The sequence below is a fragment of the Mustela nivalis genome (genome assembly GCF_964662115.1).
Source record: "Mustela nivalis genome assembly, chromosome: 4".
Taxonomy (NCBI): Eukaryota; Metazoa; Chordata; class Mammalia; order Carnivora; family Mustelidae; genus Mustela; species Mustela nivalis.
This window is the reverse complement of record NC_139023.1, coordinates 58460323-58532411: the sequence shown is the minus strand read 5'-3', so window position 1 is coordinate 58532411 and position 72089 is coordinate 58460323. Positions and strand designations below refer to the sequence as shown.

Here is a 72089-nt window from a genome sequence, read left to right as displayed (position 1 = left end):
GAAAACAATACAGTGAAATTTGTAATAGTAGGTATACAATAAATATTCTGGATTTTTTTTTTTTAAGAAAACAAATGCTGTGGGGGGAAAGAAAGCATGTTTGATAATGAGACACAAGTCTTATTCTGGGTTCTGGAGAACTAAGATGAGGTTTGTGGCAGCAACAGCTTGCTTCCAGATGATAGAAGATCTTAAAGACCAAACTGTGGGCTTTGTTTCAAGAGCAAAAAATAGTTATGGGTGGATTTTGAGTTTGTCAGTGAGTGGTATTATCAAATCTGGCATTATCACAGGAATCTTCCCTATACAGAAAAGGAGAGAGAATGTGGGGCAGGAGCAGATACAGGTGTTTTATTGCAATTATATAAGAAGGAAAGAACTGAGTGGGGCCGTTTTTAATATGATAGAAAATGAAAGAACAAGATGCAACAGAAGGCAAAGGATAGGGGAAATTCAAATCTGATTTTGAAACTTGATTCTTAGAGGTTTGGATAAATTCATTCATTTATTGATTGACTCAAAATACATTTAATGAACATCTATTATTGTCAGACACTGTGCTAGAGAATATAAGCAAAGAAGAGTTCACATTCTGTATAGCCTGTCATGCAAACGAATAAATCTGACATGTCTTATTATCCATATATACATATAATGGTGTATAAGGTGAATACGAATGTAGTAGCAACATCAAACTCTAGAAAGGCAAGAAAAGCCTCCCAACAGTAAGGTGATGTTACAGCTAGATCAGAACTTTCCCTAGATAGAAAAGGAAGGAACAGCAGTCAGGCAGAAGGAACAACATATGCAAGAACACGGAGATGTGAACTTGAATGCTCTATTTGGGAAACTTGGAGAATGTCATTCTAGTTGGATGTTAAATTGTATGGTCAGAAAAATGAAGCTGGAGGGGTAGGTAGAGGCCATATCATATAGGTTCTTATGCATTATGTCAACAAGTTTTACCCCATAGGCCCCAAGTAAGCCAATAGAAGATTTCAGTGTTGTAAGTAGGTCAATGTCATTAATAAAAATGGAGGGCCTCCAGATGAAGAACTAATATCAAAGGACACTGAGTTTGATGTCAAACATGTTGAATTCAAGGAGATGTCCAAGTCATCTACATGGAAATGTTCAGTATATACTCATACTCACAGAAGTACATACTCATAGAAGTAACTCTAATCTTTGAAGAAGTGGTCAGGTTAAAAGAAGAATCTTGAAGTTGCTACACAAAGGTGACTAATAAAGAGTTTAGACTGGCTTAGACATTCTGGGAGACTAGAGAGAAGATGATCCTGAACTCAGTCGTGTAGACCCCATGCTCCCAAAGAAGGAATATGAGTGAGAAAAGGAAAGAGAGGAGAACTGCTCCCTGGAGTAGAAAGGAAGTCTGGAGAAAAAAAAAAAAAAAAAAAATCAGCAAGTTCAGGATACTCAAAGGACAGACACAGGGTAATAGAAGCAATTCAAACAACCTGTAGTTATTGGCATGGGGAAAGAGACTATAAGAAATAAGGCACAAAAAGTAAAAAACGTTTTTCCCGTTATGAAACTCAATATTTAGCTGGAAAAGCAAGGTTAATCTTCTTTCTAAAATAGCAAATAATAAAAGACAAGATAAAAGTCACTCCACAGTATGTGGGACATTTCATAAAAGCTATAGAAAATATGAGGAGGACAGATTTTAATATCAGGAAAGGGTTTGTGGATGGGTTTGACTGACCTTGGCCTTGAAGGACAGCAAAAACCTGGCAGGAGAAACAGGATTACAATAGGCTATTCTTGTTGGAGGAAATTCCTGAGCTAAGGCTGAGAGTCAGGAATGAGCGGGGTGTTTTGTCAGGACAGCTAGAAGCCCAAACTGTCGGGCCAAGAATCTGAATTTGTAAAGAGGAGGAAACAAGATAGGATAGGTTGGAATGGGATTGAATATGAGGGCCTTGAAAGTCAGGTAGAGAAATTTGTGTTTGTCGATCCAACCTTCAGTAGAAAGAGACAGTTGAGCACATAGCCTCAGTCCCAGTTCTGAGCCAGCTCAGAAGCTTCCATTCATTCATTCGTTCATTCACTCTTCCACTGACTGAGTAATAAGTTGGATGCCAGAGATGCAAAGACCAGGAAGGCTCAAGAGACCAGACCAACCCAATTCTTCCTTCCCTGACATCCCAGGTAAGACACCACACTAAGACTTAGGTCCACAAAGGCCACGACAAGTCAGACTGTCATCAGTAAGATCACCTATAACTGAACTCCACCTGTCCCTCCTTGTAGCAACCATTTAGGGACCCTGGAGCTATTTTTCCCATTTTTTTTTCATGATATTAGCTTCTGGCTTACTGCCTCTCTTTCCAATATGGTGGTTGTAATTCTTGACAGTTATCCTCACAAATAATCCTTCTATTAATGTGACCTCTCAGTGCCCTGGCCTTTCCCCCTACTTCAACTACTTCAGTCATACTTGAGAACCCATTGTGATCAATTATTGTCACTTTGTCCTAATCTCAATTTCAGAGATCCCCCTTCCCCCTCCCCAACCCTCATCTCCAGTGATTCTTCTGTTTCCCCAGTTCCCTTCTTGCCTGACTCAGATTCCAAAAGCCATGGAAGAAACTGTCAATCTCCTTGCTTCTATCTGTTCCATTATACCTGCTAGAAAATCCCCATGAGATTGAATTCTGGTTCTGTGCTGGGCCGTTGAATGTGATAGGCTAGAGAAAACACAAACCCAAGTGATCAGTCTCACCCTGAATGAATGACAACGATTCTCAATTGTGTTTTTAATGCTACCTGGAAAGCCTATGACATTTCCCTGTGACATCTGTTCTCCCATTCCCTGCTGTATCTGCTTCTTGCTTCTGAAATCCCAAAATCCTCTCTCAAATGATAGTCTCAGAAATCAGATATGGGTGAGATTAAAGGTAGGATTCACTCTGTGGCAAAACTCCTCTCCAGCTGTGAAACAAAATAAGTTACATAAGCTCAAAACACAAAGACAAGACAGGCATAGTATAGACATTTCCATTCCAAAAGCTTTGGAAGGGGAAAAGTAATGACAGGTTCCATGGAAGTCCAACTTAGAAAGACGAATACTATTAGACCTTAAGGCTGGAAAATAATCCTCCTTGACTCAAGGTTCTGCCTTCTGGACCCACTGGAGTAGCTGTCCCACCCTTCAGACTCGCTAGCCCCATTAGGTAGGAGTCACACCCCACAGCTCCTGGTGGCCACTATCTGGCCTGCTGAAAACAAGAAGGCAATGTTGGTGATCTCTGAATCACCTTCAGAGTTGTCCTTCCTTTGTCTTGAAGAATAGCACACACTTCAGCTAAATGGTTCTGTGGTCCTCTCCTGTAGAAACTAAGAAGTCCAACACCATCTTCTATTTTATGCTGTTTCTGTCCTCTTCAGCTCAATCTGGCAGTGTTTCTACTGCAGTGGTTAATTAGATCCATGGTTCACACCCATACTAATCTCCTTAACAGATGACCATTCAGCCCCTCTCTTGGCATTCTCTATAATATGGCACTTTTCCAAATCTTAAATTCTGGCTCTTTTTGCTTAACAATTTCTTCCTCAATTCATTTCTCTCTTCTCACATTTTACCAGAAGCAGTCAGGAGGAACCAAGCTATACCTCCAACACTTCGTTCTTCTAACCCAGTATCACTGCTCCCAAGTAACACCTTCCACAAAACACTAGAACGTGAATACAGTTCAGCCACGTTGTTTTCCATTTGATAACAAGGATCACTTTTCTCCATGGTCCAGTGACATGCTCCTTGCTTCCACCTAGGACCTCACCAGAATGGCCCTGGCCATCCAGATTTCTAGCAACGTTCTGTTCATGATCACTCATGCATTCTCTCGGGAGACAGAAGCCCTGTTGTAGCTTTCTTCTCTACTTGCTGAGTTCCCACCAGAATCTCTATTCTCAGTCCCTTCATGGCAGCTATGGCTTTCTTGAGCGTGCACTGCAAAACCCTCCCAAACCACTACTTCCTACCTACTTCCAAAGCTGCCTCCACAGTTTTAGGTGGTTCTTACAGCAGCATCCCAATTACTGTCCTGGTCTGCTTGGGCTGCTAGGACAAATACCATAGATTGAGTGGCTTAAACAACAGACATTTATTTCTCACAGTTCAGAAGACCAGGGAGTGCAAGAGCAAGGTGCTGGCTGATTCAATTCTTGGTGAGGGCTACCTTCCCATCTTGTAGACAATTACATTCTTGCTATGTGCTCATGTGGCTTCTTTTTGGCACATACATGTGGAGAGAGAATCTCTCTATCTTCTTCTTTAGAGGGCAATAATCCCATCATGAGGGTCCCACTGTCATGATTTCCATCCAAACCTATTACCTCCCAAATGCCCCAACTCCAAATACCAAATAGGGCTTCAACATATGAACTTGAGGGGGAATGGGAACAAGCATTCAGTACATAACATAATAAGGTATTTTATGTCTTATTTCACTGAAAAAATAGACATAATCATAAAAAAACTTCCACACACCCTGACCAGATCCACCAATCTGCTGGAATATATCCCCAAGTATTCCTGTTCCTCCACCCATTGCAAAAATGACCTGACCACATGCCTAGCTATGGTCAGGCTAGGCTTGGGACATTTCCTCCAGGAGGTAGGGTAGGGAAGATGGGAAGATTTGTCAGTGAGGGAAAAACATATCCAGGCACACAGACATGCTGGGTCTGTTTGGGGAGTTCAGAGGTTGGAGGGAAGGGGCTGGTTAGTTTGATTGCCATATGCCTTGGTGCCTTCTAGGCCCATGGAGGACAAGCAGATATGTGTTGTGAAGAATGGCAAGACTCTGGGCAAAATGGGGACTGCACCAGCATTAAAGTCTAATGACATTTCAAGCCCCAGCTTTGCCACTTACACTGGCTATTCTAGCAGAGTCTTTCTACCTTGGAGCACAGAAACACCTCCATTAGTCTTGTTCACCCTGGTTCCTTAATTCCCAGTGCCCAGCACAGTGCCTCAACACATAGCAGTGGTGTTAAAGAACGTGGAATGGTATCTAAAATCACACTTGGGTTGCACTTTTAATACCACTAGCTGTGTAACTAGAGGCAAACTAGCAGCTGGTCTGAGCTTTAGTTTCCTCATCCATGGTACAGGGCTAATGACAGTATTTCCCTTGTAGGGTTGAAGGATAAATTAGATCCCATGTGTAAGACATTAACACAGTGTCCAACTCACAGTAGATAACTAATAAGTGCTAGGTAATGCTATTGGGTTTTATTTCAAGGCTCTATAATTATACTTTGTCATCAATTTTTTTCCTATAATGTAGCTTTCATGAGTTCTACCTACTTCAGTGAGCTTGGAGGACAAATGGCTTATATGTAAATAAGTTGAGTCTGACACATAATAAGACCTTTTTTATCCTGCCCCACCTACCATGTTTTGCAACTTAGCCATGGTGCAGTGGCTAAAACCAGCCCTGTGTGGGTGGCAGGCTCTTGCTCTGGCCCCTCCCTGCAAAACAAATTTTCCCATCTCTCCTTTAGGAAGGTCCCTGCTGTTTTTGTTCTTGCTTTCTTCCTTTCTTTTGCTGCCTTGTCTGAGCACCAGCCTCGCGTGGGGGTCTTGCCTTCAGCTCTACTCTGGGCTCTAAGATTACTGTTTTCATTTCCCCGACTGCTTGGTGACCGCGATGTGGCCCTCAGAGTGAGGGAGCCCGGGAGAGGGTGTGACCAGCGGGGATTCTATTAAAACACAGAGCAGTCATGCAGACCAGGCTGTTTGGCTCCTTCCCGCCTGCTCTGGCCACCCCGCCCCCAAATATGATCATAACAGCACAGAGCTATAAAGTTGCTTTTCATAGCACACATTGCCCAGCTCCTTAACAAAGTTCCGACTGTCAAGAAGAAAAGGAGGACATTGTGAAGAGGGGATTAAAGGAAGGGGTGATGAAGAGAGGCAGTGTGGTACAGTAGAAAGATCCCCACCCCAGGAAGCAGGACCCTATGATTCCTGCTGCATTTTGCAACAAGCTTACCCTCTGATGGGAGGCAAGTGCCTCCTTCTTGGGCCTCAGTTTTTCTACTTATAAAATGAGGATTTGGGTCTAGATTGTTTGAATGTCGCTTCCGGCCTCTGGATGGTGGTAAATACTTCAACCCAAGCAGAAAAGGAAGATGTGAATGCCTACTCAGATCACAACCTGCTGCTCCAAAGTACAGCTGACCTTTGTACAACGTGGGTTTGAACTGTGCGGGTCCACTTACATGTGGATGTTTTTTGATAAACACAGTACAGTACTGTGAATGTATTTTTTCTGCCTTATGATTTTCCTAATAACATATGATTTCCTAAAAACATAGGATTTTCTTTCCTCTAGCTTACTTTATTGTAAGAACAGGGTATGTAATATATATTAACCCATACAAAATATCTGTTAATCGACTATGTGATTGGTAAGGTTTCTAGCCAACAGTAGACTAATAGTAAAATTTGGGGAGAGTCCAAAGTTATACATGGATTTTTGATTATGCAAAGGTCAGTACCCCTGACCCCCATGATGTTCAAGGGTCAACTGTAATTGAGCTTTTAACCAGCCCTGGGACTGGAGGTCTAGAATGGAGACAACAAGCCATGAATTTTTGAACCAGAGACATCTGGGCCATCTCAATCGCCTTGCCTGTCACTGAAACACTCGGATCATTTTGGGGCTTGTTCGTGTTGGGCACCAGCCCCTCAAAGATGTTAGTAAACATCTACTAACCCATAAAAGATGCTGAATGAATGTTCATGGAATTCGTGAATGAACACATGGAGCAGGATGGGGCGAGGTTCTTTATCATCACTCATTATTCATTCACTCACTATTTATGGAATGATCATTATGTGCAAGAACCTAGAGATGCATTAGAGAACAAGTCAAACCAAGACCCTGCCCTCATGGAGTTTACATTCTAATAAAAAGACAAAGAAAATATATGAATGCAAAAACAATTACTTGCTTAACTTAACTTGCTTAACTTTGGTGTTAAGTGCTAGAAGAAAAATAAAGGAGAGTGAAGGGAAAGGGAATTAATAAAGTCAGGGTGCCATTTTCCATACAATGTGATCAGGATAGGACTCTTTAATAAAGTGACTTTTGAACAGAAACCTGAAAGAAGTGACAAAGTAGCCAAGGCAATATTTGGGGAAGTTCCCTGCCAAGAAGAAATGGTAGTAAATACAAAGTCTCTGGGTAGGAGTCCTTTGCACTTAAGAAATAACACGGGGGTCTGTGTGATTGGAGCCTATGGAGTCACTTAGGGGCCCATGGATGATGTCAGGATTGGTAGTGGATGAAGATTATCATTAGAATTTGAACTCTAACAAAGATTGTCATCCAGGAGGACAGTTTGTCAATTTGACAGATAGAATGTGATATATTTTAAAAGGTAAACATTGTCCCTAGGAATTGGCCAAAGTGAAGCAAGAATATCAGCAGGGAGGTCAATTATTAATGAAATAATCCAGGAAAGAAGTCCTATGGAGTTAGACCATTATAGGGAGGTAGAGATAGTAAGAAGAGATCAGATTTAAGACATACATTGAAGACTGAGCCAGTTCAATTAGCATCTACCTTCTACTACTACCTCTTCAGATGTTGCTAATGTCTTTCTTCCACTAGATGGTAGGTGCTTTGAAGGCAAGGGTTCTGTGTCAAAGTTCTGTGTCACTTCTAAATCATATTTGTTGAACAACATGTAGGCACCCAATAAACTTTTGTCTGTTCAACTCAGTTTAATCAATGTTTATTAAGCATTTAGCTCCAACTTCATCTCCCACCTCCCATGACCCTGCATCACATCCTCAATTCATATGAAACTTGTTCTATTCCTCAAGCCAAGTGGCTTCCATAGCTTTGGAAGAAGAGGCTGGAGTGGCTGGTAGAGTGGGACATAGGGTTAAAGAAGGATTCGTTTTCTTCCTTAATGATGGGAAAGAAATAAATATGTTTAAAAACTGATAGAAAGTATCTGAGAAGAGGAGGAGATGTAGAGACCATCAGGGAAGGAATGAATATAACAGAAAAGTCCTGAAGAAGCTGAAAAGGCTGCATGGGAAGACTGAAAAAGAAAGAAAGGCCAAGTCTGCATGCTAGTTTTCAGGATTTATGATAGAAAATGTGGAGTGATCTCAGACCATTACTTTTGTATATGCTGAGCCTGAGAGTATAGGTAGAGGTTGAGATTTTTAAAAAGAGGAGAATATTCGAAGTAATTCCTGGAGGACAGACAAGAAACCTGAAAAACAAAGCAGCATGCAAGAACTGGGCAGCACTGAGGCATCTGCTGAGAGGTCCATTTATATTCGTCTGTAGTGGTCTTAATCTGCAAAGTGGAATGGATTTGACCTAGAAAGAATTTCAGTTGCCATATTGGGGCACAAATAGAGCAGATGATTGGAATCCTGCAGGGTCCATTTGTGATATGTGTATGACAAAAAGATAATAGAGTAATGACACTAAATTTCAGGGAGTTGCTGAAGTGATGAACTGTGGAATCCATGCCAATAGGGATGAGAGGAAAGACAAGGGCAGCAGAGAATGTAGGACAAGAAGAGGGTAGATGAGCTGGAGAACCAGAAAGTTGAGAGCAAGCAAGTGACAGAATTGGAAGGAAAGGAAAGTTGTGGTCAGAGAGTGGGAGGTGTGAATTTTATGACTTCTGAGGTGGAGCAGCTCCAGAAACTGACCAAGTCTAGGGTGTAGCCACAAGAGTGGGTGAATGAGGTGGCTTGGAGGGGAAGCCACCAGAGGTGAGAAGAACAAGGGAGAGAGAGAACAGGGTTGAGTGGCTCACATGTGTCAACACAGAGGACCTCCTGGGTAGTATCAGTGCATGGGAAGTCAGGGGATGCGAAGACAGACGTCAGCTTAGGCAAAGAATGAAGGAATGTGTCCAGGAAGTAAGCTGATGAGTTATGCAAAAGGGCCATAGAGGGGACCAGTGAATCAGAAGGTGCAACAAGGGACCTGAAATTATGTTTACAAATGCCTTGTTCAGCCCATATGCAAGAGTGGACAGTATAACCCTGGACCCTGTGAGGAGCCACAACTAGGGAGAAAAGTTGTTGAAGACATGTAAAAATATGATCCACATATAAATATATAGGCTTCCTTGATCAGACTCAGGCCATGGGAAATAAAACTTTTCTGAGTTACCTATATCACAAACCACAGTCTTTCACTGGTCTCCAAAATGTAAGTGTTGGGGGAAAGGGAGCATTTAAGTGTCAACTTTAGGAGCCATTTTATAATCTGAATTCAACTGGATGAACTAGACAGACATGGAAAGTGTGTAGTTTATGTATGAAATGATTGGAAGCCAGTTAGCCAGTGAACATTACTGCAGTCACTATACTGGGAATTCAAGCAAGAAAAGCATCAAGGGAGACACGAAGTTGGCCTGGAGAAGACTGGGACATTGCTGGAGGGGATGGAGTTGATCTGAGCCTTGAGGGACATCCAGGCTATATAGATATGAGGGACAGGGAGAGATTCTAGGCAGAGTGAATATAGCAACCATTTGTGATGAGGCAGGAGCTACCAGTTATGAAAAGTACTTATTAGAGGACTTGATAGAGTTCCCAGACCTTCTGCTTGGCTTAGAGCCTTATAAAATCTCAAAGAAACTTCAAGGTTGAACTGAGACCTTTGAGGACTCATCTATAGGATTGTGGACTTACATTTTAAGGAATAGGAAATCATGGGTGGATTTTGAGCAGATGTGTAACACGAACAGAGCTGTGTTTCTGGAATATTGGCCTGGCAGAAGTGGGTGAGAGGGGCACAGGAAAGAATTGCCTCAAGGAGACCATTTACAAGACCACTTTGGTTGCCCAAGAGAGAGGCACAGATGCCTAAATGGGGAAGAGAGTAATGGGAATGGAGAGAAGAGAGCAGACAGGATAGATTTTTTTTTTTATGGAAGTAGACACAACAGGACTTGAAAGCCAAAATAAATATGAGCAATCATCACAAAGCATGCTTGCTGCATTATCGGTCAAGCACTACTGAGCATTTTTCAGAGGCTCTCAGAGATTCAACACAAAGATCTCTGACTCCAACTAAAACCAAGTCAGCTGTTGACATCTTAAAAGAAGAAAATCAGACACCGAAAAGGGAAATTAACCTTTCCCTCCCAGAAGCCATAAACAGCATCCAAATGTGGCAGAGAATGAAACCACCGGCCATGTGTTTAAAAGAAACATGATATCATTGGCTAACAGAGACAAGACCCAACCAGGAAACAGACTCCAGTATTAAAATTCTAGCACACGGGACTTTTGGAAAACAAAAAATAGACACAGTGGGATAGAAAACCTCTATCTCAACGTATGAGGCCTGGAGAGACATGATCTATTGAGCTACAGCCCAGAAGGCAGCTGGGAGGGAGGTGAGCAAAACTGGGAAACACTCACCAGAGGAAAGGTTATTGGCCACCAACGAGCAATGACACAAAAGAGATTCAACATTGCTGCTTCAGATAGAAGCAGGGAAAACAAGAATACAGTCAGTAAGGGAGTATCATTTTCTTCAAGTGAGGCCAAGCTCCTGGAAACCTTTCATGGCTATCACCATGCACCCTTTCACGGCTGTCGCCATGCCCCTATCTCAGTGCTCTGCCCTGCCAGGAAGGTCTATGCCATGGGCATGTGGCAGAAACACCCTGTGAACTTTAGAACCCTCATCTGCAAGAGGAGGATGGTCATTTCCATTTCACTAGGCAGGAAATGAAGTCACATAAGACCTATGGGTGACTAATGGGCTTGTCCAAATTGACTTTGTCGTTAGAGTCCTCTCTCTTTTTTCCTTGATGAATGTGGCTAAAGGTTCATCAATTTTGTTTCTCTTTCCAAAGAACCAGCTCCTGGTTTCCTTGATCTTTTCTGTTGTTCTTTTAGGCACTATTTCATGAATTTCTGCTCTAATCTTGATTATTTCCTTTCTTCTACTGGCTTTTGTCTTTGTTCCTCTCTTTCTGGTTCCTTTATGTGTAAGATTAGGTGTATTAGAGATTTTTCTCATAAAGTTTCTCATAAACTTCCTTCAGAGAATGGCTTTTGCTGAATGCCAAAGATTTGGGACTGTTATGTTTTCATTTTCATTTGTTTCCATGTATTTTTTTTTATTTTCCTTTTTGATTTCTTGTTAATCTGTTCATTGTTTAGTAGCCTGTTATTTAACCTCCATGTATTTGTGTTTTTTCCAATTTTTTTCTTGTAATTGATTTCTAGTTTCATACTCTCATGGTCAGAAAAGATGCATAATATGATTTCAGACTTCTTGAATTTATTAAGACCTGTTTTGTGGCCTACTATCTAATCTATCTTGGAGAACATTCCATGAGCACTGGAGAAGAATGTATATGGTGCTGTTCTTGATGGAAGGTTCTTATATCTGTCAATAGTTGCTTTATGTGCTTAGGTGCCCCCATGTTGGGTTCACAGATATTTACAATTGTTATATCTTCTTATTAGATTGTTCTCCGTATCATTATGCAATGTTCTTCTTTGTTTCTCGTAACAGTCTTTGTCTTAGTCTTTTTAGTCTGATATAAGTATTGCTATCCTGGCTTTCTTTTCACTTTCATTTGCATGGTGTTTTTCCATCCCTTCCCTTTCAATCTGCATGTGTTTCTAGGTCTGAAGAGAATCTCTTAAATCAACTTAATATAGACTGCTATACTCATAAAATGTATATATGAACCAAATGGTAATTACAAAACAAAAACCAATAATAGATACATGCAAAAAAAAAAAAAAAAAAAAAAGGAAAGAAAAGAAAAAGAAAAAAGAAAGAAAGAAAGGAACCCAAACATAACAATAATGAAAGCCATCAATCCACCAGGGAGGGGAAAAAAAAAAAAAAAAAAAACATAGCAGGGAAAAGAGCAAGAAAAGAAGACAAGTACAAAGAAGAATTACAAAAGCAACCAGAAAACAAGTAAGAAAATGGCAAAAGCACATATCAACCAATAATTACTTTAAATGTTAATGGAATAAACACTCCATTCAAAAGACAGAGTGACTGAATGATAAAAAGCAAGGCCCATCTACATGCTGCCTACAAAACTGACTTTGATTTTTGGTTTATTAAAAACAATTAGAATGAGAGTGATTCCCATTTGATATTTTGACATGACAGCTCTCAAATGACCCTTAAAGTGGTCTCTTTTCTTCTGGAAAGGACCACCAGTGGGAGCCCTAATGGGTCACAGAAATGCAGAGAAGAGGAACCTGAGGGAAGAGAGCACTCCCTGGGAGCTGCTAAGAAGGGTGTAACTTGCTGCCACAATTTTTTCCTCCTCTGGGTACTGTGTAAGTTTCTTGAAGGCCAGAAACTTCTTTTCTTTGCATCTTGAACATCATCTAGAAAAGTGTCAGCACAAAATAGACCCTAAATGGGTGTGTATCCAGTTGTTACAATAAACTTCACTGAGTTAGGAGTCCCATGTATATACTCAGCATCCAGAAGAATGCCTAACCTGGGGTGGAGACCCTCAGTGAGTATTACTTAAATAAACAAATGAGCAGAACCTGACGTTAGTCAGGACTGCATGTGTTAGTATCTGAAAGTCATGGTTAGAATAGACAACACTCTATGGTCCAAATTTAAAGATATATATTCACATGATTTCTGTGTAATATTCAAGCCAAACCTGTTTGCACCAAAACATGTGCACACTCACATGTAACCACTGTTCCCAGGCATAAAGGTCAATGTTATCTTAATCCATTAACTTTGTTTTATTGCTATTTGAATGCATCAAATTGGAAATAGTGATGTTCCAGAAAATTAAATAATCAGAAATGGCAGCTATTTTTCTGCAAAGCAGGCTCCATGCTAAGTGCTGTATGGATAATCTACCCTGGAAAACTTAAACAACAGTCTTGAGAAGTCTTTACAATTTGTATCCCCGTTTTACAGAGGAAGAAGCTGATACTCAGAGGGGTTAAGTAATTTGCCTAGAGTCACACAGTTCAAATGCTGACCTATATTCTCTAATACCTCTTCACATGGTATTAGAAAACCACTTATAATAGCACTTTCCAGGCTTCTCTTGTCAAGACGGTGGAAACCTCAGCAAACAACTTTCTCTGGTTCCATCCCTTTTAATTGGCTGCCCTCCATTTCTGGTGCACCTGGCCTGTGTTCATCCCAACAGTGTCAGGTGCACAGGGACCTAGAAGATTTTGAGATACAGCAGACTACAGCAGGCCTGGCTTCAGGCCACTGGAGTGGAAGCTACAGGTAGGATCCTGTTTCAACCATCAGCCATGCAAAGAACCTGATGCTAGCTGCACTTCACTAACAGCTCAACAGTCTCCAGTTGTTTTCTTAATGACTCGCTAAATTTCCTCTGAAAGGCTCAATGGCTCCATTCTACAGCCCACACTGATAGCACCAGGACTCCTGACCCAAAGAGAGATCCCAGTCCTCAGTCCTTTGTGAGCAACTAGCACATCTCCAAAGTAATGAGGCACCCAGGGTCACAAGAAGGCCTTAGCCAGAACTTGGTTGTGGCCAGGACCCCTGCGCAAAGGGCCATGGAGGGACTGCAGTGACCTGAGCCCAGAGCATCTCTTTCACAGTAGAGGAAGATTCCTCCCACTGAAATCTGCAATGGAGAAAGCAAATAAGGACCAAATGGATGGGATTGAAATGAGAATGGTGTCTGGATCTTCTCCACAGCAACATCCCTTTAGGACCCCACATTGTTCCCCAAAGCATTTTCCTAGAATCTCTATAGCTCCTCAGAGAGAGGTTGCAAAACATGGCCAAGTCATGCAGCTAGCAAGTGCTAAGCTCAGAGCCCAGTTCCCAACACTCAGCTCAGGCCCAGCTATCATATAGCACTATTTTACTTCAGAGGTGAAAAGAATTCTTTCATTACTGGCTGATTTTGTTTATCCTATTCTCGATCACCATGGGATACAATTGTTGAAATGAATTTTACTGCCTTCTAAAGTAATCTCTATTTGTAGCCTGGGGAGATATCATCATTTGGTATTTGTACCAAGGGAGAATGAGGTAGGATATGGTGAGTTTTCACGACATCCTCTAGAAGCAGCAAACATACAACCTCTTCCCCTTTGAAATAAGAAATTAAAGGTTTATATGTGAGATTTTTCTTTGTCGGGAAAGCTCTCTCTCCTAAATCCCCATGTATCAGTAAGACTGTTTCTTCCTTTTAGACTATACTTCCCCAGTGAAGCCATCTGAGAGACACATCCCAGTCTTAGCACTCTTTACAATCTCCTAATTATGGGCTGCCAACATTCATCCCCGATACACGGTAACCTCTGGTAAGTGGAGAATTGGGGTTCTGTGTATCAGTGCAGAGCATTGAAGACCAGAGTTTGCACCACTAATTGAATGTGTTGCTTTAATAATGCTCACAGTTTCACAAAAATGCTGTCCGCTCTGCAGCCACACATTCTTTTCTCTTGTGGAATAGATTTCTAGAATCTTAATTCGTACCGAGTCAGAGTCCTAGTTCTGACACCTCCTAGCTGTGGGGTCTTAGCCAAGCCACTTAACCTCCCTAAGCATGTTTCCTACTTCACGACATGGTTCTAACAAGCTGCAGTGTCAGACTGAAGACAAGCAATCAAACACATATCTTATCTGATTCATGGAAGTACTCAGAAGGGCAGCTAGCATTTCTTTCTACTAGAAGATAAGCTTTTATTCACTATTCCATCGCCAGCAACTAGCAAGATGCTTGGTAAATGTTTGTGGCAGTAATAATTGCTTAACAGAGTGACTGAGTGAACTAATGAAGTAATGAACAGATGAACAGATTAACGATTATCAAGCATAACCTCCCATCCAATTCAGAGCAGGTCTTTGAGAGCACTCCTGAAGGGTGGTCATTTGGTGTCCAGTGGAGCATGCTCACCAGCTTACTACTACCAGCTTGAGGAAGCATATAATTAGAAAGACAAGCATGGGATTGCATAGAAATGTCACCAGAGTTCACCAACTACCTATCTTTGGTTATTCTGGCCTCTCCCCATGTGGGAAACATAGTAGGTCCTCATTCTTTCAGCCTTCAAACAAATATTTCTCTTGGGCCTTGTTTACTGCGCAAGGTAAACTCTGGATTCAGGCTGATGATGTTGAGGTAGCCCTGTCACTAGAAGCTTTATGTTTTAGCAGAGAGAGACCTTAAATCCAAGTGAATAATTAACAACATAACAGTGATTATAACAAGCACATCAAAAGAGAAGTAAAGAGTACTGTAGAGGAAGAGTAACTGGGAAATCTTAGCATTCTGGAAGGTGGGCTATAGATCATTGGAGGAAGATGGCAGTGGAGTAGGAGATCCTAGTTTCATCTAGTCCCTGGAATTCAGCTAGTTAGCTATCAAGTCATGCTGAACACCTGCAAACTCAACCAGAGATCTAAGAAGAGAATTGCTGCAACTCTACAAATAGAAAACTGACCACTTTATGCAAGTGTGTAAATCTCTGGGGTCTTTGTTGCTATTTTAGTATTCTGTTCCCTAGTTTATCCATTCTTCTCTGGAGAGAATGACAAGATGGAAAGGCTCACCTCAAAAAAGAGAACAAGAGGCAGTACAAATGGGCAGGGACTTAATAAGTATGGACATAAGATGATGGTACTAGAGCTCAGAATAATGATTATAAAGATACTAGCTGGGCTTGAAAAAAAGCATAGAAGACTCTAGAGAATAGAGTCTTTCTGGAGAAATAAAAGAACTAAAATCTAATCAGGCAGATTAAGGTGGACCAGAGGTTTGATTGAGGAAACACTGGAGGTAGGAAAGGAAGGAATAAGGGAAGGAGGCGTGAACATATTTTTTAATATACTGGGAAAGTCACCTCTTCATCCTTCCTGAAAACCCCCATTGATGTTAACACTCTTTGTCACAAATCGGTTATTCATAAGTTTGTGAAACATAAAAAAGCCCAGGCTCAATGCGTAAGCCAGCTATTTACACATTTGGCAAATGACTGCACTCCCCGGAGCTCAGATTCCTTACCTGTAACATGAGGAGGGTAAAAAGTAGCTACTGTCTGGGCTTGCTGTGGATTAAATGCAAGGAATTCTAAAGAACTGAGTCCGGTGTCATCATATGGTCAGCAAGGTGGTATCCTTGTTACTATAATAACCAAACTCTAACTGCTTCTCATTCAGGTAGGGAAACTGAATCTCAGCAGTGCAAGAAACAGCAAAAGTCACTCAGTCAGCTGAAGGCAAAGTGACCCCCAGCCACAGGTCTACCTAAGCCAATCCTCTTGACAGAAAATGATATTACTTAATTTTTTTAATGTGATAATCAGAAATAAAACATATATGTGTACTAAGAATAATGCTTTCCTTGGGGTCAGGCACTGATCACATGGAAAGTTCAGAGAGTGATCTCTAGGTTGGGAAGAAAAACATCTTCAATTTTTGCATAATTAACTCACAGGTCTTTTGTGGGCAATGTCATGGACCCAAGACCGTTCTGAACACTGAATGGATGCAGAGACTCAGATGGGCTTCCTTCCTCCCAAGTTTTACAGTCTTGTTGAATCTCCCCCTAAAAAAGCCAACAACATGGATTCTTTCAGGTGGGAAATTTAAGACTTGAAGGGGATATTTCCAAACATTCTCTGAGACCACAGCTCAGATATTTCTGGTCACTTCTTTACAGGAAAACCTCTACTTCTGACCAACAGCTCACCTTAGAACTCATCCATATTACTAAAACCAACAAAATAATTTCAATGTTGGATGTCAGACACATCGGTAGCATTTAACCTTCAGTATGTCAGGACATGGCCCGTCACAGGAAAGTAATTCCTCTCAACTTAATAATAACCTGGTAATAGAAACTAATTATAGGTAGGTCAAGAAACAGTCATTATGAACCAAATAAACACCTCCATGTTAGCCAGACTTCCTGAGACTATCACACACTAACATCTATTCATTGGCCTTTCAGTAAACAGTTCTTGAACACCTACTAATAATAGCCAGCTTTAATGAGGGCTTACCATGACCAGATCTTTATGTAAACATTATAACATCCCTATGAGACAGGTTCTAGTATTATCCCCATTTGACAGATAAGACAACTGAGTCATAGAGAGATCAAGTAATATCCCCAAGGCCACACAGTTAGCAAGTAGTAGCATTAGTTTCTCACAAGGTGTTTGGCACCAGAATCCCTGCTATTAGCCACCATGCTGTATTGCTTCTGAGAAGCAAGAATTCTGTGGATGTTGTGAGAGATGCACAGACAAGCAATCTGACTTTGAGGCATTCATGGTACTGTGACAGAGTCTGGCACACCAGAGGTGACAATAGGAGGACACAAGTGTACAAATATGGAGCACTTTTCATGTACAAGGCCCAGGACCAGCTTCTCACAATACATCATCATACATCATTTATCCCCACAACAATTCTGTGAAAGGTAACAGTTTTTAATAAGACAAACAGCAAGAATGTGAGAAAGGAAGGAATTTAGACATATTGAATCACCAGACCCAGGCCAAGCGGTTGGTGAGGGGTGTGGGGATGGGAGCCAGAATTTATGGTCAACTCCATCCCTCTTGGAATCACACATGCTTTCTATTTCACCCCGATATCTGTTACCTTATATTTCTCATGATGGCCAAGTGCATCTCTAAAGTGCTCTTGGACACAAATGAGACAGTGGCTTGCACTATCTGGGGAGGACCAGAATGCTTCAGGGAGAAACTGGTCTAAAAATGGAATTGGGAAAGAGTATTAGGACAGTGAGAGACTGAAGCAGAATGTTCCAAACTGAAAATAGATATGGTGTGTTCACGAAAACACAAAGATGTGAAAGAGTTTGGCATGCTGGGGAGCAAGAGCTGGTGCAGGGTACCTGCAGTGTGGGTTAGAGAGGGACAGGGAGTGAGGGACAAAGACTGGGAATGTGTGGAGGACGAAATATTGAGGGGCCTTGCAGGACACCCCACATGGAGTTTAGACTGGAGGCCTATGAGAGCTGACTCACAGCTTCCCCCTGTGGTCAAAGCTTCTAGACAAGAGTTAACTATGAATACTTATATCATCTTCCTCTCTTTCCTCTAATTAAATAATTCGACACAGAAAATATTTTGCAGGATTTTTGAAGAGGGGTTTTGTTCAAGCATAATCTTCCGAGATCCACAAAAACTGTCAATATGTTGCATTTACTTTTATAATCCTAATGCCTGCATTCTGCCTGCACAAGATACATGCTTTATTAAGGATTGCTAAAAAGTGGATGGATGGATGGATGGATGGATGGATGGATAGATGGACAGACAGATAGATGGGTAGATAGATGTATGCACGGGTGGAAAATGGACAGACAGATGGTGGACAGATAGATAAACAATTGATTGACTAAATTAATGAGCAGTTAAGCAAAGTAGTAGATTTATGGCTGAGCTGACATTATACAGAGTTACTAACATTTACATATCCAATGTCAGCACTACCCATGTGCCTCTCTCCACAGTACCGAATGACTAGAATTCTTATCACATGGAGCAATATATTTCATCCTGTGGCAAAGAATAAGACCTAAAGTGCAAATACTTTGAGGAATCCTTCAATGAATTTTTGATCATTTGTTGAAAATAAGAACAATAAATTCACACTAACATGTAAATGACTGATCTTGAATCAGGCCCTAGCAAAGGGATTGTTGGGATAAGAAGGAAGATAGAGGATGAAGTCTGACATTGTTAATTCCTTCCATTCCATCAGTAAGAAGTTTCAGAAGCTTCCATCTTTCACCAAAACTTACTTTACTCTTCAAATATTCATCTTCACTTAAGAATGCTTTCTTTTAAAAATGAATGCTGACAAAAACCTCCAGAATCTCATCCACATCACTTACCTCACCACTCCCTAACACAAATGGCCCTCTTTTTAATCAGACCAGTCTCTGCCTTTTGGCATAACTTATGTTGGTTCTCACCTCCCTTACCAATCTCTGCCCTGCCCCCCACATCATGTTCTTCCTACTCCATCACCCCATTCTCCAAAATCTTGCCTTATCTTCTCAGCAATCCATCCCTCCTAAAATTCCCACAGCAATAGGGAACAATACCAAAGCCCCTTTTTATTTCATTCATCCTTAACTATTTATCATAGTCTTGGATCCTTGATCTAGGTTATAGGTGCAATAAATTCTGCCAAAATAATAACAATATCTATTGGGGCGCCTGGGTGGCTCAGTGGGTTAAAGCCTCTGCCTTCGGCCCAGGTCATGATCCCAGGGTCCTGGGATCGAGCCCCGCATCGGGCTCTCTGCTCAGCAGGGAGCCTGCTTCCTCCTCTCTCTCTGTCTCTCTGCCTCCTTGTGATCTCTGTCTGTTAAATAAATAAATAAAATATTTTTAAAAAAATAACAATATCTATGTTTATTGAGCATGTCCTTTATCGTCAGGCCCTGGATTTTTCATGCATTTTATCTCATCCTAAAAGGTAAAAATTTGTGTGTCCATTTTACAGTTGAGGAATCCAAGGTTCAGGAAGAATAAAATACAAGTCAAGTAAATGTCCCTGACCCTGAAAATCAGCTCTTTAATTTAAACTCAGCCTTTGTTCTCCTAATCAGTGTGTCTACCAGATGATAAAAATATTCACTATGTAGTTCAGTTGGTACAAAACCTTTGTAAGTGGTTTTCAAATAGGCTGTGGAGTATGCCACAGAAAGTATACATGGATCAAGTTTTATTTAACCCTTATTACTGAATATGGCATTTGCAGCTTTGTTTTTAAAATTATAGCAGGCACCTACGTGGCTCAAATGGTTGAACTTCTGCCTTCAGCTCAGGTCATGATCCTAAGGTCTTGGAATTGAGCCCCACATCAGGCTCCTGTTCAGCCGTTCTGCTTCTCCCTCTGCCTCTGCCCCTCTACCCTCCATTCCTGCCTGCTCTTGCTCTCTCTCAAATAAATAAATAAAACCTTTAAAATTATAAGGAGCAGAGCTCTGAACAAAATTGTAGGGTTTTTTTCCCCTTATTTTGGATTATTTCCTTTCATCAATTCCCAGGAGCAGGATTGTTGTTCAAAACATATGAAAGTTTTATGACTCAAAATGCACACTTATCAACATGCAGTGGTGTGCACCAATGTATGATGCCCAGTTGCCAGAAAATTCACACATCTCCCAAATCATCAGCAAGGACATGATCATTTTGCTTTCTTCTGACTAGTGAAGCTAGACATGGTCTACTAATCTATCTGATGTGAATTATCTCATCTACTCCTTTATGCTATCTCTCTTGGTATTCTGATGGCATTTTTACTCATCCGTACTAGTTCTTCATAACATACTGTAAATCCTATGCTGGGTACACTGTCTGTACTAGACCTGAATTTATTCAGCTAATTGGACTCATTCTGGCAGTGAGTATGTGATGATCCTACACCACACAATGGGGTCCCCATGCTAGCACTGGGGATACCCAAACAAAAAATATACAGCTTCACATCACCCAGAGACTACAAAAAAAAAAAAAAAAAAAAGCCTGATGGGTGATCTTGTGAGATAAACTCTGAATTATAACTATAAGATATTTCTACCCAAAATGGGAAGATGAAGCAAGAAAAGGGTCATGATTTTGATGTGGTAGGGAGCATCCAGGGAGTGGTCCAAGTCTTCAGAAGAGTTAGAGAATGGATATCGTCTGTTCCATGGCATCTTCATGAAAGGGGCAAGTTTCCAGCTGGGCCTGAGGGACAATGGGATTTTCTCTCTGGGGGGAAGTAGAGAGGTGGGATTTCTGGCTGAGAAACCTGCGAATCAAAGCCCAAAGCTGAAATCACAGCTGCAAAAGCAAGCTCAGTGAATAGAGGGGTGGCTGGTGCATCTGGGAAACATTTTCTGCATGAGGACCCATGAGACATTTGTTTGTTCACTGAGCAGTCTGGCCGCTATCATGGGGGTCCATGAGAAATAGACCACTCAGATGAAAGTGGACATCTCTTTTCCAGAAGATTCCCCTGACCCTATTTTTAACCAGCAAATGAAGAGCCTATTAAATTCTGATCCTCAAGGTTCTTAGTGTGACAGATATACTTTTCCCCAGGGCCTGGCTACTTGGGTCCTAGAACTAAAAGAAATTCTTTGGCTGAGTCAGGGAAGGGTCCCAGAAAGATATGAGGATAAACTGTCACACACTTAAAGTCCTTTGCAAAGTGGGATAAGTCACAAAGCTGTCCAATCAAAGTATCTGTTTAACAAGCATCCATTGTCTGAAATCAGCAAAGGCTTTCTATTAGATTGGATCAATTAAGTTAAAAACAAAACAAAACAAAACAAAAAACTTTGACTCACATGTCTTGATAGACTTATGTATCTAAATTACTACTTCGGATTCCTTAAATCCAGGCTGAGAGTCCCCTCTGAGGTAACCCATCTTCATTGTCCTGCTTTCCTAGTGCTGATCATTAGGGATCTAAACCCAGGAAATGGCTCATAGTCCATAGTGACAGGCACCCAAAGATCACTCAACAGGGATGATGGTGAATTCTCTGGAATTGAGGGGAAGATTGTTCCCAGGCTACCAAAACAAAGCTCCAGGGAGACTAAAACAGACTCTTAAGATCATAATCCTCAGTAGAATGCTCATTGACTGGCCAAAAGTGTTCAGAATCCAGAACCAAAAGATCGCTCACCTATCACCTGACCATCAAGCAAGACTTAGGTTCAAATGAATGGGCATAAGAAACTCTTGGAGCACCTGCTTAGCATCTGACTCTAACCCAATCCAGGCTTCTGGACACAGTGTTGGACTTGATAGCAGAACTCGGGAATCTTGCCCCCTGCCCCCGTGCCAGCTACACTGACCTCCTTTGCTGTTTCTCAAACATACCTCCTACCTCCAGGTCTTTACACTAGCTGTTCCCCCCCCTGGAATACTCTTTCCCTAGACATCCACATGGCTCCTTTCTTTACTTCATTCTTCATGACTTCATTACTTCTTCCATTACTTCACTCTGCTGCCTCATCCAGTGGGCTTCCCTGACTACTTCATATGAAACAGCAGCCTTTCACCCATCTCTTTGCAGACTAGACTCTTCCTGGTGCACATAACCACCTGAATCACTAACCAAGGTTAAGCTGCTTGACAGCAGGGACCCATCTTATCTGTCCACTGCTATATGCCAATCACCCAAAACAGAGCCTGGCACAGAGTTAGCTTTGCATAATTAATTGGTGAGTAACTTCATCAATTCTCATAAGAGCTCCAAGGTTCCAAAGACTAGTCCTTGAACCGTACTTAGTAAGCTTCTAGCCTTACTTCTTCAAGTCAAATTTCACCCCTTCAAGTATCTCTATCCCACTTCCTCCAGACAGTAGGTTTTGCTCAGCTCCTTTCTTGCTTTCCTTCTCTATCACTCCTGGAGCCCCAGAGGAGAATTATTACATTATGGATCTCGGGAGATGACACATGGATCTTACCCAAACCTCTCAGAAAACTGAACATTGGAAGGTTCAATGGCTCATCTAATGTCACTGTGTAAGCATCAGAGCTGGGACAAAGGACCCGGGAATCCCAACTCCCACTGCATCATTCTTCCTCTCTTCCTGAGATGCAAATTTGAACAAGTTTAAGAAGAAAGGTGTCTGTACTGCTAACAGAGAAGAGAACTTCTTTAAGGAGGCAGACAAAATTAAAGAGGAAGCCCTCAAGGTGAACTAGGAGCAAAAACAAGGCCTTGCCATCATAATCAATTGTGGAGCAGGTACCCTGGTAATGGAGAGATTCAGGTGGTCCCAATCTGTGCAGCTCCAGGACCGTCTGCCCAAGACCTCACCAATCCCAGGACACCACAGGCAAGCCACAGTGACTACGGCCAGCAGAACCAACCACATCCGACCCTGACATGGGTCCGAACACATGCGGTGGCACTGAAAGAAAGAAAGAGAAAGGGGGCAGGGGGTGGGAAAAAGAATGGCCCCCTCGAACAGGGATGTCAGTTAGGAAACTAGCCAAGAGCACAATAGACACAAGAAAACATAATGGACATGAAAACCCAGCAGAAAAAAAAAAAATGGCAAAGAAACGTAAGTTGGTGAAAAATAAATGTGATCCAAAAACACAACAAAATATTTTTTAAAAGTTTATTTTACCTAGAATTAATGACAGGAAAACCCCATAAACGTGGCGCAAAATGTTTAATGCCCCATTGAATGCCAACATTATGCCATTCATCTGTCCTTGCAGGTGTATTATTTCTAGTCCCCAGGATGAAAAGAAAAGTCGCTTTCCTCATCTTTTATAGTACTTAAAAATACATATTTCCAGGGCTTTATTGCCAAGGGTCCAGCTTTCTTCCAGAACCCACAATAACTAATCATGTTACTGCCACCAAGTCTAGGAATTGGAATTAATAGTTGGTGGGAGGGTTTGCTTCCATCCTATGAGTGATCTTTGCTTTAACGACCCTTAGAGTTAGTGATTTCTCCTAAATATTTATTTCTCCCTGAGGGAAAGATTTCTCTAAGAACTTTCTCTCTGCCCTAAATATCCACAATTCTTGATCTGTTTTTCTTCTATTTGTCCACTTAGAGTTTTTGCTGGAATCAATTTTATTAATTTCCTTCTGAAAATTAGCAAGTCAGAGTAAATCACAGGAGCTTTTTCCTCTCTACCACGTGAATAAGCCTCCTTCCACTTTCTGGGTTTTTCTCTCAATCCTAGGCAACCAAGACCTACATTGACTCTACATTTACCTCGTTTTTCTCCAGAATGTCTCTTCAAATTAAAAAAAAAAAAAAATTAAATTAAAAAAGAGAGAGACAGAGACAGAAAAAGAAAGGAGGAGAGAAGGAAAAGGTAAAATAAAAAATTGTTTCAATTTACATTGCAAGTAACAGTTACATTCACATCATTTTTCTAAAAGGTGCCTCCTTTAGATTTGGAAGACTTCTGTCATGATAAAGGACATTATCCAGCATTGCCTCTGGATCCCTCTGGCCCACCATCAAATTTACTGCAATGCGGAAACCTTGTGGTCTCACCAGCCTTCTTCAAGGACTCCTATTCAAATTATTGGATTAATTAAGCCACCATCAAAATCCTGTTTCAAAGTCAGTGCCAACCAAGAAATCTGTGGATCCACCAACTCGGGGAGGTCATTCAAACTTTCTGCATCAGCAAGTTCGTCCTCTGCAAAATGAAAGAGCTCGACCAGACTATCTCTGAAATCCTTCTAAGCTGTTATATCCTGCTTGTATACCACTTCTCAACTCAACAGTTTTCATTTGACTTTAAGAGCGCAATATTCAGCTATTATCCAGGGACTCTAGCTCACAATTGAAAAAGTCATAAAAATAAAATAAAATGATAAAGGTTTCCCTAGCCATAGAATCTGTGTTTCCAGAACCCCAAACCTGGAGATTCACTTGGAGACACTCTCTAACGTAGGTTTTCTCATTGGCTGTTCTGGTGGCAGCCGGACTTTTACCGCTTGTTTTCACAACAACCTTGAGACTCCTTAGAGCAAATTGCAATGGGCAAGCATGCTATCCAGTTGGCTGTTAGGAAATCCAGATCTCAGGCCCCAGAGGAAAGTCCAACTCCTTAATTCCAGCCTGATGATGGGAAGGGAGTCATCAGGAGGTTAAGCGACTCAGGCAACGGGACAGAGAAAGCCAGCGTCCGCGACAGGATTCTGGACCCTGAGTGCTCCCCTCTTCCGACAGCGTTCAGTTCCCCCAGCCACACTTCTTCCCTGAATGCTTTTTAATCTGGCATGATCCACAAATAAAGGAAATTGTGGTTTTCACATCATGATCGAGGTTATTTTTCCGCTGTGAATAATAAAAGCAGAGTGACCCATTCGACGCTTCGAAACATTCCCCTTCCAGCCCGCATTGTTTATTCCTCGGGCTTTCAACAGTTTTTATTTCAAGATGTCAGATTTTAACGCGTTTGCATAATTCTGCATTTTATTTCAGGACTCTCTGTCATAACCATTCATTTCCCCCTCACTAGCTAAGCTGCTGAAAAAGAAAACTGTGTTTCGAGGCCAGTCCAATCCTACAAGTTAAACGCTGGCAGGATCCCTCTTCCCTCTCTCCCCTGGGAGGATTAATTTGCTTCTTTTTTATTCTCAAAGTTTTATGATTCCAAATAAAGGATATAATGGTACTATTGAGAGTTGGGGAAATGTGGAAGATAAATAGTCTATGTGGGAACTGCTTAAAATGAGAATCGAAGTTTCGGGAAAGGGGGTGGGAGAAGCAAAGCCGGATTTATCATGTGAGTGTGGCCCATTAATGATAAAGGAAATTTCCTCCTTCTAATGAGTCTTGCCTTTATGGACTGAAGTGAGGGCAAATGACTCCATTTGTGTCATAAATGTAAAGAAGCTGAAATCGTACTCCCAAGAATGTAATACGTTTAATTTTGAAGTTAGGGGAGCAGCCGTTAAAATGTGTGTGTGTTTGTGTGTGTGTGTGTGTGTGTGTGTGTGTGTGTGTGTGTGTGTGTGTGTGTGTGTGTTTTCTGGGCCCTGCAACAAGAAGGAGTCTGGGCTTTTAAACTCGTTTTCATTGCCTGAACACTGACACATTTAAGAAATATTCTAAAATCATCTGCAGGAAACTAATTGACCAAGGGGAGTGATTTGAATAAATTCTTTTGGTCAAGTTCACCCTGATTACCCTCCCAACTAGCGGGGGCTATCTGGGTGATGATCCATTAATACCACTGTTTCAAGATTCGGATCAAAGAACTTTTCTGAAGGGCCCTTTGGAATTTTACAAAATAAATTGGGCAAATGTTATTAACCTCTAGGAGCTTATAATTATGGTCAAAGCAGTAGACATTTATTGACGAAGCACTGTGTGCAAAGTGGAGAAATAGGGCCAACCCGGGCATGATATCTGTCCTCGTGGAGTACACGGGCCATGGACAAGAAGGTGGTCCCCCTCATTAGTGCACCATCACATGCTGAGCTCCGGGTTCCTTCTGTTGCAAACAGTTCACAGCACATCTGAATGGACACAAAAGAACCGAGAGATAAAACACTGATTTTTCTTTTGAGATTATTAATTTAAGTAGGGGTGCTTTTTATTTTTTTTTTATGTTATGTTGTCACCATAGAGTACTTCATTAGTTTTTGATGTAGTGTTCCATGATTCATTGTTTGCATATGACACCCAGTGCTCTGCGCAATATGTGCCCTTCTCAATACCCATCACCAGGCTGACACATCCCCCCACCCCTCGCCTCTGAAACCCTCCGTTTGACTCCTGGAGTCCATAGTCTCTCGTGGTTCAGAAAGGATACAACACTGATTTAATGTACATCCCATCCCATCCACGTTGCTCACGTGCTCTTCTGGCTCCCCCACCTACCTTGAATTGAATCCAATCCCTTAACCATGACATTCAGGGTCCTGCATGCCCTTGGCCTTCCCTAGTTCTTTGATTGGATTTCTCACCAACAGCCCCCATCTCTCCCCAATTTGGTTCATACCCTTACCTCCCTCCAGGCCTCCTGATGTTTGTCAACCAATCCAAACCCAATCCTGTCCTCAGGATGGGGGAGAGGGAGGAGACCACCCCCCACCAAATGGAACATCAGCTTCTGAGCCACAGGGCTCCTCCATACTGTCCCCATCTCAGCTCCCTCCTCCATGATGCATTCCTGGACCACCTAACTTAAACCAGACCCCTCTTCACCTCCATTTTGTCCCTTCACTCCATTCGTTTCACTCTCTCATGGCTTTTATTACTCCCAGAAACATGCATCTTTACTCAATGATTTAGATATTTATTTTCTGTCTTTCCCCTTGCCCTACACAGAATGTCAACTCCACAAGACCTAGGAGTTTTCTAAGTAATTTACTGCAACATTTTTTGCACCAGGGAAGTCAGTGCCAGGCACTCAGTTAACATTACGTGAATTGATCAATCAATGAATCAATGAAGATAAAAAGATCAAAGATAGGTCATTCTTAGCAAGGTACGGGGCAAGGAGCAATGAACAAGACAGGGATGAAGTTCAGGCAGGGAGAGCACAAGGGTACCTGCAGGGAACTAACAGAAATGTGCCTCGGTAGGTAGTTGGTGGTCTCAAAAGCTGCAGTTCAGTTTTCAGACTTTCAGACACATGACTCCTGACAATCAAAGTGGAAGATGGCAAAGGATTCGGGGGGCTCTGTCCCTCAAGATGTACACTGTTGATAAAGTGTATGCATCTCGGCATTATTTTTCTGACACATCCCATAAACATCTGCTGAAATGTTGCTCCCTGCAGCAATAGAGCCTCGATTTCTCATGCCAGAATTTGCAATATTCTTACAGAGAAAAGAGACCCTCAAGATAAATGGAGAGCCCTGAAAAGAACCACTTGTTCCTAAGCACAGATGAGAGAGGTTGCAACTTTAAGATGTGTGGTTTCTGTCCTCTGCACTGTGGCGGGCAAGCCCATCTTTAAGTGTATCCAAAAATGTCAGCTGTCACATTTAAGGGCAGACATCCAGCCCCAGCCAGCCTGCAAAGGTGGGTGTGTTATCAGAAGGCCATCACAGAGCACTTAATGGACCTCCACTCCTAAATAAACATGGCAGGGGGATGTGGGGTGCAGCCTTATGTCCTGATTGTTTGTGTGTTCCTGTCAGACTAGTCAATTTCATTGGCCTGTGACATTACATTGACTTCCTGGAATATGAGATTGTACAGATCTGCCTTCGTGGGTACCAGTGGCTCAAGTGAGAATGGGTTAAGAAATCACAACTCAGAGCCTGTATATAAAGCCCACAGCACAAGGAGATGGCCAGGACGCTGCTTGGGTGCAGGGAGATTTATCTCCCCTGGGTTAGACCATGACCCTGTGCTCCATCACCCCCCTTTCACACCAATAACAATGTTATCTCACTCCCTAAAGGGCCCACCAGATCTTATTTGAGGCCCTTTAAAATCTGGAGCCAGATTATTCTCCAAGAGTCTAAATGACATTTTAATTGCACTGGTCACTCCGAGACACCATGTTAACTCCTTCAGGGGAAAGTGAAGTTTTACAAAGACAGGCTCCATGTGACAGAATCCGGGATCCTGGATCTTGACACTCAAGTCTAAATGCCTGGCTGATCCAAGAGCACTAAATTCATGTCTCCATGGTCCCTCAGCCAGACTGGCTGAGAGGGAAAAAACAATGTGTCTGCACTTGGGATGGAGGACCCCTGCCCCACAGGTGCCCTGGTGTCTGCCATGTTCCAGACTCCTTCCTGGCTTAAGTCTTTGTGCTCTTCACCCCACCTCTTTAGTTTTATCTAATGGTCATTATTTCTTGACATGAGTGAACAAATCAGGTCAAGTTTTAGGTATCACAAGGGGTGATCCTCAGTGTGCTAACATTCTTCCAGTCCAGACACCCTGGATCCATGAGAAACTTTTCAATTCCTATCTACTTTTCTCTCTGTCTATTGTGAAATCCCCACTCCAGACCCCCAGGGTGGCAGCAACAACTAATCAGGTCTTGCCCCAAACATGACATGCCCTGCACCTTCCAATATCTTTGCTCGTGTATCCCCTTCTGCCCACCAGCAAGGAAGGCATCCTTCTCATACTCAGCAGGATCATTGTACCAACCCCAAAGATTTCTCACTTCTGTGGCAACTCCTTATTTAGAGGAAACTCTCTCTCTCTCTATGCCTCTCTCTCTCTCTCTCTCTCTTTAAGATTTTATTTATTTATTTGAGAGAAAGAGTGTGCATGAGCAAAGGGAGAGTCAGAGGGAAAGAGAGAAGTAGACTCCCGCTCAACAAGGAGCCCCAGGCAGGGCTCCATCCTAGGACCCTGGGATCTTGACCTGAGGCAAAGGCAGATGCTACCCAGGCACCCTTAGAGGAGACTTTTTTTAGAGTATCTCTCCTAAAGGAGTGGAAGATGGCCCACTTCTGGTTGGGATCCTGGGTGCCAAGACCCTTTAGACATTGGAAGGATAGGCTCTTTTACTTCCCTTGATCAGCACTGCCTGCGATTTCCTTTCCTGTGCCCTTACTCTCTCTCTGGAAGGCATGCACAAGGTGATGCTGTCTGTGTCTAAGACAGTCAAGACCTTTGCTCCCATTTTTTTCTTGAAACACAGCCTTCAAGCCTATCTCTCTTTGCCCCCATTTCCTAGAGGGCAGTATTTCTCTACTTACAGTAAAAACGAGAGTATGAGCATATGATAAAAGGTATCTCACCCTCTGCTCTCATTAGGGATATAAAAGGGCATGGTGGTGACTTCGGTTCACTGAGGAAAACTCTTCTCCTTTATTTTTTTTTAATTAATTTTTAATTTTTTTATAAACATATATTTTTATCACCAGGGGTACAGGTCTGTGAATCACCAGGTTTACACACTTCACAGCACTCACCCAAGCACATACCCTCCCCAATGTCCATAATCCCACCCCCTTCTCCCAAACCCCCTCCCCCCAGCAACCCTCAGTTTGTTTTGTGAGATTAAGAGTCACTATGGTTTGTCTCCCTCCCAATCCCATCTTGTTTCATTGATTCTTCTCGTACCCACTTAAGCCCCCATGTTGCATCACCACTTCCTCATATCAGGGAGATCATATGATAGTTGTCTTTCTCTGCTTGACTTATTTCACTAAGCATGATACTCTCTAGTTCCATCCAAGTTGTCGCAAATGGCAAGATTTCATTCCTTTTGATGGCTGCATAGTATTCCATTGTGTATATATACCACATCGTCTTGATCCATTCATCTGTTGATGGACATCTAGGTTCTTTCCATAGTTTGGCTATTGTGGACATTGCTGCTATAAACATTCGGGTGCACGTGCCCCTTTGGATCACTACGTTTGTATCTTTAGGGTAAATACCCAATATTGCAATTGCTGGGTCATAGGGCAGTTCTATTTTCAACATTTTGAGGAACCTCCATGTTGTTTTCCAGAGTGGCTGCATCAGCTTGCATTCCCACCAACAGTGTAGGAGGGTTCCCCTTTCTCCGCATCCTCGCCAGCATCTGTCATTTCCTGACTTGTTGATTTTAGCCATTCTGACTGGTGTGAGGTGATATCGCATTGTGGTTTTGATTTGTATTTCCCTGATGCCGAGTGATATGGAGCACTTTTTCATGTGTCTGTTGGCCATCTGGATGTCTTCTTTGCAGAAATGTCTGCTCATGTCCTCTGCCCATTTCTTGATTGGATTATTTGTTCTCTGGGTGTTGAGTTTGCTAAGTTCTTTATAGATTCTGGACACTAGTCCTTTATCTGATATGTCGTTTGCAAATATCTTCTCCCATTCTGTCGGTTGTCTTTTGATTTTGTTAACTGTTTCCTTTGCTGTGCAAAAGCTTTTGATCTTGATGAAGTCCCAATAGTTCATTTTTTCCCTTGCTTCCCTTGCCTTTTGCGTTGTTCCAAGGAAGATGTTGCTGCGACAGAGGTCTAAGAGGTTGCTGCCTGTGTTCTCCTCAAGGATTTTGATGGATTCCTTTCGCACATTGAGGTCCTTCATCCATTTTGAGTCTATTTTTGTGTGTGGTGTAAGGAAATGGTCCAATTTCATTTTTCTGCATGTGGCTGTCCAATTTTCCCAGCACCATTTATTGAAGAGGCTGTCTTTTTTCCATTGGACATTCTTTCCTGCTTTGTCGAAGATTGCCTATGCTACCTAAAGCAATCTACACATTTAACGCAATTCCTATCAAAGTACCATCCATCTTTTTCAAAGAAATGGAACAAATAATGCTAAAATTTATATGGAACCAGGAAAGACCTCGAATAGCCAAAGGGATATTGAAAAAGAAAGCCAACGTTGGTGGCATCACAATTCCGGACTTCAAGCTCTATTACAAAGCTGTCATCATCAAGACAGCATGGTACTGGCACAAAAACAGACACATAGATCAATGGAACAGAATAGAGAGTCCAGAAATAGACCCTCAACTCTACAATCAACTAATCTTCTCCTTTAAAATGAGAAGAAAGTCCCATCCAACTGATACCAAATAGGAAAAGAAAAAAAAATTTAAGGAAACCCCTAAACCCATTTTTAGGAGAAATCTCCCAATATACAGACACTAATTTAAATCTAAAAACATACCAAAAACAAAAACAGAAACAAAAAGGAATGTGGGCCAGTGTGCAGGTGTTGCTTAAGATGGATACTATTAGGGTATGAATTTAAGTTATCATTTCCCGGAATATATGTTAAGATGTTGTATATTTCTCAGATGCCTTAGGTTCTTCAGTCCAAAAGTCTAGAAGATGGTTATCTGAATAATGTGAAACAAATTCTATCTCAGTCTCTCATCTTTACTAATGTGCACTGTGAATTTCTGAGAGGGGGAACAGGGGCAAAGTTTCCTCAATATTAATGACCAGGAGACCCTTTCTCTGAGGACTGGCTCAAGGGACTGCTGAGCCACAGAACAAGCATGGGGAAGCCTGCCTACAGAAACAGGGTCTCAGAAGTTGCCCACACTGCTCAAATTGCAGCCTTAGGCTTGAGGGCACAAAAGAAGCCTTTGTGGTCCTCAGAAGGCTCCATCCAGCTCCTTGAGAGCCTGGACTAAAGTGTAAGGACAAAGCCCTTTCTGGAAATAAAGCATTTACTGGGCCATGCACATCTGCCTCCTTTGCGGGCCTCACAATGTGACCCCAGTAAGTCTTTCCTTACTCGTGTAAGGAACATAACAAACATTAGGTGTGGGGGGGGAGGGGAACAGACATGCAAAGACATACATCTTTTCTTGGAAAACTTTAAGGACAAGAAAGCAGAGGTTCAGACAGAAAAATGAAGCAAGGTAATATCACTGCTTTAAGCAAGGTTAGCGCAGACTGCCTTAGGAATAAAGGAGAAGCACCCATGTTTGAGTATCCAGAAAGACAGGAATAGCTTACCAACTGCTCAAGGGCAGTAGTGTTCCAGGCAGAGAAATGCCATACACATACATCTGTGATTCTCAACCAGATACAATTTTGCTTCCACAGGAGATATATATTTGGCAATATCTGGATACAGTTTTGATTGTAGTAGTGGAGAGGGGTTTGACATGCTATTGGCTTCTAGGGGGCAGAGGCTAGAAATGTTGCTCAGCATCCCACAACCCACAGAGCAGCCCAATGACAAAGATTTATCCATCCTAAATATCAAAATAGTGTCAAGGCTGAGAAGCTCTGCCATGGGCAAAGCACAGGTTAACCCAGGGATCTGCAAGTGTCTGCTCTTGCCAGTTAGGGCTGTGAGAGACCCACCTCCCTCTCCCATCACTCCCAGACTGTAAACTCCTCAAAGGCACTGACTCACCCTTTTGGTGTTTATATTTCCAGGGCCTAGACTATAGTAAGCAGAAAATAAATGAATAAAAGGGGTTTCCCAAGGAGCAAGGATGACAAGAATGATACAGAGAACACAGGTATATAAAGTTCCAGGAGCAGTCAGACACATCCCCATAACATGGCAACTGAAATACCTGAAATGTATTATCTCCAGCTCTAGACAACAGAAGTCTGAAACCAAGGTTTTGGCACAAACCATCCCTCCCAGAAGCTCTGAAGGAGAATCTTTTTCTGTCTCTTCTGGTGAATCCAGATGCTTCTTGGCTTGTGGAAACAGAAGTCCAATCTTGGCATCCATCTTCCCCTGGGACTTCACTGGGCCTTCTCCTCTGTGTCTGCATCTTCTCCTCTTCTCTCTCTTATAAGGACATGTGCCGCTGAATTTAGCATCTTCTCTATTAATCCAAGATGATCTGATCTCAAGATCCTTAACTGAATTACATCTGCAAGGACCTTTTTCCAAATCAGGTTGCATTCACAGCTCCTGGGAGTGTGGACTTGAATGTAGCTTTTGGGAGCAGGAGACACAATTCAAGACACTCTACCAGAGGGTTACATGGCTGAAAGGTGGAACAAGGGAAATGTGCAATGAAAGGGAAGACTGGGTCTTCCACCTGGCTCATAATTTCTCCAAGGATTGGTCACTTCTGATTTCCACTTCAAAAGATGAAACATTAAGAGCATTTCATTTTGACATATAAAAATTTGCATACAGAATATATGAGTATAAAATATTTCCAATTCTAAAAGACACTGTCAAAGAAAAAGCTCTGGGGAATCAACAAAACTCCTCTTAATTCCTATAATGTCCCTCAAATTCAAGTCCCTGAAATTTTCTCTGGGCAAAGATTCCATCTGTGCTGTTGGTGGAAAGCCTCATTTTCCTGGGAGTGGAGAGTAAAATTTGAGAAACTCTCTAAAAAGTTCTAGATGCCAAAAAGTAGCTCAGTTTGAGCCCAGTCCCCAAAATAAGGAACACTGGGCCTCTGTTTTAAAGTTGGCCCTGTCACCTTAAATTATCCCTACTTCTTGCCTTGACACAACCTGGAAATGCTGCTGTTCAGACATGGTTGCATCAGAACTACATCAGTGTGAGAGGGGCATATTTTTAAGTGACAGATCTAAGAAGCCAGTCCTCAGTGCTCTAAGTGAATATATTCTTTTAAAGATGGAAGTGATTCCTGGATTACTTTGTAATCCAGCATTTCTCAGTAACTTATGTAATAAATTCTCTGTGGATATGAAGACCTGGTCTTGGGATAAGCATGGTAATCCTGGAGCCATATTGGATAGCCATTAAGACAAGGGATTAAGGGTGCCTTTGAAAGCAATTCCAAGATCATGTCACCAAACCAAGTATGATTTTAGAGGAGGAGAGATTAATGACCAATTTAACTGAGTTCCCCCTAGACAGCTGATTGGTAAAGATGAGACTCTCCCATTTTCTAGAAATACTCTGGTTCTTTGCTCCTCCAGAAGACGGAGGTTGAGTGGGAAGGTTTTCCACTCTGAATGGCTTTCAATGTAATAATACTTAATACTCCTTTTGGAAACAGTTTCCTCTTTTTCTGAATATTTTCATGGGACTGTAACCCATTTGTACATAAAATTGGTTGAAAGTGACATGTTGAAAAGTCCAGCAAACACTGCAGTGCACTCTATTTTCAAGGAATATAAAATTGGGCTCTGTCTGACACCTTGAGTGCGCTTGTGAAAACAGAATGTCACATTTCAAAGGGTTATTCTTGATAGTTTTTTAAAAAATAAAATAAAATAAAATAAACAGACCTCTCTAGGCAAACAGCCCCTTTGTATTCCAGTTTCCATGGAAATGCGAGCAATTGTACTTTTCATGGCATGGTCTTTTTCACTTGATTTTTAAAGGTCTGGTGTAGGCAGCTGACTTAGAGACCCTCCAAATTCAGGAAATAATCTTTATCAAGACAGCATATGATATTTCAATAGATCCTAAAGATAGTACCCACACTGTAGGCCTAGTTGAAGAAAAGAAGATTTGTAATGGGATACAGTTGGAGAAAGTGGAATTCATTTTTTTCCTGCCCAATACTCTCATGAGTCTCCATTTTATTTAATGTCCTTACTTTGAAAATTCCTTGACTTAAAAGACGAAACATATATTATTTGGAATCTTGCCTATAGAAGAATCCCTTACCTGACACTTACCTGTCCAGGAGGAACAGCTTAACCTCCCTCCCCTTGAGAGCAGGAGGTAGAGCATAGTGCCTCACTTCCATTGAATAGTGTAGAGAGCTATGAAGACAACTTTATAGTGGGGAAAATTGGTGGATATTACTACAAACAAGTGATGGATGTTAATATCCCCAATGGTAACTCATGTTGTCCTCGTGTCCTCCCTGACATGACATGATTAGAATCATACTTCATCTCAATGTGGTTTTGAAACTGACGGTTTTTGAGAGGAGGGGGTGGGAGGGTTAGGTGAGCCTAGTGGTGGGTATTAAAGAGGACACGTATTGCATGGAGCACTAGGTGTAGTGCATAAACAATGAATCTTGGAACACTGAAAAAATAAAATACATTTTTTTAAAAAAGCAGCACACTTCATCTCAGTAGAATTCTTCCCACAAATGCAAACTCCCAATAAAATAATACCAAAAAATAATAATAATAAAATAAAAATAAAAGAAAGAACAAAAAAATCAGATAAACCCTGGGGGACAGCCTATAAAATAACTTGACCAGCAATTTTCAAAGTTGTCAAGATAATAAAAAACAAGGAAAGTGAGAGATTGTCATAGATTAGAGACTAAGGAGACATCGCAATTAAATAAAAGCAATTTCCTGGATTCAATCTTATAATATGAACCAAAAAAAGGCCCTATGATTGGAGGGGGGAAGATGGCAGAGGAGTAGAGGTTTCCAATTCAACTGGTGCCCTAAATTTAGCTGGATATCTACCAAACCATTCTGAACACCCACAAAATCAACCTGAGATGTAAGAATACATATCTGGATCTCCACAAGCAGAATATCTGAAGTCTCAAGGGTGTATCTTATCTGGATTGTGGTTGATATTTTGGACTCTACATCCCCTCAACCACCTCTCAACAAAATGACTAGAAGAAGGAACTCCCAACAAAGAAAAGAACCAGAGACAATCACCTCTCCCAGAGGTGGATATGGATATAAGCAAGATGTTAAGAGAAACACTTCAGGGTAGCAATTATGAAGTCAATAGCTAAGCTTAAGAAAACCATCAGTGACAATATATAAGGGCAGAAATGAGAGCTAATCAGGCCAAACTTAAAAATGCTATGAATGAGATGCAGTCTAAATGAGGCAGAAGAACCAATCAGTGATCTAGAAGATAAACTAATAGAAAGGAATGAACAGGAGGAGGTCTAGGACAAACATCTTAAAATCTATGAGAACAGACTTGGAGAGATTAATGACACCATGAAAGGTTCCAATATCAGAATCATTGGGATCCCTGAGGGGATGGAGAGAGGGAGAGAGAGAGGACTAGAAGGTATATTTGAGCAAATCATATCTGAAAACTTCTCTAATCTGGGAAATGAAACAACCATTCATGTCCAAGAGGCAGAGAGGACCCCTTCCAAGATCAAGGAGAACATACCAACATCCCAACATATAATAGTAAAACTCACAAATCTTAGAACCAAAGAAGCCATCCTGAGAGCAGCTGGGGGCGGGGAGGAGACATTTCTTACAAACAGAGAGAGGAATATCAGAATAACTTTAGACCTATAAACAGAAACCTGGAAAGCCAGGAAGGGCTGGCAAGACATATTCAGTGTACTAAATAATAAGAACATGCAACCTAGAATACCTTATCCAGAAAGGCTCTCATTTAGAATGGATGGAGAGGTAAAGAGCTTCCAGAACCTGCAGAAACCGAAAGAATTTGTGACAACCAAGCCAGCCCTACAAGAAACACTAAGTGGGATTCTATAATAGAAGAAAGACCCCAAAAGTAATATAGATCAGAAATCTACAAAGAAAATCCATAGAAACAGGGACTATTCAGGCAATAGGATGACAATAAATAAATATCTTTCAGTAGTAACTCAATGTGAATGGCCTAAATGCTCCCATTAAAAGATACAAGGTTGCAGATTGGATACAAAGATAGGACCCATCCTTATGCTGTCTACAAGAGACTCATTTTGACCCTAAAGTCACCTCCAGAATAAAAGTGAGGGGATGGAGAACTATTTATCATGTCAATGGACATCAAAAGAAAGCTGGTGTCACAATTCTTACATCAGACAAACTAGAATTTAAAATAAAGACTTTAATAAGAGATCCAGAGGGACACTATATCACTCTTAAAGGGTATATCCAACAAGAAAATCTAGCAATTGTAAATATCTATGCCCCCAACATGGGAGCAGCCAAATACATAAGCCAGCTGTTAACCAAAATAAAGAATCAGAGTGACAATAATAAATTAATAGTAGGAGATTTTAACACTTCACTCTCAGTATTAGACAGATCATCTAAACAAAATTCAACTAAAAAACAAGCTTTGAATGACATATTGGATCAAATGGACTTCATAGATATATACAGGACATTCCACCCTAAAACAACAGAATACTCATTCTGTTCTAATACACATGGAACTTTCTTCAAAACAGACCACATACTGGGTCACAAATCAGATTTCAGCCAATACTGAAAGATAGAGATTATTCTCTGCATGTTATCAGACCACAATGCCTTGAAACTGGAACTCAGTCACAAGAAAGAGTTGGGAAGGAATTCAAACACTTGGAAGTTAAAAAGAATCCTGCTAAAGAATGATTGGATCAACCAGGAAATTAAAGAACTTAAACAATTCATGGAAACTAATGAGAATGAAAATACTCAGTCCAAAACCCATGAAATACTGCAAAGGCAGTTCTATGAGGAAATACATAGCTTTCCAAGCCTCTCTTAGAAAATTAGAAAAATCCCAAATGCACCAGCTAACCTTACACCTAAAGGAGCTGGAGAAAGAACAGCAAATAAAACCTAAACCAAGCAAGAGAAGAGAAATAATAAAGATTAGAGCAGAGATCAATGAAATAGAAACCAGAAAAACAGTAGAACAGATCAATGAAAATAGAAGCTGGTTCTTTGAAAGAATTAATAAGATTGATAAACCACTGGCCAATCTTAATCAAAAGAAAACAGAAAGGACCCAAATTAATAAAATCATGAATGAAAGGGGGAAGATCATGACTAACACCAAGGAAATAGAAACAGTTATTAAAAATTATTACCAGCAAATGTCCGCCAATTAAGCAATCTGGAATAAATGGAAGACTTCCTGGAAACTTCCTTACAAACTAACGAGACTGAAACAGAAATAAATAGACAATCTGAATAGACCAATAACAAGTAATGAAATTGAAGCAGTAATCAAAAACCTCCCAAAAACAGAAGTCCAGGGCCAAATGGCTTCCCAGGGGAATTCTACCAAACATTTAAAGAAGAAATAATACCTATTTCACTGAAGCTGTTTCAAAAACTAGAAACAGAAGGAATTCTTCCAAACTCTATGAAGCCAGCATTACCTTGATCCCAAAACCAGGCAAAGACCCCATCAAAAAGGAGAATTATAAACCAATATCCCTGATGAACATGGATAACAAAATACTGAACAAGATCCTAGCTAATAGGATTAAACAGTACATTAAAAGGATTATACAACACAACCAAGTGGTATTTATTCCTGGGATGCAAGGGTGGTTCAATATTCACAAATCTCTCAGTGTCATAGAGCACATTAATAAAAGAAAAGACAAGAACCATATGATTCTCCCAATTGATTCAGAAAAAGCACTTGACAAATTCCAACATCCATTCTTGATTAAAACTCTTCAGAGTATAGAGATAGAAGGAACATTCCTCAGTATCGTAAAAACCATCTATGAAAAGCCCACAGGGGTTTAAAAATGAAGAAAAGCTGAGAGATTTCCTTTTAAGGTTAGGATCACAAAAGGAATGTCCACACTCACCACTATTGTTCAACATAGTGCTAGAAGTCCTAGCCTCAGAAATCAGGCAACAAAAAGAAATAAAAGACATCCAAATTGGCAAAAAAAGAAAAACTCTCTCTTCACAGATGACATGATATTTTATGTGGAAAACCCAAAAGACTACCCCCAAATTACTTGGACTCACACAGCAATTCAGCAATATGGCAGAATACAGAATCAATGTACAGAAAATCAGTTGCTTTTCTATACATTATTGGTAAACAGAGAAATTAAGGAATTGATTCCATTCACAATAACAACAAAAACCATAAGATACCTTTACACTTTCAGTACCATCCCTATTAAAATACCATTGGCATTTTTCAAAAAGATGGAACCAATAATCCTAAAATCTGTATGAAACCAGAAAGACCAAATCACCAAAGGAATGATAAAAAGGAAAAACAAAGCTGGGGGCATCACTCTGCCTTACTTCAAGCTATATTACAAAGCTTTGCTCACCAAGACAGCATGGTATTGGGGAAAGAAAAAAAAAAAAAAAAAAAAAACAGACACATAGACCAAAGGAACAGAATAGAGAGCCCAGATGTGGATCCTCAACTCTACAGTCAACTAATCTTTTAGAAATCAGGAAAAAATATCCAATGGTAAAAAGACAGTCTCTTCAATAAGGGGAGCTGGAAAAACTGGACAATTACATATAGAAAACTGGACATTCCCTTATACCACACACAAAGATAAACTCTAAATAGATGAAAGCCCTCAGTGTAAAACAGGAATTCATCAAAATCCTAGAGGAGAACATAGGCAGCAACCTCTTGGACATCGGCCACAGCAGCTTCTTTTAAGACACGTCTCCAAAGGCAAGGGAAACAAAAATGAAAATGAACTCTTGGGACAAGATAAAAAGCTTCTGCATAGCAAAGGAAGCAGTCAACAAAACAAATAGACAACCCACGGAATGGGAGAAGATATTTGCAAATGACACTACAGATAAAGGACTGATATCCAAGATCTATAAAGAACATCTCAAACTCAGCACTCAAAAAAACAAATAATGCAGTCAAAAAATAGGCAGAAGATATGAACAGACAGTTCTCCAAAGACATGCAAATGGTTAACAGACACAGGAAAAAATGCTCAACATCACTAGCCATCAAGGAAATACAAATCAGAACCATGATGAGATACCACCTTCCACCAATTAGAATGGCAAAAATTAACAGGAAACAACAAATGTTGGTGAGAACGTGGAGAAAAGGGAACCTCTTACACTGTTCATGGGAATGCAGGCTGGTACAGGCATTCTGGAAAACAGTATGGAGGTTCCTCAGAAAGTTGAAAATAGAGCTAACCTATGATCCAGCAATTGCACTACTAAGTATTTACCCGCAAAGATACAGATGTAGTGAAAAGAAGGGACACATGCACCGCAAGGTTCATAACAGCAATGTCCACAATAGCCAAACTGTGGAAAGAGCCAAGATGCCCTTCCTGTTTTGTTCGTTTTTGCCATTCTAATAGGTGGAAGGTGGTATCTCATCATGGTTCTGATTTGTATTTCCTTTATGGCTAGTGATGTTGAGCATTTTCTCATGTATCTGTTAACCATTTGCATGTCTTCTTTGGCGAACTGTCTGTTCAACAGATAAAGAAGATGTGGTCCATATATACAATGGAATATTACTCAGCCATCAGAAAGGATGAATACCCACCATTTGCATGGACATGGATGGAACTGGAGAGGATTATGTTAAGTGATGTAAGTCAAGCAGAGAAAGACAATTATCATATGGTTTCACTCATGTGTGGAACATGAGCAATAATAGTACAGAGGACCATAAGGGAAGAGGGAAATCTGAAGGGAGAAATGAAAGAGGGAGAAGAACAGTGAGAGACTATGGACCCCTGGAAATAAACTGAGGGCTTCAGAGGGGAGGGGGTAAGGGAATGGGGTGATTGGGTGATGGGTATTATGGAGGGCACATGCTGTGATGTGCACTGGGTATTATATGTAACTAATGAATCATTGAACACTATATCAAAAACTAATGATGTACTATACAGTGACTAAATAATAAAAAAAGAGAAGTCCCTGTGAGAAACTAGTAAATTCCAAATAAAATCTGTAGTTTATTGAATAGAATGGTATCAATGGGAATTATTCAACAACTGAACCATGCCTACCTATTCAAGATAAGGGAAAACAGGTAAGGAGCATACTCTCCTATAAATGTAAAATTATTTTAAAATTTAAAAGAACATCTTAAAAATAAAACAATTTAGCACACTTTCAAGATTAAAAAGAAAAAGAACAAAAAAAAATTAAAAATAAAAGAAAGTGCCATACTTTTGTATGATGAAATAGACTCATTTCAAGATGATGTAACTGAGATAGAATTAGAAAAGCAGAGAACTTAAAAGAGAGAAAAGAAAAGTAGGCAATAAATACAAAGGCATAGACAATGAAGCTGGATAGATGGGTCCAGATCTTAAAGGAAAAAAAATTGTATTGGTAAAGAATCCAGAACCAACAGGGAGATTATTTTCTATTGCCCACGACACGGGTCCTTAAACTATGATTGGAATTACGATCTTTGAGAAAGCTTTGAAAGCATCTAGATTTCTGGGGCCCACTTCCTCAATTCTAAATCAATGGATATAAGGTAGGATCAAGTCACACACATTTCGCAGAAACATGCTTGCCTTTCTGTGGTAAAGTACACAGACTCTGAAAGAAATGGAGTCTCTATCCACAACCTTTGAATCTTGGCTGGTAATGAACTTTAACCAACAGAATGCAATAGAAGTGATTCTGTGTAACTGTGATGATTAATTTTATGCATCAAATTAAATGGACCTTTATCTGATGACCAAAATCTTTGTAAGATGTAAAGGAGAAGACACACAGAGGAGGAAATGTGAAGACAAAGCAGAGATCTGGCTACAAACCAAGGAATACCAACACCAGAAGCTAGAAGAGGAAAGGAATTGATTATTCCTTAGAACCTCTGGAGGGAATATGGTCCTGTGGCGACCCAGATTTCAGATTTCTGGTCTCCAGAACTGTGAGAGAATAAGTAAGTCTATTGTTTTAAGACACCAGGTTTGTGGTAATTTGTTACTGTCATCATAGGAAACTGTTAAGAAAGAAACAACAGGCCCCAAATAGAAAGTCATTTGCTCCCCATAGCAACAGAGAAAAACTGACAGTTTCAACCTCTCCCAGGAATGAGACCTTTTAACATTCATCCTGGGAGCAAATGGGTAGCTCAGTCATTAAGCGTCTGCCTTTGGCTCAGGTCATGATCCCAGGGTCCTGGGATCAAGCCCCGCATTGGGCTCACTGCTCGGTGGGAAGCCTGCTTCTCCTACTCTCACTCCCCCTGCTTGTCCTCGCTCACTGTCTCTCTCTGTCAAATAAATAAATAAAATCTTAAAAAAAAAAAATTCAACCTGAAATTTCCTGATCAGCACTGGTGAGGTCATCTGCACGTTATAAACCATCCTACCCTTCTCTTATCTCTGCCCCCTAAAAGATGACCTGGCCTGAAATTATGCTGGCTTTTCTTTTGCTAGTAACATCCTTGTCCCACCCTCCTGTCTAAAAACCTTCCATTTTGTACAACTCCTCAGATCAGCTACTTGCTGGGTGGTATGCTGAGCCGTTCTTGAATCACTTAATAAAGCCAATTAGATCTTCAAATTTACTGACTTGAATTTTGCTTTGTAACATAATGCAAACCCAAAGAGAAACATGAGCAAGATAGAAGAAGGAGGAGAAAATAGATCCTTCTATTAGAGAAATACAAGTCCCGTGATGACTGAAAAATGGAGCTCCGAGTAGGAATTAGAAAGGGAAGAGTCAGTTTGGGTAGGAGGAGCCAACAGTGCGAGAAGTCTTCAGGGCCACCAGGGGGAGTTTGGACTTACCTGAAGACAGCTACATGCCACGTCACAGAAGACACAGGAGGGTGTAAGCACAAAGGCCTCAGGAAGAATCACTAGAAACCGAGCATCGCCCTCAGTCTGATATACTCACTGAATCAGACATTAAGTGAAGAGCTTACCGACTAATGAGGAAGATGGATGTTAATAAAACAATAACACCAGGGAATGCACAGTGGCAGGGTGAAATAAGCCCTCTGAAAAGAATTGGTATTTGTGAGTTTCCCATCGGCCCTGAACCAGAGTGCAATACAGGGCCTCCCTGAGGAGTTTTACCACCATGTAGAGACACATCGCATGTTTTTTCTTTTAAAAACAAACACTAAGGAGGGTGTGATATTGTGACTTATTAGAAGAAATATATATATTTTGTCTTCATTCCCATTTCTGGCACAGGGCTCCTAAAGCCCTTGCAATTTCCTAAGTGATGACAGCAATAGAGGGGCCTTTTGTTACATTAATGAGTGACTTCTGGACCCCACCTAAGGATGGTCACTGGCTGCCAGGGGAACCAACAATGTGACTAGGGGGGTGGAATTTGTATTCCCACCCTGCTGACCTCCAGGGAGGGGAGAGCAGCTGGAGGTTGAATCAATCACAAATGGTCGAAGTTATAATCAGTTCTGTCTGTGTAATGAAGCTCCCCATAAAATCCCAAAAGGACTGGGTTTGGAGAGTTTCCAGATTGGTGAACCAGAATGCATCTGTGTGCCATTGTGCCAGGCCCCAAATTCCACCAGGACAGAAGCTCTTTGACTGAGGGGATCACATTATGTATCTCTTCATCTGGCTATTGATTCATATCTTTTGTAAAAAACAATTCATCTAGTGAGGAAACAGTTTTCCTGACTTCTATGAGCCATTCAAGCAAATTAATTGAGGCCCTGGAGGGGTACATAACTATGCCTGATATGCAGCCAATCAGTCAGAAACACTGGGAACTTCCTGGACTTGTGACTGGCATCTCAGTGAGGACAGTCTTGTGGGACGAAGCCCTTGCCCTGGAGAATCCAACGCTGTCTCCAGGTAAATGATGTTGGAAAGGAGTTGAATAGTAAAACACCCACCTGGAGTCAGAGAATTGCTTACAGGCCTAGGAAGACCCACACTAATCCTTTGGGATCGGGTACAGATCCTTCAGATAAAATTATCCTTTTCAGATGAAAAGGACCACAGTATATTTAAGGATGAACAATTTTAAAACCAGAATTCTAATGGGTTTTTTGGCAAGTTTATTTATTTATTTATTTATTTGCTGTGTTATGTTAGTCACCATACAGTACATCATTAGTTTTTGATGTAGTGTTCCATGATTCACTGTTTGTGTATAACACCCAATGTTCCATGCAATCTGTATACTCCTTAACACTCATCACCAAGCTCACCCTCCTCATTCCCCCGCCTTCTAAAACCCTCTGTTTGTTTCCCGGAGTCCCAAGTCTCTCATGGTTCATCTCCCACTCCGATTTCTGCCCCCCTTCATTTTTCTCTTCTCCTAATGTCCTCCATGCTATTCCTTATGTTCCACAAGTAAATGAAACCATATGATAATTGACTTTCTCTGTTTGACTTATTTCACTCAGCATAATCTCCTCCAGTCCCACCCACGTTGATGCAAAAGTTGGGTATTCATCCTTTCTGATGACTCAGTAATATTTCATTGTGTATATAGACCACATCTTCTTTATTCATTCATCTGTTGAAGGGCATCTTGGCTCTTTCCACAGTTTGGCAGTTGTGGACATTGCTGCTATGAACATTGGGATACATATGGCCCTTCTTTTCACTACATCTGTATCTTTGGGGTAAATATCCAGTAGTGCAATTACAGGGTCATAGGGTAGCTAGCTCTATTTTTAAATTTTTGAGGAACCTCCACACTGTTTTCCAAAGTGGCTGCACCAATTTGCACTCCCACCAACAGAGTAAGAGTGTTCCCCTTTCTCCACAACTTCTCCAGCATTTGTTGTTTCTTGCCTTGTCAATTTTTGCCTTCTAACTGGTATAAGGTCGTATCTCAATGTGTTTTTTATTTGAATTTCCCTGATGGCTATGATGATGAACAATTTTTCATGTGTCTCTTAGCCATTTTTATGTCTTCTTTGGAGAAGTGTCTGCTTGTGTCTTCTGCCCATTATGTTACTTGATTGTCTGTTTTTTGGGTGTTGAGTTTGAGAAGTTCTTTATAGATCTTGGATATAAGCTCTTTATCTGTAGTGTCATTTGCAAATATCTTCTCCCATTCCATGGGTTGTCTTTTTGTTTTGTTGACTGCTTCCTTTTCTGTGCAGAAGCTTTGTATCTTGATGAAGTCCCAAGAGTTCATTTTCATTTTTGTTCCCCTTGCCTTTGGAGACGTGTCTTAAAAGCTAATGCTGTGACCGATGTGGAAGAGGTTACTGCCTATGTTCTCCTCTAGGATTTTGATGAATTCCTGTTTTACATTGAGGTCTTTCATCTATTTAGAGTTTATCTTTATGTGTGGTGTAAGAGAATATCCCAGTTTCATTCTTTTGTACAGAGCTGTCCAACTTTCTCAGCACCATTTATTAAAGAGACTTTTTTCCATTGGATATTTTTTCCTGATTTGTTGAAGATTATTTGACCATAGAATAGGGGATCCATATCTGGGATCTCTATTCTGTTCCATGGGTCTATGTGTCTGTTTTTGTGCTAGTACCATGCTATCTTGGTGATCACACTATATTACAAAGCTGTGATAACCAGGATTCTATTTTTAAAACCACACTGTTGCACACTTGCAGTTAGTAAGCTCCATGGTGATATCTGCATTATTAAACAGTACCATATTATTCTATAAAATGGGAAATTCAAGGTTTAGTTTCACTGAGAAACTGTATCTTCCCAACTCCTAACCAGTAGGTACTAGGCCTGCCACAATAATAATAATGAAAGTTCAGTTGCCACTCAGTGAATCTGACCCTGAAAACATGTGAAATGAGGAAAGTCTTCTGTATTGAAATAATCTGGCCCCAACATTCTCTTGATTTGAGGTACCAGGTAATTTTCCATGCAGATTTGTCCTGAAAATCCAAAGGAAAAGTTCAAACAGGGACACGGTGTCTTTTTGGCCTAACCCTGCATGGATAGTTGCCTCAACCATACATTTTTTTATTGTCCAGTTAAGTTTTGAGTAATTCAGCTGATGGGATTTTCAGCCCTGCCCATGAGCTGTGACTCATTCCACCATCAAATTAACAGCTCTTTTGGAAAATGTTTTTTCATGACTTGGCCAAAACTCCCATGGCTTAATTTCATCCCCTTTCTTCCCAGAGAAATTCTTTGAACAAGTCCAATGATTGCACACTTCAGAAGAGCCTTTATGTCTAGCCATGCAAATGCCTGACGAACCTATCGATTTCAGCTTCCCTCAGCACCACTAGGCTGATGCCTTCACCTTCCCTCCCTATCTGCATATCAACTCTTTCTCTGTTGCTAAAGCAGATTTACAGTATCTTGAAACATCGATTCACGTGATTATAAGTTATTTTGCAGAAGGAAAAGATGCAAGGAAGGGCAAGTCAGGATGCCTACACTCTCCCTTTGTCCCTTTAAGAACAGTCAGATGTTAGCCAAAGTGCTTTCCCTCTGGGATTCTTCATCTATAAGATTGCTGAGACCAGAATAAATAACATTACAGTCATGACATTCTACCTCCAAAACTGAAGAGCTCGGTCTACTCAGATCAATATGAAACTATAAAAAGATTGTTTCCCAAAGTCAAGCAACAGGTGTTGCATAATACCAGGTTGAGTAAGAACACTTAGATGCAGAGATACAGGGTGCAGGGCACTAGATACAAAGGATGTGTGCATAGCGCATTAGGCAACAATTTTCTCAGTAATGGTGCCTAACAAGCCAACCCAAAAATAAGTGGCTACCATCAATATGGATGGAACCACAGCTGGAGCAACTCTGCTTTGTGCCTTGGGTGAGCTGGATTTAGCTGCAGGTAATATTCAGGTGATGTTCAGGCCTAGTATACCTCTCTCATGCACGTAGGGCATTCTCTTCCCATGGTGGCTACTGGAGCCCAGAGCCAAGCCAAACTACATAAAAACATTTAAAGTCTCTGCTTATATTTTGTCCTCTAACATTTCATTGGCCAAAATACACCATTTGTCGAAGTTCAAAATCCAAGGGGTTAATCAGTCTACTCTGCCCACAATTGGAGAGGAGAAAAGTGAATATTGCTGAATGATCATTCAAACCATCACATACAGCTCTCCATATATGTATGTGTGTGTGTGTGTGTGTGTGTGTGTGTATGCATTGATTTGACTTCAAAATCAAATAAGACCAGTTTCTGGAATGCACATTTTTTGGAGAAAAAGAAAGTCTTTAAGAGCTAATTAACTATCTTACAATTTTCATGTGACTAGGGATAATTACATAATAAAAGAATCTGATGAGAACTGACTCTGTGCCCGGCTCCACTCTGGGTTCTTTTCATTTGTTCACTTATTTAAAGGAACTATCATTTAAATATCTCAGATTGATCTCTTACCTCATGCCAAATACCCTGAACAGAATGGATCCTAAGATATATATATATATATATATGAATGTATATATAAGGGGCACCTGGGTGGCTCAGTGGTTTGGGCTGCTGCCTTCGGCTCGGGTCATGATCTCAGGGTCCTGGGATCGAGCCCTGCATTGGGCTCTCTGCTCCACAGGAAGCCTGCTTCTCTCTCTCTCTCTCTCTCTCTCTCTCTCTCTGCCTGCCTCTCTGCCTACTTGTGATCTCTGTCTGTCAAATAAATAAATAAAATCTTAAAAAAAAAGAATGTATATATAAGATCTATATCTATATCTATAGATAGATAGATATCTGATTCAAAGCATTCAAAATGTTGGTCTAAAAACATTTTTCATTATTTGATCAGTTTAATCAGGGTTTACTAAATATCTCTAAGTCTCAGTTTTCCCAACAAAGCCTAAAATAAAATTTTATTAATCATATGTTACAGATCAGGATAGTGAAGATTTGAAAAGATTGAATGCTGAAAAATAAAGGGAGCAAAGATATGAACCCAGATACACCTGATGCCAAAGCCTATGGCTTTCCCACCATGCCATTATCCTGAGGTAACACTGAAAGCATGCCATAGTAAGTATTTAATTAAAGTTTATAGAATAAAGAAAGAAGGGAGGGAAAAAGAATGAAGGAAGGAAGGAGGATTAGGGAGGGGAGGGCACGGGAGAAGAAAGGGAGGAAAGGAAGGAAGGAATAACCTCCCAAAATAGGAAAACCAACATACTTGAAGCACATACATAATAATATCCACTAACTTTGAGCTGTAAACAAAAGAAAAGCAAAATTTTATTTTCCCAAAGTTGAATGGTCCATTGGTAAATTCCTTCATTCATTAAATGAACTGTGCTGCATCTTGACACGAGAGAACAGGGGGTGGGAGAGCAGGTTCTGCCTGTAACCTACTCTAGGAATCCAACAGGGAGAGAGGTCTCAAGAGCATGTAAAACCCGCATCTGGCTTAGAGGCTTATCAGGCTCACCATTTTCTACAACTGGCCCTGCAGCCCCATTTCGCAAGCATGATGCTCAAGTTCCTACACAGTTTGCTCCCAACTTCCTATCTGCATCCCCTCCTAGGCCCCATGATCTATCAGCGCTCAGCTTCTCACCATTCCCAGAATTTGTGTCTTTCCCAGGCTCTGGGCCTTGCACCTCCCCTTTCCTCTGCTTGGAATTCAACCCATTTCCTCCCCTGGTGGGCTTTTTCTTATCCTTCAGTCTCCAACCTAATTATGGGCTCCTCTGTGACACTATCCTCAGATGTCTCTCTGAGACTCAGTTCTTCCCTTCGCTGTGGTCTCAGGTCCTATAAATGCCTCCATTATAGCAGGTATCACAGGGCAGAGGATCACTGATCTACATGCCTTTTCCACCACTAATTTTTTTTTTGAGATGTTTATTTTCAGTTTTTATTGTTTTTTCATTTTTTGTTGCATTTTTTCCTTTTTTTAAAATAAATTTAATTTCTTTTCAGTGTAACAGAATTCATTGTTTATGCACCACACCCAGTGTGCCATGCAATACGTGCCCTCCATAATACCCACCACCAGGGTACCCCCAACTCCCACCCCCGACACCTTCAAAACCCTCAGATTGTTTTTCAAAGTCCATGGTCTCTCATGGTTCATCTCCCCCTCCAATTTCTCTCAACTCCCTTCTCCTCTCCATCTCCCCATGTCCTTCGTGTTACTTGTTATGCTCTACAAATAAGTGAAGCCATATGATAATTGACTTTCTCTGCTTGACATATTTCACTCAGCACTGATTTTTGAGCTCTCCTCAAACAGGAAGTATTTTAGGCACCTTTGTTAGTACCCCACTGTGCTTAGCCTAAAACCTGGCAGATTATACTGCTTTGCCTTAGTAAGACTTTAATCAGTACCTTCCCCCACCTCCTCCTCAGCAACTGGGTCAAGCAAACCTATATTGGAGAAGAAATGAGATGTGTTTTTGTTAACACCCAAAAGTGGAGCCACGCAATGATGAGAACTTTGACTTATTTGTGTGGCTTGTTCCTACCCTTCCTTCAACATTCACCTCCTCCACAAAGCCTTCTGCAGACCAGGGTAGAATCTGTGCACACCCTGCCCAATGGGTCAGGACCGGTTACAAGCCACCTACAGAACCGTGTACAGTGGACTCTTGAACAACACGAGGGTTAAAGATGCTGAACCCCGTGCAGTCAAAAATCCATGTAGAACTTTTGACTCCCCCCTAATTTTACTAATAGTGAGAACCACAAAAGATTACTTTTTACTTCTATATACAATTTGCTGGAGAGAGGAAGCGCTCAGTGGAGGTGATTAGCATCACAGGTGTTTGAAGTTGATGCTTGTAACATGTGAGCTTACTGCAGTAGCAACAGGAGGTGGCTACAAAATTGTTACAAGAGTACAGTGCATATTACAATTAATTTTATGCATTTATGGTTTAATACTGTGTCTTTACATTTGCTTACATTTCTCTCTAATGAGAACGGTTCCATGTATGATCTATAAATGTACGTGAAAGTTTTGATAGATGTTAACTTTTTATGATAGATATGTGTAAATTTTATGGCAGTAAATAATAAAACAGACTATTATCTGTATCTATTTTATGCACTCATGACATAACTAACTTTTTCTTAATTTTTTCAATATCTCTTGGCCTTGTGATTCATCTGTAAGTTTTTTCAAATTGTTGCAAATCTCCCAAATATTTTCTAATATATTTATTGAAAAAAACACACAGAGAAGTGAACCTGCATAGTTCAAATTCATGTTGTTCAAGGGTCAGCTGTACTGGAAACAGAAAGTAGATTCAGCCAGCTATCACTCTGAATCTATGAATACATCAAGTGTAAAGACTAAAACCTCAGCCAAGAAAAGAGCCAGCAATTCAACCCAGAAAAAGTGAGTGTGTGTATAACAAAAGAATCAATGACCAGCTGCCGGATTAAAAGTTAAAAGCCAAGAGAATGAAATAAGAATTTGGGTACAAGACAGGAAAGTTCAAACAATTCAAGAAATGCTATCTCTTGTATGTGATTCCCTAAAGAACCCTGAGGTAGCTATGTCCCTTCTGTTTCGGTGACAATTTGGCAAATCTTTATTAAAGCATTCTCTTAATAGCCCCTAACTATTTATGCATCAACCACTCCCATGTGTGTGATTTACTTGAAAACAACAATCCCATCACCTTGTCCTTTGTATCACTAGCACCTAATATGGTGCATAGGCTTTCAGAAAAGGGAAAGAAAGAGAAGAAGAGAAAAGGAAGCAGGAGAGAGATACACAGGAGAGAAGGGAAGGAAAGGAAAGTGAGGGGAAGGGGGAGGGGGAAAAGGAGAGGGGAGAGGAGGGAAGGAGAGGGAAGGTGAGAGGAAGCCCAGGGGAGGAGAGCGAAAGGGAGGGAAGAGAATATGTTTCTCAAAGGTAACATGGTTAAAGAATGCCTGGTTTCAGCCTCCTCCAGCTAAAAACCAGTTCCTTCAGTATTCTCCATAGTTGCCAAGGATACCATCAACTATCTTGCTCTGCTAACCAAAGTCTAGGTATGATCTCACATGCTTCTCTTCCCCTCACCCATCACACCAAATTCAACAGCATAATCATTGAGCTCCCAAGGAGAAAGTAGATCCAACCCTCCCCACCGCCGTCAACACTTCATCTTTCTCCAAGTCCCTGCTGAACTCCCACAGGGGCCTCCTAGCTGGGCTTCCTGCTTCCTCTCTAGCTTTCACACAAAAGCCAAGAGGATATTCTTTTTTTTTTTTTTTTAATTGAGTATAGTTGACACACAATGCTACATTACTTTCAGTTGTACAATATAGTGGTTCTTTTTCTCTATATTATCACCACAAGTGTAGCTGCCATCTGTCACCACACAACACTTTTACAGTATCATTAACTATATTCCCTAAGCTATACCTTTTGTTCCCATGACTTACTCATTCTATATTTAAGTGTAAGTCAGAATATATCATTTTGCTGCTCAAAATTCTCCAATGGTGTCTCTTTTTTTTTAATTTATTTTTTATTTTCAACATAACGGTATTCATTATTTTTGCACCACACCCAGTGCTCCATGCATCCATGCCCTCTATAATACCCACCACCTGGTACCCTGACCTCCCACTCCCCACCCCTTCAAAACCCTCAGATTGTTTTTCAGAGTCCATAGTCTCTCATGGTTCACCTCCCCTTCCAATTTCCCCCAACTCCCTTCTCCTTTCTATCTCCCCATGTCCTCCAATGGTGTCTCTTAAACCTTAGTCCAAAAACAAAGCCTTTGCAGTCCTATGTGTCCTATGTGATGGAAGCCTGCCTACCGTTCTGATCTCATCTCCCTTGACCACACCTGGAACACCATGGTCTAGCCACATAACCTTCATTGTATTCCTTGAATATATTACACTCTCCAGCTCAAAGACTTTGATCATTTGTCTTTGTATGGCTGCCCCTTCATTCAAAGTGTCAGCTTCTCAGAGAGGGTTTCCCTGATGTCCCTAGTGAAAGTAGACACACACACACACAAGCATATACACACACACAACATTTCACATGTATACACATGCATAATTATATACAATCACACCCAAAACATACACATATGCCCACATGTACACTTTCACACATTCATGCATATATACACCTGCATATATACACCTGCGTATATACACATACATTCATACATACACACACATTCATATACACACACATATACACACACAGGTTGAAGCCATCATAAATTTAAAGTTAAGAATCAGCTGCAACTTCCAGGTCGGTTCTTACTGAACATTAGATGTCTCATTCTCCCCCCTAAAAATAGCATTCTTTAATCTCTCAAGTTTTATGTATCAGCAGAAAACTTTGCCTTGGTTTACAAGCTGAGATAACCTTAAGAACAGAGGGCATTTTTCACGTTTTCAAAGTAGTCTAGAGAGCTGTGTTTTAAGTTCCATATTGAGTTTTATTGAGTTCTGTGGTCTCTTCCTGAAACTGGAGCACGATGCTCACTTTGACAGCCCGGATTTTACAACGACTGAGAAATGGCGGGTTGAATTGTGGGCACCAGAGAGTTGCATGGGGCTGTGCAATTCTTATAAACATTACAGGTCTTCTGGAGCCTATGAACTGCTTCCATTTAAACTCAAAAGCCCCATGACATAGTTCCTGGGGCCTGTAAACCCTGTGATACCAGCCATAACAACTCCCCTGGCAAGAAATAAGCTTCACTTCCCCCGGCCTATAAAGGACCTTGCATGACCTTTAATATCAATCAGAGGTAACGTTGCCTGGGAAAGCCCAGGGCTGGGGCCTGAGGTAGGGAGCAGGCGTGGCATCCCCAGACCCACAGCTCTGCCTGGGAGCCCTGCAAAGACTGAAGACATGCCTGCTCCTATAGTGGGAGTGCCTTCAAGCTTCCCTGTCCTATCTCTGTGGAGAAGACATGACTACCAGCACCATGGGGCTGAGTGAGGATCTAAAGGCTGCAACACAAGTTGGTGGGGAAACCATCCTATGCCAAAGACTGTAAGGATGATGAGGCAGCCTGAACCCCAGGGTTTGACCAGGGGAAGAAGCAAACCCAAAGCAGTTTAAATATGTGATGGTAGGTAACTTGGATGTAAGTTGGGGTCTGGCATATGAATGGTGTTGCATAAATGTTCATCTTCCCTAGAGATTCATGGACTTACAGAACTTATGCAACCTCAGGATAACCACATGATCCAAATGACCTAGACAAAGCCGGTTTAGAGGTATTGTCCTGGAATAATTATTCCTTTCACCATCAGTGGTACACCAGATAAGACAACAAAGCACAGAGTTACCTCAGCCGATGTTCTCATGTGCAGAAGAGAAATGTGTAGCCCAGGGAGAAGAAGCTTGCCATAGCTGATACCCACACATTGACCTCCTTCGACTCTAGTGATTTTTAAAACCCTGGAGAAATGCTGGCATCCATAGCCTCCTCTGCTCTCTCAGTATTTCACCCCTGGTCTCAGCCTCTTCTGGGCCTCCAATTTGTGTGGGATTCTGATAGTCAGAAGCACCCTCTTTCTGAAACAACCTGAATCACTGATAATGAGATGTGTCTATGCCAGTGGCAATCCAGGTCAGAGAACTGACCAGACTGTAGTGACATTTACTTAGACTTACAGGAGCCTCTGGACCTGTTCACACTGAATAGTTAGGACTTAACGTGTTGGCCAGTAAAAAGCAAAATGGATCTTTTATAATAAAGATGAGTTCCAGTCCTTTCCAGCATGTCTAGTCCAGCATCAGATTCTTACCAGATATGCCACTAAAAAACAAGAATTCAGGAGAGATAGACAGGTTTATCTTAGCAACAAAGCTTGAAGTAAAGCAGAAAGGGATGGAGGAAAGGAGCAAGAAAGGGGGTGGTGACTCTAGGAGATGAATTAATTAATCATTGGTAACTCTGTGAGGTAGATACTATCATCTCCACTTTCACAGACAAGGAACCAGAGGTTGTCAAGTTTACTCAAGAGGGCTAGTCTTTGATGTGTAAACATGTCTAGGCTAACTATTCCATCAAACACAAATGCAGATGTTGCTCAGAAGGTATTTTGTGATGTGATTAAAGTCCATAATCAGTTGCCTTGAAGTTAAGAGTGATTAACCCAGATAGTCTCGGTGGGCCTGATTCAGTCAGTAGAAAGGTCTTAAATGTCAAGCTGAAGCTTCCCTGAGTTATAAACTCAGCTTATGGACTTCAGTGTCAGCTCCTACCTGAGATCTCCAGCCTGCCCAGCCCACCTGCACTACAGACTTCACACCTACCTAGCCAGCCCCCACAATCATGTAAGTGAACCCTCTTTAATGAGTCTCTTAATGCATACTTCCTCCCTTCTGCTTATCCACTTAAATTATGACTAATGACACCAAGCTATAACACAATGTAATCAGAGCGCATGGTCAAGCCTCTCAAAACCATGTTCTAGTTCCTTGGGATGATTCTCTAAAATTCTTTCTCTACATTTGGGGAGTGGTTCACAATCTAATGATAGTCTCATACTTGTATGAGCTGCTGATAGAGCATTACCTTTTGCTGATACTGGTCAGTTATGTGCAAAAACTACAAAGCCTCAGGTGGGGAAGTGGGTGAAAGAAACAGGTAAAGGAAGGGCAGGGAGGAAGGAGAATATTTATTAATTATCAAATATTTACTACACACATCTGACATTGTCAAGGATTTCCATGTCCTTTATAAAATTTACTAATTGTAAAGACTGATTGTTAAATTATTGTTCAAAGATATTCATGCCCTCCCTGAAGTGTCCATGGGAATATACTTTCCTGTCCATAACTTTAGGCTTAGGCTTTTCTTTGGTTAGTGGGATGTTAGCAGGTGGAATACAAGCCGCCACTTGAAATGTGCTTAAGTAATATGGTGTGCCTTGTGCCCTTACCATCACAATGAAAAAAATATACTCCCATTGGCCCGCTGAGTCAAGGAGGATGAGATTCATGGAGCAGACCTTATCTTAACCTGTAGCTTAGCACCAGTGAGCCAAACCCAGTTTATGTCACCAAACCCCAGCTGACCTGTAGATATGCAAGTTAAATCAATGCTTATTTTATATGGAAGAAGGTTTTGTATTGTTTTTTTACACAGCAATAACTGATTGACACACCAAAGTAATAATAGGGAAACAATTTAACCTATCAGAGCTACATGAAGAGTTTAGAAGTCTTTATATAAAAAGTTAATCCAGGAACTAATGATAAAGCTGGATAGGGGAACAAATATCAGGATCCAGAAATTGGAGGCTATAGTTTTAAATCTCTTTTTCAGGCACCTATGGTCTTCTTAGGGTCACAGGACTAATGAAGAGTAGAGACAAAATCATGTAAATGTAAACATATTTGTCATAGGGTTCTATAGAGAAAAGAGAAAAGGCTGTGTTATATCACAAAAATTCTCAATATTTGCTGATTACACAAGGTCTTGTGAATTGTGTGAATTTTCAGTATCTTCCCTTACTTTGATACTAATTAAATTACATCTATGTATCCCATATTAATTAGAGAAGGATTTATGGAGTGGCTAAAACTCTAAATCAGTATATTCAAACACAAAACCAGTATGGTACGTAAGGAGTTGCTACAGCGGTAAGGGGGACCCTCAGCAGGCTTTACTCCCATGCATCACCATCCCAGATTCAACCAGAGAAACTACATTTTTAATTTCTTTATGCCATAGGATTCTGCATAAAATTATACTGGAAGAGAAGTGAGCCCTGGGCTGACCAGTCCCACAGTAAAAATGACAGCAGAAATCTCTAAAATACACAACTGAAAATAAACTCATTGTTTTTTCCCCCCTAAAATCTCCCTGGTTCGCCTTCTCAGAGATTGTCACCACCATTTATCCTTAGCTGATTAAGCCAGCAACCTGAAAGTTATATTTATCCCTACTTACCATTCCCATCTCCTCTTTCTCCTTAATAGATGACAAATATGTGTATCTCCATCTACTTGGACTATCACCATCCTCTTCTGACCACCATCCCTTACCTAACTACTCAAAGTCTTCCACCATTCATTTATCTACCTCTAAGTGATGCTCTCTATGGGGCATAGAACCCAAGATGGTCTCCAGTGATCCTCACCTCCTGGTGACATCTTTTCCATTTGTGTAACCTCATCTTCTTAAGTGACTTGATCCTGAACAACAGAACACAGAAAATGTGAAAGGCTGTCATTTCCCTGAATAGATTACATATGACTCTGGCTTCTGTCTTCTTAGTGGACTTGCATCCTTATGGTTTTGTTGAAATAGGCTACCATACTTGAGCTGCCCTATGGAGAGACATATGATGAAGAACTGAGCATGGCTTCCAGATGAAAGCCAGCAGGGAACAGAGTCTAAAGTCCAAAAACCTGCAAAGAATCAAATCCTACCAACAGCCCTGCAATCTTGGAAGCAGATCTTCACTCAGTTGGGCTTTCAGATGAACTCTCAACCCCAGCTGACATTTTGATTATAGCCTCATGAGAGACACTGAGGACCCATCTAAGTCATGTCTGGATACTGGCACACAGAAACTGTGAGGCAATAATGTATGCCATTTTACCCCACCAGCTGATCATTTGTTACACACAATAGATAACCAAAACATTCCTCCAATACAGACTAAACATGGCAGCCTTAGTGATAGTTTTAAACACACACCTGGTAATGACCTTCCTTGGATACAATCTCTTTCTTAAATGTCATAGGAAGCAAAAAGTGGCATTCATCAGGTTGTTGTGTTGATGCTTTCATGTGCTAACTCATTTATCCATTCAGCAAAGTTAGGGTTGCTAACCTCTTTTTAGATAAGAAAACTGAAGGATTAAGTAACTTATTCAAAATTACAAAACTAGAAAATGGCAAGTCAGAACTTAGACCAAAATTGTCTGGCTTCAAAACTATCCTGCTACACCTGTACTTCCATGAAACCCAAATAATCCTGATTCAGAATTAGGGTTATACTAAAGCCAACCTAAGGGTTGGATGGGCCTGATAGCTTAGAAGAGGAAGTTCAGTAAAATGGAGGAGGAGAAAACTCCTCCATTTTGGCACAATGGAGGCACAGACACTTATCCTGTCCTGTCTCAGCTTCAAGTGTCCCTTGGAGTGAGAGTAAATCCTCCTCTTACCTCACTATTAGATATTTGCAGAAATTTGAACCTCCTAGAAGAATCCCATTAACCTCACAAATCCCCCTACATACCAGAAGCTGCATCAGCCTTTAAAAACCGAAAGGGCAGAGGGGAAAAGCTCACAGAAATCTTACTAGGATGTTGAGGTGTTACAGGCATGTTCTTGAGACGAGGCCTTTGATAAATTGAACATAAGTCTCTAAGAGAGGGAAGAGCCAAGAAGTCAACTTCTTCCTCCCCTCAGATTTATGAATCTTCCAGCTAGAAGCAAAAGCATCTCTCCATCAAGATCAAAGCTCAGAGAGGTGAGAAGAAAGGCAAGAAGACCAGAGGTTCCCCTGGGAAGGAAGCATGTCTGCTTTATGTAACATACATGGTCTGTGTTCTAGATGGCACATTGCATAGGAATCCCATTTAATAGTTCTCATAAAATAAATACTTCCTTTGCATTAAGAATACAAAAAGATGGATATGTTCCTTGCTTGGAATGTATAAAGCAAAGGTTAAAAGTTCTACCATGTTTTCTGCTCATGGAAAATCACTTTTGATTCATCAGCCCAGAATACAGATATTTTCCTGGAAGAATCAAACCTGGAGATGGAGAGTATTTGCAATACTTCAGCTGCCACAGGCTGTTGTGTCAAGGTACTTAATGTGGAAGGGCGTTTCTAGCCATTGGAGTCAAAGCAGGTTCCAAAGTTGAGCTGAAGAGATAATAGCCACAGCAGAGCCTTAATCATTTGCAGAACTCTGTGATGTGCATTCTTAGAAGACTTTGCATAAATGCCGCATGATTCACAGACTCATTGATATTCCCTTTTCAATATTTGCTATTTGGTGTGATGGTCATGAGCAGAAAACGATTAGGCAATGCTATGTTTATGGAAAAAGAACAAAGGCTGAGGGAAACCAACTTCTCAGTTCTAAGAAAAGAAACACCAAAAAGGAAATAAGAATATCAAAGGGCCGTTCGTCCCATGATGCACATTTCAGCCAAATGCAGCCACGCACCAAGGGCTGCTCAGCCTTGTCTGACGAACACCTCATTCCTCAGTATTTACAGAATTTTCAAAGGCTCCATGAAGACAAAAAAAGGTGCATTGGGAACCAGAAGTTCAAGCCCTGAACTGGGGTAGGAGTCAAAAGGCATTGTTCCTGATCCAAATTCACCTCTCCTCTTAATTCTTCTATAAAATGGGACCGATACTATTTATGTTGTCGAAATCACTTCTTTATTTAGCCAGCCATCTGTTTCTTTCAATCCCTCTCTGTGTAAGGCACTGGGTACAAAAGTGAATGTACCACGGGCCCTGCCCATAAAGGGCTCACAGTCAGCAGGGATGATAAGATGGGTACGTGTAAAACATTCTCACTGAGTGTGATGAGTGTCTTATCAAATAGTCAACTAGATGAAATGGTGTCATCAGTGGCCAGAGACCTAGTACCAAACTAGCAACCTTCTCTTCCACTAAAGCATGAGCTGTGAAGGCATGTCTTTTCTTTTTCCAGCTCATTCATGGTACTACCTCCTTCCTTACATTTTTCTTGTGACTTAAATTTCCCCCTTCACCTTATGTTTATTCTCTCTAGAAATATTGTCTAATCTTTGTAAACCCTTTCTCAAGCAAAGAGGGTGAAAAACGAAGGGACACGTGTGTGCCTGGGAGAAGCCCCCATCAACTCATGCTCAACTCTATGTGACTGGTGGAGGCATAACACGTGCACAGCTGGAACCTCTGGATACCATAAAGCAGTGTGGTGCTTGTCATGATGATAATTATCTTCATGCAAAATACTTCCATTTGGATCAACGTGGAATGGAGATTTATATAAATCTTTTCTCACAACAGATCTAACGGTGGTTCTAAGATACAACAAAAGAAGCTACATAGACCCAGGACTGGGTAAACTGGTACCATTCGCTGGGTCTCTGGCTCAGCCCAAGCTGCTGGGACTCAAGCTCCCCTTGTGGCTGACCTCAGCATTCACCTGGGGAATCTGTTTCTCCAGACACCCGTGTACTCCCAGGACACAACCCCAGCCTGGTCCCCAGGCTCCTAAGCTGCCTTCTCCTAAGACCAGTACCTGCCAGAATCTTCTTCCTTGTACAAAGGCCATTCAAGGAAAGGAACAGATAAGGGAACAGATAAACACATGTGACCCCACCCCATCCCAAACACTAAGAGGCAAGCCAGTCTCAAGCTGGTCCTGAGCAAGGAATCCTGTCTTCTGTGCTCAGCCTCTCTGAATACTGCTTATCTTCAAATCCCAGTCCAAAGGCCACAGCCCCCAGAAGGCCTCCCTCCCCACATCCCTGCGGCATGGACGGCCACCTTCTCTTTGCCCCCCAACCCCTGTCACAGAATTGCTGCATTTTCTCTGCATTCAGCACTTCTCTGATAGGCTCCTGGAAGCAGGGGCTCTTCCAATCCATTTGACCCACCCCTGGCAGCCCTCTCCCAGCTATGAGCATGGTGTCCAGAATTTGCTCAGTGAATACTTATGAAATCACTTTTTTTTCCCAGTTTTCCTTTTATTTCTTATAACTCTTTGGATAATAAATAACACTAAAACTCTTCAAAGGGAGGAATCATCACATATTACATGTCAGGGCAATAAGCAGGGACATGTGTTGTCTTTAGCTGAGTGTGAGAACACAGGCTACAAGGATCTGTTTCTCTTTTCCCGTTGGCAAAGAGTAAATAGTACAGACTGGCCCCAAAGGGCTCTGAGTTCGAATCCTAACTCCATAAATTTGGGATTTGTGCAGTTCTTTGTCTCTGACCCTCTTTGGCTCTGTTTTATTATCTGTGAACCTAGGAGTATGAAGGATTGTAGGGAAAATTCAGGAAAGTGCATTAGAGCCCCCAGGCCCTGGAACACAGTGGTCACTCAATAAACATGGCTTCCTTCCATCCCCCAAATGAAGAAACCAAACTAATCCCACGCTCCTAGGAGATGGGGGAAAATATATGAAACAGAATCAAGCAATATCAGAAAGAGCAAGCACATTTGTATGAAGAGTCCTTCCTGCTCATGTAAGTATAGCTGAATAATTCATGTTTGCACCTAAGGCAATTAAATGGCCAAGGCCCACAGACATCCATCTATGTTTTAGACATGGGAATTTATATTAAATTTTTAGCATGCTTAGGATACATAATTCTAAAACCAAATAAGATTGAACTAATGATGAAAAGCATACCATTTTTTAAAAGTCAAATTTTGAATGTTTTTCTTAACAGAACATTAGTGTACTGCTCTCTCTATATATGGGGCTTGAGCCATCTGCTCTATTTAAAAAAAAAGACATAATGAAAAGAAGTCCACTCGTAATTGGTAGTAAGAAAAATTGCATTCCTCCTGCCCTTTGCTCAGGCATAGAGCCATCAAAGTGTTATGCCATAAAATTTAATTTTTGAGTTTTGAATGATTTACAGTGGAGCAGAACTTATAAATCAGAACAGTAACCATTGCTATGAATAGAGATGTATGTTTTTCCAAAATGTCTAAATGAAATACTTTAAAACAAGCTAAAAGACCTGCACAGTTTTCCAAAGGCAGCCATAATTGAAGTTAATCATTCTTGTTTGGACAGGAGGAAACTCACTGACACCTGGGCACCTCCCCCTCCTTGAGATGAAGTGATCAAACAGTCATCATCTCTTCTTATGAAAGCAATTAATCATGACAATATATCATGCTATTGCAGCTTAGTTTCTAGCCTTGTCTGTTAGGTCTGTAAACCCTTTCTGATGCCCTTGAATGTGTCTTTAATCAGATGCCATTCTTAAAATAGGATACTGAGAGCAACAGTATGTGAAAGCCTCTCCATACAAGAATCCTTCTCTTCTTTCCACATCCCAATATCCAAGACAGTGTCAAGTCCTCAAAATTCTGCCACTCCTGTATGTCCCCCTGTTCTGCACCCCCCATCTCATAGCTGGGTCACTAACACAGCCTCCCAATTTACTGCCTGCCTCTGTTGGGGGAGCACATAGCAGTTGGCTGTCCAAAGCATGATCTGCATCAGGGTACTCCCTTTCTCAAAATGCTCCCATGCCAGCGGGCACCTGGATAGCTCAATCGGTTAAATGTCTGATTCTTGGTTTCAGGTCGGGTGGTGATCTCAGGGTCATGGGATCACACCACATGTCGGGCCCTACACTCAATATGGAGTCTACTTGGGATTTTCTCTCTCTCTCCCTCTGCCCCTCCTGCTCACACTCTAAAGTAAATAAATAACTCTGAAAAAAAATTCTCCAGTGCCTTCCAGTTGTCCTCAGCACAAAACCCCCCTTATCACGGCAGCTTACAGGTCCCATGGGAGCCTGTGCAGCCATAGTGCTCATCTGTCTCTCCTCATGGATTCTTCCTATGCTGCAGACGTGCCACTTTAAGCTGACTCTAGGGTCCCAAATTTGTGAAAAGTTCTAGATGAACAGATAGAGGTGGATGGATTTATATACTGTGTACCTAAAATATGGGAAGGGAAAACACTAAAGTATTAATAGCTTTTGTATCTGTTGTTTGGGATTTCAGGCAATTTTATATTCTTCTCTACACTTAACTGGATATTTCAAAATTTTAGTTCCAAATGGGAAAAGACACAAAACACAGCATGTTAGACTCCAGAGGGCAGAACTGCAGCTCTGAGGTGCAAACTCACAAAAACACAAGGTTCAGATCTTCAATGTGCTGCAGAACAGAGTTAACAGAAGTCTTCATTCTGAAATTTTATCATCCCCATAAATCGCTCAATAATGGACCTATCAAAATATTTTTTCTCTCTCTCCCCTGAAGTGTGGTCAAAGGGCACATGGAGCCATCATGGACCACAGAGAAAAAGGACAGCTGCCAGGCACAGTGGTCAGAATTAGGGAGAGGGTCTGAAATCATGGGATCCACCCAGCATCTGGAAATAGTAATATACACTTAAACGTCTTCATCTCCCCCCACACACAACACATACCAGACTGAAAGCTCCATAAAGGCAGGGATTTTATCTATCCATATTATTTGTTCAACAAATATTTGCTGAGTGCCTACCTCGTGCAAGCACTGTTTTAAGTGTGGAGAGCACAAGAGTAGAGAAGAGAAGTTCATGGAATTGCATGCTAATGTGGAGAAAGAAAATAAACAAATTACAAATATTACTAGGGAGTGATAAGTGATATCAGAGAAAGATAAGGTGGTTCTTTAGGTGGAGTGACAAGAAACACTTTGAGAAGGAGTCAACGTTGCTGACACAGGACTGATGGGAAGGGGCCAGCTCCAGGACATTGCTTTTCAGGCAAGGGGTGAGTGGGTCAAAGCTCTGAAGCAGGGGTAACCTTGGGGTGTGCAAAGAACAGAAGCAAAGCTAGTGTGATTGGAGCTGGAGGAGGGAAAGGATGAGTAGCAATAGTAGGAGATAAGGTCAGAGACTAATAGGGGCCAAATTATGCAATGTCTTACCCACTGTAATAAGGAGTTTGTCTTTTTTCTAAGTGCCATCAAATGCCACTGGGAGATCTGAAGCAGGGGAGTGAAGTGATCTGATGTAGCTTTCTGAAAACCCACTCTGGCTGTTGTGTGTGGAATGGATTAGTGGACACAGGAAACAAACAGGAGGTAAACTCTGAGAAGATGGGGTCTTAGGATAGGATAATGCTATGGAAAGGAGAGAAGGAATGGCTTGCAGGCTGGAAGTGAAGCTGACAGGATCACCAACGAATCAGGTGTGGAGATCCTGAGAATAAGGAAAATGGGGATCAAGGATGAGTCCCAGGTTTGGAGCTTATTCACAAGTGTGTTCCCAGCACTCCACTCAGGTCCTGACACAAGGAGCACTGGGCGATTATTTCAGTGGCTGGCTGGATGGATGGAAGGATGAATGGATGAATAATACATGGATAGAATGATGGTGAGAAGTAGATCTTAGAGCAACTCTATGTGTACCATGTAGAGAGCGGGGGCAACAGCCATCTTCCCCAATTCCCAAGGTCCCACCAGGCTTTTTTTTTTTTTAGAGAGAGAGAGAGAGAGAGTGTGTGTGAATGTTCAAGCAGTCAGGGAGGGACAGAAGAAGGGGCAGAGAGAGAATCCTAAGCAGGCTCCACAGCCAGCACAGAGCTTAACACAGGTCTCAATATCACAACCCTGAGATCATGACCTAAGCAATATCAAGAGTCGGTCACTTAACCAACTGAGCCATCCAGGCATTTCCTGGGGGGCTTTATAGGTAAAGCAGTGGGGAGGTCAAGACTTCAGAGCAGGTGGAGATGATGGGTGCTACAGAGTGAGACAGACCTGTATTTAAGGTTTAGCTCCACCACTCACTGTGTGTCCTTGTATGATTTTGCTAGTCTCTCTAAGCCTCAGTTTATCTGTAAAATGGGGATCATTGTATCAACCTCACAGTCTTGCATCTGCTACACCTGACTTGTGTGGTCATGAGTGAACCACAGAAGCACTCCCAGCCTTGCTTTTCTTACCTGTCAGATGGAACAAATAACCACCACTATCTTGGTCACAGGATGCTTGGAAGGTTCAATAAAACAACAACGGGTTGGTATGGGAGTACTTTCCAAGTCACCCTTCCGGAAGTCACAGAGTGGGGTACAGGTCCTCCACCAACATCAGAGCCCGCAAAGCCGGGTGAGGGAAGATGCCCCCAGGCCAGATCAACCTCCAGACTTGGCTAGATGCACAATTCCCTCTTCACCGAGTCCCACGGGGCCATTATTTCTAACTGTCATGGTTCCAAAAGAGGCAGAGCTGTGTCCCACAGGTATCTGTCAGGATGTGAAGAGAAAAGGTTTTAAAAAGTCAGAAAAGAGAGGTTTGGGAGGCCTGTGTGGTCTTCCCTACAGCCTGTGGGAAGAGCGCTGTATTGTGAGCACTCCAGCACTAATTGAGGATGACGGGCTGGATAAATGTATTTATAGCTGCAAAACCCAGAGCTTTCTGGCGTGTTCCCCATCCTGCTCTAAATGCCCCACACCTGAGGCCCACTGGGCAGGCGGACGGCGGGGCAGGGAGGTACCAGAGAGCAGCAGAGCCAGAGGACCAGATATAAATCCCATCCAGACTTCCTTTCCTAAACCCAGGAAATACCAGTCAATTTATATCTCATCATCTTAACCCGGCAGGTCTGGTTAATGGTTTGACCCATGTATTCTCTCCTTTTCCAAAATCTTGTCCCGTTCCCTCTTAACTTGATTTACTCAACTTACTCCAGCTGCTGACTTTGGCAGCTTTTCCTGCTCTCCACCGACCGCTGCATGCGGGCATTATCCCGAGCAAGCAAGCGAATTTCACCCTAGCAAGGGCGCTGGGGCTCCTGGGCTCCTTCCCCTGAAGGTGCCCGCCCCCTAACTGGCGCTGGAAAAACACCCTCCCCCAGCCCCGCCCCTTCTCACTTTCACTGCCCAGGCGCACTTTGGGGCGCAGCATGAAAAGCCAGGCAAAAAGGGGCTTGTATTTTTACACCATATTTGAGTTAGCTGTTTTATCTGGACGTGAACCTGAGCAGGGAGACGAGGGGGAGAGAGGGGCTTTATGAACTCAAAACCAAAATAGACCGTCCAAGCGAGGCTGAGTGAAGTCACTGAATGTGCCGTGGAAAATACTTTCAAGGCATTTTATAAATTTTGCACCCAAAAAAATGCCCCAGCCAAGTTGGACTAGCTGCTTTCAGATATTCAAATCCTCCATTTTTCCGTGATTTTTCTTATGGCTTAGGGACTTAGGAAAACAATGAGAACTTGTCCCAAAAAGTTACAGGAGCACAGCACGTAAGCTCACTTTCCTACAAATGAGCCACAAAAATTAGAGGTTCTGTGAAGAAAGTGACCTCAGAACTCTCCCTCCTTCTTCTCCCTCACCTTTTCTTCTTCCTCTTCTCACCACTACCATTAACATTAATTGACCATATCACCCATGGTTTCTGCCTCCTGGGCTGCTGGTTCTACTCATGCTTCAGGGGCCAGGGGTTGGAGGGACATTGTTAACCCTGAAACCAAACTCAGCATCTTTAGTGCTTTTCCTGAGAAGTCTGCTCACAGTGAAGTCATCTGAGTTTGATGGCTTCCACTGGTCTGCCGTGTCTGTGCATCTGTCTTCTCTCTCACCCCCCAACAATTGAGAGTACCCCCCCAGGGCCCCATATCTGTGTCCTCTCTCCTTGTGGCTTGCCTGCTCTCTCTCAGCCATTCCCCGTCGGGTGTCCCCACCTGGTCCTCCCCACCCAGCAGCAGTGGCTGGACACCACTCACTCCCATGACTCTCCCAGTATCCAACCCCACCAACCAACACATGCTCTGTTTCCCTCCCACCAAACTTAATTCTTTCTTGGTTGAGAGAGTTGGCTTGACCCAGGTGGCTGTCCTCGCTCTGGGACTTGGGAGCTGTGTGATGTTCCCCAAATATCTTAAACTTTCAGAGATTTTCAGAGATAAAAGTTCAGATTTCAGAGATAAAATTTCTTCTGCTGCAAAATACAAATAATAATAATATTTTATCTCACAGAGTATGAAAATAAGATGTAAAAAGCTGATGGGAAGCTCTTAACACAGTGGCTGGAACATTTCTAGTGGTTCAGTAAATAAAAAATTGTTGTTTGGCTTATTACCATGTATAAATACTTGAATCTAGTCATACCTTTTTCTTTTTAAAGATTTATTTATTTCAGACAGAGAGAGAAAGGGACAGAGCTCGAGCACAAATAAGGGGGAGGGGCAGAGAGAAACAGGCTCCTGCCAGAGCAGGGAGCCAGATGAGGGGCTTGATCCCTGGACTCCAGGATCATGATCTGAGCCAAAGGCAGACCCTTAACCGACTGAGCCACCCAGGCAACCCTAGTCATATTTTTTTTAAGATTTTATTTGTGAGAGAGAGAGAAGGAGGGCCAGAGGAAAAAGGAGAAGCAGACTCCCCACTGAACACAGGGAGCCTGACACAGGCTCCCAGGACCCTAAGATCCTGATCCCAGGACCCTAAGATCATGATCTGAGCCAAAAGTAGATGTTTAACCAACTGAGCCATGCAGGCACCCCTAGTCAACCTTTTCTACTACATCACAACCTTCTTTTTTCTTTTTTTAAGATTTTACTTATTTGACAGAGACACAGCAAGAGAAGGAACATGAGCAGGGGAAGTGGGAGAGGGTGAAGCAGGCTTCCCGCCGAGCAGGGAGCTTGATGCGGGGCTAGATCCCAGGACTCTGGGATCATGACCTGAGCCGAAGGCAGATGCTTACTGACTGAGCCACCCAAGTGCCCCACAAGCTTCTTAATCTAAGGATTGATACATTGAATCTCTCACTACCCTAACTAGAAATGATGGGACACATGTATGTGCTAAGTCATGTGCTACTGCTTTGTATGTTTGTGACGGTCAGTTTTATGTGTCAACTTAGCCAGGCTATAGTATCCATTTAGTCAATCAAATACCAAGCTAGATTTTGCCTGAAGGTGTTTTGTAGATGTGATTAACATCCATAATCAACTGCTTTTACGTAAAGGAGATCATCCTAATAATTCAGATGGGCCTGATTCAGCCAGTTGAAAAGTCTTAAGACTAGAATTGAGACTTCCTAGAAGAAGAAGAAATTCCCACTGTGGACTGCAACATCAGTGAGAACCCCAGCACCTACTTCCTGATGGCCTGCCTGTGGACTTCAGACTTGGCAGGCCAGCCTCCACAATGAAGTAAGCCAGTTCTTTGCAATAACTCTCTCTCTGTGTCTATATTTATATATATCCATTTACAGATAGATACATAGATTGATAGGTGATAGATAAACATTTCCTACTGGTTATGTTTCTCCGGTGAAACTCTGATATGGTGCATTTTAATATTAGTACATTTTAATGTTAGTGTCAGTACTGATATGTTTTGGTGAACCTGGCTGGGTTATGGCACCCAGGTGTTTGGTTAAATGCTATTCTGAATGTTTTTGTGAGGGCGTTTTTGGATGAGAGTAACAGTTATATCAGTGAACTTTGAATAATGCAGAATTCCCCTCTTAATGTTGTAGGTCCCTTCAAATCAGGTGAAGCCTAACTAGAACAAAGTCTGACCTTCCCCTGAGCAAGAGGGAATTCCACCAACAGATGACCTTTGAACTGTAGCATCAGCCCCTCTTGGGACTCAAGCCTGCTGGCCCACCCTGAAGATTCAGGATTGGCCAGTCTCCATAACTGAGTGAGCCAATACCCTAAAATAAATTATTTTCTCTGCAGATATACAATCTATTGGTTCTGCTTTTCTGGAGAACACTGACTGATACGCAGTATTAGAATGGGTACCCCTAATGTAATTGCTGTCATTATTGGAACTGGCATCAGTATTAGGACAAGTACTTGCTTGCATTTGGAGTAGTCTAGTATTAGCATTAACCTTATTAGGACTAGAATTAAGACCGACATCTCAACGGATACTAGAAGCAAGGTAGTGTCCTAGAAGTATCTTAGAAACCTGAATTCTAAAATTAACAAGACAGAAAACAACATGTGTTGGAGGGGATGTGGAGAAAGGGGAACCCTCTTACACTGTTGGTGGGAATGCAAGTTGGTGCAGCCACTTTGGAGAACAGTGTGGAGATTCCTCAAGAAATTAAAAATAGAACTTCCCTATGGGCCCTGCCATTGCACTACTGGGTATTTACCCCAAAGATACAGATGTAGTGAAAAGAAGGGCCATCTGTACCCCAATGTTTATAGCAACAATGGCCACGGTCGCCAAACTATGGAAAGAACCACGATGCCCTTCAATGGACAAATGGATAAGGAAAATGTGGTCCATATACACTATGGAGTATTATGCCTCCATCAGAAAGGATGAATACCCAACTTTTGTAGCAACATGGACGGGACTGGAAGAGATTATGCTGAGTGAAAGAAGTCAAGCACAGAGAGTCAATTATCATATGGTTTCACTTATTTGTGGAGCATAACAAATAGCATGGAAGACATGGGGAGTTAGAGAAGAGAAGGGAGTTGGGGTAAATTGGAAGGGGAGATGAATTATGAGAGACTATGGACTCTGAAAAACAATCTGAGGGGTTTGAAGTGGCGGAGGGGTGGGAGGTTGGGGTACCAGGTAGTGGGCACGGATTGCATGGAGCACTGGGTGTGGTGAAAAAATAATGAATACTGTTATGCTGAAAATAAATTAATATTTTAAAAAAAAAGAAACCTGAATTCTAATCTCTATCTGTGAAATATAAATACCACTTCTTTCCCATTATCCCCTGTTGTCTCCTAAGTCCAGGAGCTCACACCTGGAAAGTTTCAAAAAATATTTACCTACTCAAAGTGGATCGAAGTGGAAGATGTACAAAACCCAATTTCCTGGTATATGAAAAATTTAAGGAGGCAGACCCTTCAGGGACTTTTCTTCAAACTCTGAGTATTTTCATGAATCCAGAGAAAGTCTATTAAAATAGTTTCCACTGGAGCAAAGAAGAGTCTGTGAAGCCAGGACACATAACACATGAGGCACATGCATGCGTGTGTAGGTCAAGTATTAAAAGGACAATGTCCTGTTCAGGAAACATCTGAAACATGTGTGTTAGGCATGGGCTCCCTGGTAGGTGGACGGTCATGACCAGGCTGTAATATGGCTGTTTGCAACCTTCCGCAATGAATACCCCTGGGAGACCCTATCTGGGATAACAGAGAGGAAGATATCCCATTCATCTTAAGTCTCATTTTCTTGGTTTGGGGTCTTTTGAGTCCAAAACGTCCCTTTTGTGTCAATAAGGTTTATGCATATATTTATTTATTTATCTATTTTTAAAGATTTTATTTATTTATTTGAGAGAGAGAGAGAGAATGAAAGAGAGCATGAGAGAGGAGAAGGTCAGAGGGAGAAGCACACTCCCCATGGAGCTGGGAGCCCGGTGAGGGACTCCATCCTGGGACTCTAGGATCATGACTTGAGCCGAAGGCTGTTGCTTAACCAACTGAGCTACCCATGGCTCATGAATGTTTTATTTATTATACACCATCAGAAGGTCCAGGGGGAAAATATGGGAGGACTTTTTTCATGAAATAACTACATCCCAACTATCAAATTAAATTTAAAATGCTATATAAAGACAAATAAAGGTCTCATGGTTGACATTACCCCTGACAAATGTATATTTCCCCAGGATCAAGAGAAGGTAAGAAGTAAAGCAATGGTTCTCACTCACATTTTACACACTAGGCACTTGGAGAGGTGAACTCAATGAGTGAAATTCTTTCCTCTCTCTGCACAAAACTGAGCCAGACTATCGCCAAGCTTATCATTTTTCACACAGCGTTCCTCCCCCAAGGACACCACACTCCTCCTTCCCCACTTCTTTGTCCAGAGGACACACCCTTTTGGAGACTCAAGCTACATTTCTCAATCATAGCTACATTCAAAAATCATCTGAGATCAGAGCTGCAAGATTTTGCAAATACAAATACAACACAGCCAGTTAAATCTCAGAAAACAATGAATATTATTTTTAGTATAAGTATGTCCCATGTAATATCTGTGACATACCCATTCACTGTTATCTAAAATGCAACTTTGACTGGTTTATCTGGCAACACTCTCTGAAAGGCTTTAGCTTTACCTCTGCTCGCATCCAGAAATTCAGTCTTGCTAGAAGATTCCCCTTCCCACCTACACACATATGCACACTTTCATGCTTTTTTCTTCTTGACCTCTCCTTCTTCTGTCTCAAGTACCCTGACCTACTTTGAGCACCTGTTAATACTTAAGGGCTATGGGGCAAGGTATTTATTGAGATGATAGTGTTTTGTTGCCTCTGTGGGGAACTATTTCAAAAGAATGGCACTATTTCTGTTTTGGTCTTTGCACTTTCCCTCCCTTTCGAGATCACAGAGTTGAGCCTCTGTGTCCGCCAGTTTTGGTGGGTCAGACCACTTCAGAAGTGCTTGCAGGTGCTGATGTCCTTCTGTCTTTCAGGGAATTGTTTTCATCCAAATAAGTGCAGCTAGCCTTCCCAGAGTAAGGAAGAGGAGGCAGAAGCACATTTTAAGGGGTAGGGAGGCTGCCAATACTGGAAAGAAACTATTATTGAAATAGCAGCCTAAGTGGTCTTCTGCTGCAGCTCTTGTCTTTTGCACTCCCCACCTGCCTTTTAGGTTTTTTAATTATGCTCAGTTAGCCAACATATAGTACATCATGGCTTTTGATGTAGTGTTTAACGATTCATTAGTTTCGTATAACACCCAGTGCTCCTCACAACGTGTGCCCTCCTTAATACCCATCCCCCAGATACCCTACCCCTCACCCCCTTCCCTTCTGTAACCCTCAGTTTGTTTCCTGGAGTCCAGAATCTCTCATGGTTTGTCTCTCTCTGTTTCTCTCTGATTTCTTCCTTTTCAGTTTTCCTTCCCTTCCCCTGTGGTCCTCTGCTCTATTCCTCATGTCTCACATATGAGTGGAAGCCATATGATAATTGTCCTTCTCTGCTTGACTTAGTTCCATCCATGTCGATGCAAATGGTAGGTATTCATCCTTTCTGATGGTTGAGGAATATTCCATTGTATATATGAACCACATCTTTATCCATTCATCTGTTGAAGGACATCTTTGCTTCTTCCACAGTTTGGCAGTTGTGGACATTGCTGCTATGAATGTTGGAGTACATGCTGCTTCTTCTCACTATGTTTGTATCTTTGGGGTAAATACCCAGTAGTGAAATTGCTGGGTCATAAGGTAGCTCTATTTTTAACATCTTGAGGAACCTCCATACTGTTTTCCAGCTTGCATTGCTACCAACACAACACCCAAAAAACAAAAAATCCACCTACCTGCCTTTTATAATGAAAGTCAGCTCATACCATTCATCAACCAGATTCATCTTGTGTGGCTTCCATCTCACTCCAAACAAAAGGTGAGGCTTGATCTGTCCCAATGCCATTTGTCCCATCTTCACTCTAGGGCCCTTCTCCACACACACGAGGCAGGCTATTTTACCCTCAGCAGTAGCAGATCCATTTCCCTCTGCAGGGGACTCTCTGCTTCCAGATAGCCACCTGTTTGTTTTATCACTTGTTTTTCCTCTGGGCAAAATGGAAGGCTCGCCCTGACCTCTTCCCACTACCACACATCCTTCTTCCCTTACTTTGCTTTCTCTGTAGCTCCAAACTCTGCTAAGCTGCCATATAATTCATTGCTTTTATTTGTTGTCTATCTTTCTATGACTCTCTGCCATTGAGCATTCTGAGGGCAAAAGTTTCTGTACACCTCACCTCTCTGTCCCCAACACAAAGGCTAATGCCTGCTTATAGTAAAGCACCCAACAAATATTGAGGATCAAGGAAAGAAGAAAGGAAGGCGGGAAGGAAAAAAAGATGGAAGGGAGTCAGAGAGGGAGAGGAGGAGGGAGGAGCACAGAGATCTAAGATGCCCAGGGTAGTGAAAATGTAAAGAACCTCCTTCCCAGCCCTAGGAAATGTAGCAGGACCTTTGAGGGATGTAAATCTCTAGACATAGGTGTACCCAGGACTGAGTTGATTCCTACATCTAAGCATGCCCTGAATCAATAAAACCTCCAGGTGATCTACATATACCCTGAATCAATAAAACCTCCAGGTGTATAGGGACCATGCAATGCTTTAGGGATAATCAAGGTCAACTAGATCTCCCAAAGCTGTGTGCTCTAGGGATGACACCTGGGCTCCTCTTAAAAGTCTATGGAAGAAGGGGTACCTGGGTGTCCCAGTCGTTAAGCATCTGCCTTCTGCTCAGGTCGTGATCCCAGGGTCCTGGGATTGAGCCCCACATCAGGCTCCCTGCTCAGTGGGAAGTTGGCTTCTCCTTCTCCCACTCCCCCTGCTTGTGTTCCCTCTCTCACTATCCCTCTCACTGTTAAATAAATAAATGGAATCTGAAAGAAAGAAGAAAGAAAGAAAGGAAGAAAAGTGCCCATGGAAGAAAAAACAGAGACAGAGAAATGACCAAGTGGAAATGACCTTTCCACTAGCATAAGATGGGGGCTTTGAGTCAGATTCAGACTGATGTAGATAAACTAAATTTACATGATACATCTTGAAAAATCTATTAGTAAAGTTTGTACTACCTAAATTATATATCCATCAAAAATAATATAGTCCAGGGGCACCTGGGTGGCTCAGTGGGTTAAAGCCTCTGTCCTAGGCTGAGGTCATGATCCCAGGGGCCTAGGATCAAGCCCCACATCAGGCTCTCTGCTCAGCAGGGAGCCTGCTTCCCTTCCTCTCTCTCTGCCTGCCTCTCTGCCTACTTGTGATCTCTGTCAAATAAATAAATAAAATCTCTAAAAAAAATAATAAATAAATAAAAATAATATAGTCCAGGTGCCCACTTCCTAGCTGAATGACCTTGGGAAACTCATCTCTCTGACCATGAAATATCTCATCCACAAAATGAGATCATTGAAAAAATAAACAAATAATAAAAAAAATTTTTTTTAATTTTTAAATGAGATCATTGTACCTCATCTCTCAGTCAGAATGTGTTGGGTTATGCTGTAGTAACAAATGGTCCCCAGTTCTCCACAACCTGAACTAACAAAGAGGATTTCTTGATCACATTACCCATTAGGGGTAAGCAAGGGGGCTTTGCTCTTC

General features: G+C 41.6%; 1 long non-coding RNA gene across 1 annotated transcript; it reads right to left on the bottom strand.

Moving 5' to 3' along the window:
• Positions 1-25842: 25842 nt before the first annotated feature.
• Positions 25843-55825, bottom strand: LOC309863030. Its single transcript, XR_014310861.1, has 3 exons — positions 55747-55825; positions 55455-55509; positions 25843-26021 (listed from the first exon to the last, which is right to left on the bottom strand). It is a non-coding gene; the product is annotated as an uncharacterized lncRNA (long non-coding RNA).
• Positions 55826-72089: the final 16264 nt, after the last annotated feature.